General features: G+C 38.4%; 1 protein-coding gene, 1 non-coding gene and 1 pseudogene across 2 annotated transcripts; 2 read left to right on the top strand and 1 right to left on the bottom strand.

The window, feature by feature from the left end:
• Positions 1–38,496: 38,496 nt before the first annotated feature.
• Positions 38,497–63,257, top strand: Cysltr1 (cysteinyl leukotriene receptor 1). Its single transcript, XM_028886396.2, has 3 exons — positions 38,497–38,976; positions 57,202–57,287; positions 60,377–63,257. Exon 3 carries the CDS (start codon positions 60,403–60,405, stop codon positions 61,423–61,425), a length of 1,023 nt encoding a protein of 340 aa, XP_028742229.1. The 5' UTR covers positions 38,497–38,976; positions 57,202–57,287; positions 60,377–60,402; the 3' UTR covers positions 61,426–63,257.
• Positions 52,540–52,702, top strand: LOC114704908. The gene has a single exon (XR_003736330.1). It is a non-coding gene; the product is annotated as a U1 spliceosomal RNA (small nuclear RNA).
• Positions 63,258–63,878: 621 nt separating the features above from the next.
• Positions 63,879–64,375, bottom strand: LOC114704903 (annotated as a pseudogene).
• Positions 64,376–72,089: the final 7,714 nt, after the last annotated feature.

Genomic DNA, 72,089 nt, shown 5'->3' with positions numbered 1-72,089 from the left:
AAAACCTTAATTGCTTTTCATGAGCCCTTCAGTCCTGCAACTCTCATGCTGCCAAAACCAATGCCTTGTACAGATTACCATTAGCTGCCAGCTTGAAATGAATTCCTGGACCCCTCTGAATGACAGCTCTGTGTGTTGACACTGACAAAATATTCCTAGAAAATTTCAATTTAATGATGCTGATCTCAATCACAGCAGAATTCTCACACCCAGCTAACTAACATTGATTGTTCCAGCATAAAAAAGCACGCCTGTGGTATTGGTCTCTTGTTAATTACAGTTTATTCTTCACCCTCAGATGACCAGAAACCACAGATTGTTAATTCAAAATATCACACAAACAGTCCTGATAGAGTCTTTGCTTGCCTCTGAAACTTCACAAGCCGAGCCTCCATCATCTGCATTGCTCTCGTTCTTATCTTCAAAGTTCCCGCAGAACAGACCATTACTCTCTGAGCACTGACGACTCTTCCAGCTCACAGTTTGAAAAACTTCCACAATCCTCCCAGCCCCCTGTAGGTTGTGCCACCCTTGGGCAGATGGTTTTGAGTTATGTAAGAAAGCATGCTGAGTTAGCCATGAAGAGCAAGCCAATAAGTAGCAATCCTCCATAGGCTCTGCCTCCAGCTTTCTCCTCCGAGTTTCTGCCCTGACTTTGCTTCATGATGATAAGCTGTAACATGAAATAGCCCATTGCTGAGACAGAGATCCGCCTGCCTCTGCCTCCCGAGTGCTGGGATTAAAGGCGTGTGCCACCCCCGCCCTGCATAGCACTTTTGTAGAAAAGATATGGGAAGAAGAAAGTTCTCTATATAAGGAAACAGTATGTCTAGACACACTGTGGTGTTCATTTGCACTCCAGTGATAGGTTTTTCATGGTTTGAGCATTTTGTGTAGGAGTAGGAAATGATCAATGATTAAAAATGAGACTATGAAAATATAAAGAGACTTACAAACCCATAGGCAGCTATGCTTTTCAAAGCCTGTCAGAATTCAAACCACAAAAAAGCAGAACAAGTAGGGATTACATATTATTTCAGGAAATTAGTTTATACAATAGTTGGGACTAGCTAGACAAGTTCAAAGTGTATTGGGCAGTCTTGAACTCTTGGAGCACAAGCTGAAGCTGTAATCAACAGGTTAAATTCTACGCACAAACGTTCTCACAGCAAGAACACCCTGATAGTATTTGCCATATACTACATTATGTCCCCATTGTTCCATGCAATTCGCAAAATCTTGAGGTCACATTTGTACTTTTTTTCTTCATACCTTCAAGACATTCTTCCTATTTCTAACTTCCACCAGAAAGATATTTGTCTTGTGTAGACTCCACCACTGCTGGAAAACCTTTCACTTCCTCAGGACAGTAAACCAGAAAAGGAAGGGTCTCATGAGAAGGCCTACTATAAATATGATGAGTTAGAAATGAAAAGGAGAAGCATTGCTCAATCAATACATTGTGTGTGTGTGTGTGTGTGTGTGTGTGTGTTTGTGTGAATTGATTCCAGACCTTTGTACACACTAGACAAATGTCTTAATCACTAAGCTACATTTATCACCCCTTAATATGTCTTTCATTTAGTTGACCACTGGGATCTCAGCTTATTTATAGACAGAATGTCTATTCCGAATCTTATTCAGATGTAATCTATACTATTTTTATACTATTGGATATTTTGTTTAAAAAAAGAAAAAGAAGCTACCATGCATGAACAATATTTAGCAAATGATTTCACAAAGCATCTGATGTCCTCGACAATTTAGCCTGAGGTGAACTTTCCTGGAACCGGACAGCTTTGTCACCGATGCTTCCTTTGGGAAATGTTACAGTTGTGAGAAGCAACCTCTTTCCTACTAAGGGAAATTTGGTCATTAGTAAGGATTTTGCTTCTAATTAAAGGTTCAGGACCAAGGCTAACCTTTTAAAAGGAATTGAACATTGTGTAATTTCTTGAGAAGTTATTGTCACTGGAGGTGAAATAGAAAGGAAATGATTCTCATTTATTTTACTGTTGCTAAAATACCACTGCATAGCTTTGGAAGGTTCCAGAATAGCTAAACTATGGGAGAATGGGAAAGCTCTAGATACTATTTAGAATTCACATTTATGTGAAAAATTACATGAATTACATGTAATTACATGAATTACATGAATAATTAAAAATTATTCAAATCTTTCATGTGATTTCATGTACCTCTTCTCCCTCATCATGTGGGGTTCTCAGACCACATTCCAGTTTGTTTTATTTTGTTTTGTTTTTCCATTAAAACATGTTTTCTGTATATAATGATGTTGAGGCCAGCCTGGCTACACAATGCCCAGCCTGGGCCACACAATGCCCAGTCTGAAAAAAATTAAAAACATGCTCTCCAGATATTCTAATTTGAGACACTCATTAAGGGTAATCATAAATTATAGTTCCCTTGATTAATAACAGTATGCATTATAAAGCCTGATCCTTCATTGTTGTATAGAAGACTACGATTTCTATAAAAAAAGAAAAAATAACATGCTATCAATGGGCATATAAAACAAAAGAAATTTTACTGGGATGGAGATTATCTGTTTTATTTATTTATTTATTTATTTATTTGTTTATTTATTATTTTACAATACTATTCAGTTCTACATAATATCCACAGATTCCCTTGTTCTCTCCCTTCCTGCCCCCCTCCCCTATCCCCCACCCTCCATTCCCACCTCCTCCAGATCAAGGTCTCCCCCGAGGACTGGGATCGACCTGATAGACTCAGTCCAGGCAGGTCCAGTCCCCTCCTCCCAGACTGAGACAAGCGTCCCTGCATAAGTCCCAGGTTTCAAACAGCCAACTCATGCAACGAGCCCAGAACCTGGTACCACTGCCTAGATGCCTCCCAAACTGATCAAGCCAATCAACTGTCTCACCTATTCAGAGGGCCTGATCCAGTTGGGGGCCCCTCAGCCTTTGGTTCATAGTTCATGTGTTTCCATTCATTTGGTTAATTGTCCCTGTGCTTTATCCAACCTTGGTTTCAACAATTCTCGCTCATATAAACCCTCCTCTTTCTCATTAATTAGACTCCCAGCGCTCCACCAGGGGCCTAGCCGTGGATGTCTGCATCCAGATTCCTCAGTCCTTGGATGGGGTTTATGGCACAACTATTAGGGTGTTTGGCCATCCCATCACCAGAGTAGGTCAGTCCCGGCTGTCTCTCGGCCATTGCCAGCAGTCTTTTGTGGGGGTATACAGAGGAAACTCAAATGGCTGAAAGACATTTAAAGAATTGCTCAACATCCCTAATCATCAGGGAAATGCAAATCAAAACAACTCTGAGATACCACCTTACACCTGTCAGAATGGCTAAGATCAAAAACACTGAAGACACTTTATGCTGGAGAGGATGTGGAACTAGGGGAACTCTCCTCCACTGCTGGTGGGAATGCAAGCTTGTACAACCACTTTGGAAATCAATATGGGGCTTTCTTAGAAAATTGGGAATCAATCTCCCCCAAGATCCAGCTATACCACTCCTGGGCATATACCCAAGAAATGCTCAATCATACCACAAGAGCACTTGCTCAGCTATGTTCATATCAGCATTGTTTGTAATAGCCAAAACCTGGAAACAACCTAGATGCCCTTCAACTGAAGAATGGATAAATAAATTGTGGCACATATACACAATGGAATACTACTCAGCAGAGAAAAACAATGACATCATGAGGTTTGCAGGCAAATGGATGGATCTAGAAAAAATCATCCTGAGTGAGGTAACCCAGACTCGGAAAGACAAATATGGTATGTACTCACTCATAGGAAGATGCTAGATGTGGAACAAGGATGACTGGACTGCTACTCACATCACCAGTGAGGCTACCTGGAAAATGGGACCCCAAGAAAGACACGGAGAAATGGATGAGATCTACATGAACAGCCTGGACATGAGTGGGAGCAATGAAGGGCGAGGGTCAAGGGAAAGAGAGCGGGAGATCCTAGCTGGATCAAGAAAAGAGAGGGAGAACAAGGAATAGGAGACCATGGTAAATGAAGACCACATGAGAAAAGGAAGAATCAAAGAGCTAAAGAGGCCCACAGAAATCCTGTTTTATTTATTTTTTATTAAGAAATTTTTATTTATTCCTCATACCAAACACAGATTCCCTCCTCACCCCTCCTCCTGCTCCCCCTCAGCCTTTGCTGCCAGCCCACCTTCCATCCCCTCCTCCAAAAAGGTATGGCCTTCCATGAGGAGTCAGCAAAGCCTGGCACATTCATCTCAGGCAGGTCCAAGCCCCTCCCCCTGCATCAGGGCTGTACAAGGTGTCCCTTCATAGGCAATGGACTCCAAAATGCCAATTCATGCACCAGGGATAGATCCTATTCCCACTGGCAGGGACCCCTCAAACAGATCAAGCTGCACAACCATCTCACTTTTGCAGAGGACCCAGTCCAGTCCCATGCAGGCTCCACAGTTGTCGGTCCAAAGTTCATGAGGTCCCACTAGCTTGGTTCAGTTGTCTCTCTAAGTTTCCCCATCATGGTCTTGATGCCCCTTGCTCATAGAATCCCTCTTAAGTGGATACTAGATGTAAAGCAAAGGATAACCAGACTACCACCCACAGCTCCAGAGAAGCTAGATAACAAGGAGGACCCTAAGAGGGACATACAGATCACCTTGGGAAGGGGAAATAGATGAGATCTTTTGGGTAACCTGGGGGTAAGGGGCAAGTGAAGGTACAGGATAAGGGATGGTTGTGTGGGGGAATGGGATGGTTAAGCTGGAATAGGGGCAGAGTGGGAGAGCAATGAGGGAGATATCTTGATAGAGGGAGACATCATGGGAATAGGGAGAAACAGGGTGCTAGGGAAGTTCCCAGGAATCCACAATGATGACCCCACCTTAGACTACTAGCAGTAGTGGTGAGGGTGCCTGAACTGCCCTACCCCAGTAATCAGATTGGTGAATACCCTGACTGTCATCATAGGAGCCTTCATCCAGTAACTGATGGAAACAGATGCAGAGAGCCATGGCCAAGCACCAGGCCGAGCTCCAGAAGTCCAGTCAAAGAGAGGGAAGATTATCTGTTTTAATCTTTAACATTCCCTTCCTTCTGCTAGCTTTGAATCTAGTTTATTCTTGTTCTAGCTCAATAAGGCATAAAAGCAGTATTATCACTATCTTCCTCATCTTTTAATGTAATAATTTTCAACTATGAATTTCTATTTTAACACTGATTCCCACTTACTTTAACAAGCTGTGTTTTCATTTTCATTCATTCCTCGATACTTTCTACTTTCTGTGTTAGCTAACAGACACAAATCCCTTAGTGTAGAGGAAAGTAACAAATTGCAAACATGGTTTCCTTTGTTCTCTCCAACTTGTAATGAGACTAGAGGTTGAGTCACTACTTCTCCAAAACCACACTGTGCAGAGGTGGGGTACAATGGGCACAGGGTGAGTCAAAGTTGCACAGAACTTCTACTACATTGAATACATTTGTTTGGCTGCCATCAATCTCTGGTTTCTAGAGTTCTTATAACGTATTTAGGCCAATTGTCAGTTACTTTCTTAGTACTTCGGGGGGGGGGGCGCATGTCAGGAGTTTACTATGCTTCTATCTTGATGATGTAAATGTCACTCTTACTAGGAATCATGAAAGGTAAAACTCACAAATTCTGGGTTGTTGATGTCTTATTATTATGGACTGGGTAAGTGAATAGATGAAAAAGTACTGCAATCAAGTATTTATAACCTTAGGAGCAAATAAGCTATATATTCCACCCAAGGGCCTACTCGTATGTTTATTGTAATGATAGCAACTCAATCAGCAAAATCTCCTAGGTTACTAGCACATCTTTTTGTCTGTTCACAAACTCCAGTGCTTTAAGATTGCATAATGAGTTGATGCTTTCAGATTCAAAAACACAGAGACAGTTGTTCAGATGCATCTATATATTGTACATCTCTCTTTGCAAAGCTAGGTTTCCTTAGAGTCTCCTTTTTCACTTCTCCTAAATTGTCCTTTTGATTATGATTAACTAATGTCTCATTGACAAAAAATATTATAAATTTCTCTTTTTTTCCATCAGAGAAACTTTGGGACACATAAATATCCTTTACGCCTTTCCAGATGTCCATTGCTTCCATAAAGAAATGACTCCACCCATCCTTCTCTCTTTGGGTTATTCAACATGTGACAGTTTTTAACTATGTTTCATAGTTTTTACATTACAAGCTAAAGGGAATATTATTTGAGCTGGCTATTTGCAAACAGAAGCAAGAGGGTCACAAATTTAAGGCCAGACAAGCATCCACAGCAAGTTCCAGATCAGCCAGAGATATATAGTGAGACCTTGTCTTAAAAAATGATTAATTAGTTCTATTTCAACCATATTGGAAAAGAATTCTTGAAGTTTATATTTAAATGAGGCCTGAGGAATTTTTATGAGCTTTGATGACAGAAGAAACTAGAATCCTCAACAATGTCCAGGCAGTTCTTTTTAAAAATAGTTTAAGACTCATACAAGCATCCTGACATTTCTCTAGGTAATTGAGAGAAAGAAATAGAAGAGAGAAGGATGGAGGGGAGTTAACACCACAAATGGATGGTCTCCAGTTTCAGTTTGACACCAAAAGAGAATAAGAGCCTATATCTTTCTTGCCTTTCATCGTGAGTCCTTTAAAATACACTAAAGATGCTGTGCTTTGATTTTGCATTTGTCAAAGCATAATTTGCAGCCAAAGAGGAAGAAACTCTTCCTCACAACCGAGGGAGGGGCATGTTTTGTTTTCAGTACCCTTCTGCCTCTTCCTTCCCAGAATCTGAAAGGCTCTGCAAGACCCATAGCTGACCTCAGCCCAATTGAACTCATCTTAAACTCTTGACCAAGCTTCTCTTGTTCAAGTAAAAAGCCATTGGCATGACATGCATGAGACTCTGACTTCTTTTCTTATAAGACTTTACTTTCTTTAAAAGAGAGGAACATGTCTGGTTTTAATTTCAGGTTTGAGGAGCAACCAATGTTTCTGCCTAATAGCTACATCTTTGCTTCCCCATTAACTGAAATACAAACTCAGAATAAGTAATCCTTCCCTCCATTCACTCATCTGAGATGGGATGATGAAAAGAATATGCATTCCCATGGAAGAGCAATGAAAGGTCACATAGACTTCCTAAGTCCTGCTTCAAGGGATAGGAGATATGAAGTTTAGGACCACTAGAAGCCTGAGTGGAAAGGAAAAAAGCCCCAAGGAGAGTGGATAAAAGCATAAAGCATAGCATGTCTCATTATAGTTTTTAGGCTTTTTGTCTTTTTTTTTAAAGTGGGTACAGTTTGGAGATTATGATATAATAAGAGCAACTGTCATGGTCATTAGACAGACACATAATTCAAAATGCTGAAGCCCAGAAGTTGGAGGAGTACTCCCTAATGTGCTCCACATCATAGTAGCTTTTGTTTCAGTATCATGCATGGATAAATGCTACCTGCGTTATCCAAACCCAGCATAGCTATGAAGAAAATAAAAAATGTCTTTGCACACTTCTCTCCTAGTTGCTTATCCTGTAACATGACCAATAGATTCCAATACACAGACACAGACAGATGACAGACAGACAGGCAGGCAGACAAACAGACACACACACACACACACACACACACACACACACACACACACGATAAAAAAATACAGGATATAGATATGATAGGATAAAAGGGTGGATTGTTGAACCTATTTTTAAAGAGCAACTTGTTTAAAATGTGTTACATTGGTATAGATTTTAGTTTATTGATACAAATTTAAAGTTAATTTTGTTATACTGTATGTATATTTCTACTCTCGTTTAAGGTATAATGTTTATGTAACTCATTTAAATTGTAATGGATAATTAAGAAATACAAATTAATAATTAGTCTTCTATGATAGTCAAACTTATAGTCATGTAAGTTTCTAGATATACATAGATATAATTCAATTAGGTAGGTAATCTTCAAACACTTCAAAGAACTACAGAATATGGTATTTAAAATGTTTTTAAAAGTTAGGCTTTCTGGACAATGAGACACGTCTGTTCCTGGTAGTACCAATTTACTTCAGAAAGAAGATGGGATGTGGAGAAGAATAGAATGCCAAGATGAAGCCACCCACAAGCCCAGAAGAATGTGAAGCCAAATTCCAAAAACACCATCAATTTCCAGAATTTAAAATCCTGAATCATGACAGGACACTGGCAGAATTCAAGTTTATGTGGTACATGGAATACTAGCACTGAATGTGAGGTAGAGCTGTAGGCCTTGTGTACATCCTACTTCACAAATGAGTCTGTCAGATATGCTAAGCCTGTAGGCCGAAGATGATGCCCCAACATGCAGAGAAACCTCGAGTGACTGTCCAGGCAGCTGGCTGTTTCTGTCATAACTCATTTTTTACGCAAGTCACTTGTTTGCACTTCCTGTTTTACTAAGTAATATTATTTCCTTCTTGGGTCTCTGAGGTAGTTGAAGATTAGATAGCTGTAGTAACAATTTTCCTTCCTAAGAAACTGAGAAAAAAACTCACTAAAAGGTGTTAAGTGTATAAATTTGAAAGACATCATAACACAGTTTTCTGTTGGTAATATAAGTTAGGATAGAAAGTGAATTAGTGAAGTACATTTTGGATTCACCAAAATAAGATAGATAGTGGAATATTTTTTCTGAATTTGTCAAACACAAATAGACTAGACATTGTTGATGTATTTATTGCTTGTATATATTGTATATAGTTATTATACTTATTGTATATAGTTTTTCTTATATTAGTTATAACTTTTTATTATTTTTTACTTTTTATTAGACAATATAGGGGAAATGTGGTGATATTTTATTTGTGCTGAAATGTGGTGATATTTTATTTGTGCTTTGATAAATAAAGCTTGCCTGGAGAATCAGAGGGAAAAGAAAGCCATTATAAGTAAACAAGGAAGCCAGGCAGTGTTAGCATATGTCTTCAATCCTATCACTTAGTAGGCAGGAGCTCTGTGTGTTCAAGGCCACACTAGGAAACAGAGCCAAGTGTGATGCCACACTCCTTTAATCCCAGTACCAACCATAGAGGCCTGGAGGTCTGTACAGACAGACAGAAAGTGACATAGTTGTGTAGGAAGAGGAAGTGAGGTAACTGGACTAAGAGAGCCAATGACAGGGCAGAACAGCAAAGCAATAAAGGTGTGGGTAGACAGGAAGTAGCTCGCATTTAGAAGCTGCAGAGTTGGTGAGGTAAGGTTGGCTGGTGGCTTTCCCTATTTCCCTGGTCTCTCTCAGGCCTTCACCCCTATATTTGGCTCCATGTTTTTTATTTAATAAGATCATTTAGAAATTCAGCTATACACATACACACACACACACACACACACACACACACACACACACACACACACACACACCCTGGCCAGTGTCCTGTAGTCTGAGTCTCATATCTATCAGCCCTTGTTCCCACTGAGTTGTCAATACCTACCTAAAGCATTAGCTGACCATAATTTAGGATGGAACCCCTTTCAGAAAGTATTTTGTACAGGTTTAAGACCAAACAAACTTTATAACCTCACAAAGTATTGAGAGGGTATATGAATGGGGGAAAAACAGCCATGAACAACCAGAAGTCATGGATTCTCTGATAGATTAAGACCACATTATGCAACTAAAAACATTACAGTAGGCCTGTTTCCTCATCTGGAAAAAAATGAGAATCATGATACTAAGCAGCAGGTGTAGAATGCTCTGTATTTTGTTAATTTCTTAGCTGATTTTCTTCGTAAAGTAAAACAACATTGATAATTTTTATGCCAGGGATAAATATCATTTGGCCACATTACTTATCTATTTCCCCATTAACCAATGAGAATTATTTTCTTAATGAATAATCTGTAGGACATCTATCTATACATCTAAAACAATCTCAGGAAACATCCTGAGATCTACTTTAAAAACTGAGGTCCCCAAACCTTTTGTTTCCCAATGAAGAGTAAGATTGTATAAAATGGGACATGAAATGATGTGGTGAAAGATCAAGAAATCAAGGGCTTTACCAGTTAATATACCAACAATAGAGAACTGGTTAAGTAAATTGAAGTAAATGCATGAGCTGGAACATGCTACATTTTAAAAATAAAGATAAGGAAGCATTTTACATGCTAACATTAAATAATCGTGAAATAATGTCAAATTAGAGAAACAGCTGAGTTGAGGTAGGACCGAGCTCCTCCCCCTGTACCAAGGTTGGGCAAGATAATCTAGCATGGGGAACAGGTTCCCAAAAGCCAGCTAAGCCCCTGAGACAGATCCTGATCTCACTGCTAGGAGCCTTACAAACAGACCAAGCTACACAACTGTCACACACATGCAAAGGGCCTAGGTTGGTCTCATGCAGGCTCCCTAACTGTTGGTCCAGAGTCCATGAGCTCAGGTCAGCTGTCTCTGTGGGTTCCCCGTCATGAATACCCTGGTCCTATCTCAACTTGATGTGCCATGCTTTGTTCAAGCCCATGGGAGGCCTGCCCCTTCCTGAATAGAGACAGAGGAGGAGTGGATGGAAAGGGACTAGATGGGAAGCAGTGGGGGGATGGGAGGAGAGGAGGGAGGGGAAACTGTGCTCGGTATGTAAAATAAATGAAAAATGTTATGCAAATAAAATTTAAAAAAGGAAAAAAAAAAAACAGCTGAGTTAAAGCCCAGAACTGAAGAGGCTGTAGCAGAAAGTCAAGAGTTTGAGGCCAGTGTGAGCTACACAGCAAGTTCCAGGTCATCTCAAGCTATAGAAAAACAAAAACCAAAATCACCTAAGAAAGTAACAAAATCCAGAGCATTTTACCAGTGCTGTCTAGTTTTTTTTTTTTTTTAATTAACTTGACACGAGTTAGAGTCACTTTGGAAAAGGGGTCTTCAATTAAGAAAATGTTCCCACCACACTGTTCTCTGAGTGTGGGGGTCTCTGCAAATGTCACGGCCAGCAGAGTAGCAATCGATGTGAGGCAAGAAGGAAGTCCGGCTTCCTAGTCAATATTAGGTATATGTAAGTTCAGTACAATTTAGAAAAAGGTTTCCTAATGTAACACAAGCCCGTGTGCACAAGGAGGCACAATTACATCTAAACTCTTCTCAAAGTCCATGCCACTTCTTCCATGAAGATGAGTTCTAAAGATAGACTACATCTGTTATCTTAAGGGCCTAGGAGAGAATCTGGTGTGGTCTCAGTCATACTGATAGCACAGAGGTCACCTAGACTATTAACCATCTCTATCCTGTTTATGGGAGCCCCTGGCCATACATATAGTGCAAAGGTCACCGAGACCATTAACTATCTCCATTCCTGCTTGTGGAAGTGAGCCTGGGGGAGCCCCTGGCCATACAGACAGTGCAGAGGTCACATAGACTATTAGCCACCTCTGGTCCTGCTTATGGGAGCTTGGGAGAGCTAGGTATGGCCTGGTCCTACAATAGCACAAAGGTCACCTAGGTTATTATTATTAGCCACCTCAACTCCCAGCCTTCTGGACAGAAAACAGGTTATGCATCACTTTTGGATGGCAGACTACAAGCTATAAGATGAAATCAACCCTTTCCTGCCTAAGTTGATTTTCATTGTGGTTTATTTATTGCCGCAGTAGAAACCTCAACTGAGAAACTACCCTTCCAAGGCTAAAATAAATAATAAAGGCACATTTGCTTATATTTGCATTAAAAAGCAAAGTTATACATTTTAGTGGTAACTGTGAGGAACAATGAGAACTGAGCAGTTGGAGAATAAAGATAAAAGAGAATTTCCATGATATAAATTAATTGACTTTGTCTAGTTTGTTTTGGATTCATTTCATTTATTTTTTTATGTATATGAGTGTTTGCCTGCATATGTGTATGTGTAGCACATGTGTTCCTGGTACCCTCAAAGGTCAAAAGAAAGGGTCAGATTCCCTGGAACTGGAATAAGCCACCATGTGGGTGAAGGGAACCAAATGTGGGTCCTCTGCAAGAGCAGCCAGCGCTCTTAACCACTGAGCCATCTCTCTCTCTCTCTCTCTCTCTCTCTCTCTCTCTCTCTCTCTCTCTCTCTCTCTCCAGTCTCCATGCACTAATTTGCATACGTATATACGTACTGATTTTTCAATTATGTGAACACCTCAGCTATTCAAAACACCAAATACTATGTTTAAAGTTAAATGTGATTTTTCATTCTGTGGATGGCTTTAATTTTCTTCTTTATGTCAATAATCCCATCTGTATTTCTCAAACCCTCCATAACAAATATATATGACCTATATTAAACAGAAAATAACTTAAAACTAAAGTTAAGCAAACATTTAGTTTTGCTTCCTGAGGAACAGAGGCAAATGAGCCCAGGCTGAGACAGCCTTTCTCACTCATGGATTACTCTCTTAGAATTATTTACCTTCAAAATGGATGGTGCAACCCCTGTACCTGGGTCCTACAGACCTGTGTCTCCTTTTCAGTTTGCATCCTAAGGCTCCATTCTTTAGCCTTCCAAGTACAGCATCAGAAGACACAGTAGTTACATAATTATCTGATAAAATGTGGAAATATCCAAGTAAATTGGTATTTAAGATAAAGAAAAATTTCAACATGAAATTACACTAAAGTTATGCCTGCTTATCTGAAATTCCAACCTTACCATTTGGCTTTTGGTTTTTTATTTTAAGTTTTGCAAATCTGCCAACTCCAGAAGTGAGCCTACTGAGCAAAGGATGCCAGTTCGTAAACAGCCATAGCACATCATGAAGGCTGCTTAGACAGCGCTCTTTAATAAGCTTGTTCAAGTGAGGATGAAGATTCAGAACATGTTCAGCTAGCAAGCAGTGGTAAGAATTTGCCTTCTAAGGAAAAAATGGAGCCTCTAATGTTTAGGGCTCTCATTTTTCCTTAGTTGGAAACTCAAGTGTATGGCTGCTTCTGGGTGTTTCTGCCTTCAAGTTATCTGTAATCTGGTTAAAGCAAAATGTCTCACCACTAGAGACCAGGCAATTATATGTGCATTATATGATTAACAAATATTAAGTATTTACTGTGTGCTAGCATCATTCTACATAATTTATATGGATTGATCCATTTTCTCTTTATTAATGACTTCATTAGTGATTAATACATCCTTTTACTACTCTTTTTTACATATGAGGAAACAATAATGTTCAGCAACATTAAATAAGTTGTCTAACTTAAAGGGCTGAAAATGGTAGTTATGGACTTTAAATCTAGATTTCCTGACCTTCTAGAATCTAGATGTGTGACAACTGTGTACTCTCCAGTGGAACTTGTGAAATAATAGGCAATCAGAAAAAGAGACATTCATGTGGCCTGGGGGGTTTAGGAAGTACCCAACTGAAGGTGCAGGGCTTATGCGGGAGCTTGGAAACAAAGCCAATTTTAACAGGTGTAAAGAATGTGGAGAAATTCTATCTTCACTAAAGAAAACAGCATGAAGAGAAACCTAGCAGTGGAAATAAGAATAAAGGATGAAGATTGATACCAAATGGGTAAATGCATTTCTACTGATATAAGTATGTTAGTATAGCATTACATATATAATTCAAATTTATTTGCTTGAATATTTTAATGATTTGAAGTATTAGAATCAAGGCTATTCATGAGTACATTGTGATTTAGAAGATGATGGTAATTTGGTTTTTTGCCAGATATAAACTCAAAACATGATTTATTTATTAATACACAAAGTAAGATAGAAAAAGAAACACTAGTTTTAGTCTTATCTTCCAACTTGTATTAACAAGTTAAAATTTTTAATCTCTTAACCATCTTTCATGAACACTGTGAAATAATCTGTTCCTATAGAGACTAAATTATCACTGAGCTAGTCTAATTTGACACTTTTACTATCTTTGAACTGACTACACAAAATTTTTAAAGTTTGGGGTTGGTTTACATCAGAAATAGCACTCCTTACCATTACAAGTACACCTGTGGACTACATGCATGCATGGTGTCCACAGAGGTCAGAAGAGGGTGTCAGATCTCCTGGGACCAGAGTTATGATAGTTGGGCGTCACCGTGTAGATGCTGGGAATTGGACTCATGTCTTCCACAGAAATAAGGGATTTACTTGCTGAGCCATATCTCCTATCCCCAATACCTTCTTTTCAACAACTTGGTGGTTGTCTTGGAGGCCTGCTCCATGGAGGTACCACAAATCCAGTCAAAAGTCTATAGAGGGGGAGCGCATGGGCCCAAGGGAGTAACACATTAACATTGTTCAATAAATGAACTGCCTTCTAAATGTTTGTGTTTCTGTACATAGACAAGTACTGGAGCGGAGAACTTTCTTTTTGCAGAAGGTGACAGTTAATATAGACACATATGATAGGATATCTATATCATCCTTCCACACAAAAGCCCAGCAAACATCACAGAAGAGAGGGCAGAGGAATTTAAGAGCCAGAAGATGGAGAAGGGGGTCATGAAATGCTGCTGCCCTGACATGACATTACCTTTGCAACAATGAGCGCACAGCAGCTATGGAAACTTTCCATCCTGGGTAGAGGCGATACCTATGAGGCCCCATCGCTTCCCAAGGAGCTAAAGACTAATAATGGTTGATGGAGGAGGCAAGTGTCATTTTCTCTAGAAGTGTAGCCACTGGGAAACTAGGTAGGAAGAGGAAGAATTCTTATTTTCTGTTTAGTTTTCATCTGACCTATTAAAATAATTCTAATGATCCCCTCTGTGTGAGTAATTTAACTTTCTATTGCTAATCATGTGATCTCACCTAAGATGCAATTTATTTCAAAGTTCTTGTTAAATATTTTTACTAAAATAGCAATAATAATAATAATAATAATAATGAATTTTTGTATTAAACTCTATAAAGTACTGGGGTGGTTGGGTTGTTTGTTTGTTTGTTTATGACTTAACAAAGCTAGAGTTATCTAGGAAAAGGAAACTTCAATTAAGAAAATTCCTTAGGCCAAGGGTGGTGGCACACGCCTTTAATCCCAGCACTCAGGAGGCAGAGCCAGGCATATCTCTGTGAGGTCGAGGCCAGCCTGGTCTACAGAGCAAGATCCAGGACAAGCATCAAAACTACACAGAGAAACCCTGTCTCAAAAAGAAAGAGAGAGAGAGAGAGAGAGAGAGAGAGAGAGAGAGAGAGAGAGAGAGAGAGAGAGAGAGAGAGAGAAAGAAAGAAAGAAAGAAAGAAAGAAAGAAAGAAAGAAAGAAAGAAAGAAAGAAAGAAAGAAAGAAAGAAAGAAAGAAAGAAAGAAAGAAAAGAAAAGAAAATTCCTTCATCAGACTGGCCTCTATGCAAGTCTGTGGGACATTTTTTATTAACAATTGATGTGGGAGGGTCCAGCCTACTGTGGGTGGTGCTACCTCTGAACAAGTGGGCCTGAGTTGTATAAGAAAGCAAGATGAGCAAGCCATGGAGAGCAAGCCAGTAAGCAGCAACCCCCCCCTCCATGGTCTCTACTTCAACTCCTGCCTCCTGGTTCCTGCCTGAGTCCCTGCCCTGACTTTCTGATGATGATGAACTGTAAGTTGTAAACTGAAATAAACCCTTTTCTCTCCATGCTGCTTTTGACCACAGTGTTTATTACAGCAAAAGCAAGCAAACTAAGTACTTTCACATCCATGATCTAATTTTATTCTAACACTTTGAGTTCAAAAATCCACAAGATGCACCTATAGTTTAGCCAAGTCATTATCCCAACTAGTGGGAATGGCACCAGCGTTGTTAAGGGAGATATATACCCACCTCCATAATCTACAGTGACCTAAATCTTTGTCTCAGTTCCAGGAACTTAAAAAAAACTAGAAAATGAAATTGTAATCTTCTTAGCAATCAAAAAGTATCTGAATATGAGGAAAGGAAGTAAGGCAGACACGCAGCACAATCCAAATCAAACATTTTACTATCACGCCACTAACAGTAAAATCTTTGTAATTTTTCACATACATACTCCTTACTAGATATGGTGGCTCATGCTTATAAATCTCATGGCTCCCTGGGACCCAAATCAAAAATCTTTATTTTGACTATTTTAGATGGAATCCTTCTCTAGACTCTGCTTTTTCATTCTTACATACTTCTTAAACTAAGGATGCAGTAAACAATTTACTCTTTTTTATAATTAAAAACAATCTCAGCAAGCTTCTGAGATGTGTGGAGTAACTGGAAACTAGCCCTGATAACTGTCACCATGAGCTAAATTAGATTTCTCATGTCTGTGGAGGCACAGCACAATATCATGGCAATGATACTGTTATGATTGTCTACTCAGATGACTCCTAGACAGTAGAGCCATAGTGCAGGGTAGCTTCTAAAAGGTATTTTCCACACTAATGTTCAGTTGTTTAGTTAATCCAAAAACAATCCTTCAAATATTAAGGTGGTTCTCATCTGCAATTCATTTCTAAAAAAAGTCAATAGTCCCTGCTGAGTGGTGACAAATGCCTTTAATACCAGTGCTCAGAAGGCTAAAGTAGGAGGTATCATGTGTGTTAAGTATAAGCTGTACAGCAATTTCCAAGCCAGCATGGACTAAATTGAGGGACTTTGTCTCAAAACCAAGCAACTCTCTCCCATAACCCCTAGTATAAAATTGAGCCTCTCTTGGTCCACTCTTAGTATATTAAAGCCTACAACAGAATTTGAGTAGGATTCCATAAGAAATGCTTAAGAAAAATATAGAAAACATTAAGAATTGGATGAAAAATACATACACTGATATGAAATATCAAGAAATGCATGTCTTTTTATTAATGCTTCAATACATTGAATTTATCTGTCCTTCTTCCCCTGAAGATATCAATTGTCAATGTAATCTGAGACCCATGCCAGAGGCTACACACGGACTAATGGCAGTGGCAGTCAGGTGGAGAGTGAGATAGAACGGCGTACTGTCAAGATGTTATCTGCTGGAATTTTTTCATAATGCTCGCTTTCTAAGTGTCAAATGTTTACTGCAGAGATAATATCACTAGATGGCTGAGTTGAATATATTAGGATTCATATCAAATTCTAATATAACAGTGAGGCCTAGGGAAAGAACTTGAATGGTATTTCAAGAAAAAAAAAACAGAAAGAGGTGGGAAATAGAGCATTGAGACGAAAATAGTGAGGCATGATGGCTGATTCGGTAACCATACAGAGATGGTGGAGATCAAGAAGACTTAAGGGTCCTTGAAGAAGAAGATACAATGGGATATTGAGTTTTAAGAAAATATCCAGTTAATCAGCAATGAAGATAAACAAGCAAGCAACTGTAGTCACAATAAAGCAGCATGGAAAGCCAAGAGAGCTATAATGTTATTTTGTAAGTCTTCCTAGATTTACATATTATACAATCAAGTAAGGTTAAAGGGCCAATGGCAACATTCCAGCTTCCTCTCAACAACATTTACAAGAAAAATGAGCTTGCCAAAACCACTTAAATTGGGTTGGGTATTTTTTTTTAGTTGTTAAAGAATAGCAAACATTTAATAGATTTGATTATTTATTATCCCTAAGATGTCTGAAAGAACATTGTGTGGTCATTGTGTGAGCTGAAAGAATCTCCGTTTTTCAAGTGCTGAAGTAACTTCTAACCTTGATAGAGATCTTAGGATATTTTCAAACATTGGACACCTGGAGAGATATTCAACAATGAAAGTTCTGCTGAAATTTCTCAGCATCCTGCCCCACCCTTTCCCAAGTAGCATGTGTGAAGTGCATTCATAAAGCACTATAGAGATTTAAGCAGTTGTGAAGAAACATTATCTGGCTTCTACATTTCTCAATCTTCACAAATAATAAAGGAAATATTGATAAAACATTTCTCAAATGAAATTTGGCCATATGCTTCTGGCACAAAAGACAATCTTAAGTCTTTTCTCTGCCACTCAAAGCTACAATGACATTGTGGCATTTCCAGTACATAAAGTGTTACCAGCAATAGCATTTAGTACAAGAGTCTACAAGAAGCAACGTGTTTTCTTACACAAGCTGCTCTCAAACTTGTTCACCCTGTTTGGTGTGTTTTCTAGGATGAGCTTCTGTATGTTAGCATGTATCTAGTAAGGCATCTGGGCTTAGAGGTTTAAGGCAATCTTGGCCACAGAAACACTCATTGTCTTTACCTTCTTCTGAGCATATCCTAACATATTTCTGTCATGCCTCTGCTATCTTTCTACCCAGTTCATTTTGATTGCTATGCTGTGGTGCTAAAGATTACAGGACTTTGTGTAGCCGGGAGGCTGCTTCTCTAGGCTTCAGCATTATAACTGGACAACCACCTTCCTACGAGAATTCATGAATTACAAAAAAGATGTGGCATATGTCATTTTTGTAAGTGAAGAAATAACTCTAAACGAATCACAATCTGTGTGTATCAGTGGTATGGCTTTTATTTAGATTCCCTATATAGACCGTGATTTCTCTTCTCTACTGCCAGTCTGATTGTGGTGCTCTTGGAAGAGGTGAGCACCATCTTACTTCTCTCCACTGACTTCCTGTACGCTTGGCTCTACTGTGTTCTTTGTTACTTTGAGAAGAGTGGCTGGCCATTGTTATCTGCCCCGGAGTTAGATGTTTCTTGAACATGCCTAGGCTAAGAAGTATAATTCTCTTTGATTACCATAGTAATATAAGGCAATACTCTTAGACCAAAATTTATCCCTACAGTCAATATGTATTAATTGGGCTCTTATACAAATATGAATGTATCCTTGGAGTACTAGCAAAAGCTTCCTTCCTCAGAGGAGTATATAATTGAGTTATGATTACAGTGCATATGCATCTAAAAGAACTGATACTACAAAATACAACAACTTGAAGGAAGCCATTCTAGGACAATAGAGATATGCATAATGATACTGAAAACCTGTTCATTGCAGCATGATGTTTAATAAAATATTGGAAAGAGTTAATGTTGAATAATATGATACTTTTTAAATAAAGCATTCTATATCAATAAGACAAAAATAACAATATTATTAAAATTACATTATGCAGCATTATTTCTAATACCTAAAAACTAAAAATAACTATTCATCAGTAGAAGACTAGTCAAATGATCATTCACTCATACAATAAAATAAAAAGTGCTGTGATCATATATAAGCAACCATTCTGGCTGTTGCTGGGCAAAGATCCACAAGATTTACTGTGAAGTGAACAGAAACATATAAAACAACACATTTAGAATGCCATAGTTTGCTTTTATAAAAGGTGAGGGAAAATTAAAATAAAATGTAATTTTGTAATATTTGTGAAGATGTGCACAAAGTAGTAATCAGTTACCTTAGGTAAAGCAAAGACTAGAAATTAAGTGACCAGGGGAACAGTGATAAGAGAGAAGATACGTCACTCAAACATTCACCATTTTATAGCATTTGAATTTGGACTCTGCAACTCTGTTATGTATACAAAATATTAAATCAAAATCATGATAAAAATTGTGCTGGTATATTCATAAGTGAAAATCAGGTTAGAAAAATATTGTGTATATTGTATCATTTTTATAAGAAAGCAAGTATTTGTGTGATTGTGTTCAAAAAGATAAAAATGAGATCAGAGAATTTTTTATGATTTTGGTTTTGTTAGGTTTATTTATGATTGTTGGCTTTGTTACACATTTATATGTGCCTAATTCTGTTATGTAAAAAGAAATTTAAGGGTTAAAGATATGGCTCAGTGGGTAAAGCGGTTGTGTTGCAAGCACAAAGACCCAAGTTCAGCTCCTTAGGACCCAGGTAATAAATCAAGATCAGCAGCATATCTGTAATGCCAGTGCTGGGAGATAGTGACAGCAGGATCATGGGCCACTTGCTTGCCAGCCTGTCCAGCCAATCAGTGATCGGCAGATTTCATGAGTGCTCTTGTCTCAAAAAAAAAAAAAAAAAAAAAAAAAAATCAAGTGGAAAATAACCAAGGAAGACATCCAAAATCAACTTCTTACGTTGCATAGATATGCATCCGCAACCACACTTGGACATACTCCCATAGAGTACACACACACACACACACACACACACACACACACACACACACACACACATGAACACATGCACACGTGCACATTAATGTTATTTGTAGAAAGATTCCAAGTGGTATTTTGATCTAAGAAGACTACTATGGAGTACACATTATTTAGTGAAAAAGGCCAATACAAAAGAGCTCTATATGGTATGATTCAAGTTGTGTATCATTTTGGAAGAGACAAGCTACACAAATAGAAAGACCAGTAGTTGCCAAGAGGTAGTGGAGAGATGATAGGTACAGCTCTGAGGATTTTTAGGATAATGAAAACACTCTGTATTGAATTGATAATGGATAAATGTCTATACATTTGTGTCAAGCCATAGAATATTCAATTCCAAAAGTAATCCTAAAATAAACTATAAACATTGGGTAATGGCATATTAATCCAAGTTTGACATCTGCAATTAAAGTATTGCTCTGATGAAGGACATTGCCAGTGACAAATCAGTACACCATGACTGGGAACACACACAAAAAAAAACAAATTTGCTTACTTCAAGGGGACAGGAAGTAAGAGAGAAGTGAAAGGATCAAGCTCTACAACGTCTCCTTCAAGCACACATCCCCATTGGGAACATTTCCGGTCTCAACTACAGTATTCTGATCCTGTCCCCCTCTGTTCCTGTTCACCTCATAATGCAAAATTCATTTGGTCCATGTTTAAAATCCCAGAAGTCCTATCTATTCCAGCATTGCTCAAAAGTACAAATCCAAGCTATGATCCTCTGAGACACAAGGCAAATGCAACTGGAAGCCCCAGTGGAAACAAAAGATCAAGTTCCTTATTTCCAGGATACAGTGGCCAGAATAAACATTCTAGTACAAAAGGGAGAAGTAGGAACATAGAAAGGTGACACCATACTCATATGAGACTGAAATACAGAAGGAAAAACATGAAATCACTGTGTCTACAAAATACCATAGCAGGGAACAAGTAAGCCCCCAAGAGTTTGCACAACCTGCCAATGATGATTGCTGAGTATAGCTTACATGGACACTCTATTGGGCTGGCTGTGGATGATGCCTACATTTTCCCTCAACAGATGTTCCAAATTCCTTGTGTCTCTGCTTCCTGGGAAGTCTTCACACCTTCTTTGGCTTCAGTATCACAGCTACAGCATCATGTTGTTAGGTGACCCTTCAGGGACTCTAACCCAGCCACACACATATTGGTGGAAGCTTCCATGATCCCATAACTCGTGCATTTTGCAGATCTGCAAAATAAGCATCACATGGATGATGTCAAGGTTTGCTCTTATAAGGTACCTACACCTGAGGATGTTTGAATCTCCGCTACAAAAGCCTCTAAGTGCCTCTCTGGCAACACACAGGGCATTCCCTGAAAGTTCCTGTGTGAGTACATGTCCCAGAGCTCTTTTCTCAAATGAAAATCCCTACAATAAATTTGCACCCTGAGCTTTGAGCTCACCTTTGATGAGTGTGGTCTTGCCAACTCCTAAGGTACCCTCAAGGCAAGTATTCTTTTCCATTTTTGTATTGCAAAGTTATTGGATTTGCTTTAATACATAGGCATTTGGTGGACAAGTGATAAGCTCTTTAGCAACTACAACCCCCTTTTCTGATTTTTGTTCATTTAAGTTTCATACCAATAACATACTGCCTACCAATCACTGAGTGAGGCAGTGGGCATACAAAGCTGAAGCCACTGATGCTCCCCTCAAGTTCATGGTCTACTGGGGAAGTCAATTGCTAGCAATTAAACACTGGTAAGTGCTGTAACGGATAATGTAAAGATTCCCTTGGCATGTTATAATGTCAGTATATCCCTCAGTATCTTTTGATACCTTTGATTAGTAGAACAGATAGAGGTGTAAAGGCAAAAAAAAAAAAGTAAGTGCAAACACAGCAGCAATCAATCAAAATTGGAGAGGCTCAGTCAAGATCGTTTAGGGGAGGAATGACTGAGTATGAACCAGAATCCTACACCACCACAAGAAGTCCAGGCTGAAATAAGCAAGGAAACATTGGCCAGACAACCCCCAGTTAAAATCAACAACAAATAAGCTCCTGTCCAAAGAAGCAGTGAGTCAATCATCAAAAACAGTAAAATGGTAAAGAGTAAACACTAAGAAGAATGACAGAGAATCCAAATAGATGAAAAAGGGAGAATAGTGCACAGAAATGAATGTAATGGAGTGATATCTGCAAAATAAATCATATTTGATTTCAGACTCCCTAAAATAGCTTCCTCTACACTTCTTAATCAGTCAACAAGCACTTGGAAGTGGTGCACTAAACTCTGCGTCTAAATTTTTTTTCCAGGAAAGTTGGCCAGTCGTTTCTATTCCTTTTATGGGACTGCTATCTGGCTCAGTAGATAACAAATATTTTTGGGAAACTGGAAACCAGATTCTTTCTTGGGCCTGCAATATTAATTATTACAGAAAACACTTCTGCTACTGGAGCACCAAGTATCTCCCAGGCTGGTGACTGAGCCAAACCAAGCTGGCTCCTTAGGATCCCTACCACTGTGTCTATGAGGTTCTGTGTCTGCTCAGTGAGGAGGTGGAACAGAATTATCCTCCATTTGGGTACATAGGTCCCTGTTGGCAGAGGGTCAGGGTCTTCATTGCTGGCACTAAAGCCCTCCTCGAAAGACTGAGAGACAGTAACAATGCAATAGAGTCTCTGAGCAGAAAAAAGCTCTCAGAACTCGAATAGGAGAATTGAAGTAGTATCAGGAAGAAATCTAAAAGCTTAATAAACATAAAATATCAGTCATGGTCCACATTAGTTATAGGAATCCAGCAAGAAGACAAATGAGTCAAAGAATTGCAACAGGGCATCAAAGAATTGCATAACCTCTGTAAGATAGTGTGCATGTATCCAAGACAAATGTTAAATTGTTAATTATTGTCTGGTGAGATGACTCCAGAGGTAAGGATGCTTTGTCACCAAACCTGATGACCTGAGTTCAATCCTCAGAATTCACACAATAGAAGGAAATAACTGACTTCCACAAGTTGTCTTTCTGACCTCCGATGTATACTATAGCACAGAGGCGCTCTCTCTCTCTCTCTCTCTCTCTCTCTCTCTCTCTCTCTCTCTCTCTCTCTCTCTCCCCTCTCTCTCTCTCTCTCTCTCTCTCTCTCTCTCTCTCTCTCTCTCGTGCGTACACACACACACAATTCACTAAATAAGAAAACAAATAAATATAAATAAAATACATAGTTAATGACTATGAAAAAGGATGATCAAGGTATAATAATGATGTGATTATATTATAATCTCGAATTTTTAAATTTTACTTTAAAAATACAAGGACAAAATAATGAAGTTAAAATAACAGCAATCCAAGATTGACATGTTCCTCAGTAACGACTCCAAAGAAATCTTCCTTGAAGCACATAAACAGACTGGAAGCTAATCAGAGCAAATCAAGCACTTGGAACTTAGTCAAAAGGAGTTACGAGAACATGCTAATCAGACAACTGAACAGGCAGCAGTAATGAAGAACCATTGAAATGGACAAGCAACAGGTTGTAAGGGGCAGAAGACAATATTTCAGCTTCAGAAAGAAAAGGCTTAATAGAGACCCTTCAGATAATTACAGAATCAGTTTTGAACTCTCAAAAGAATAGCTCATTAAAAACAAGCCTTTGTTCATATTAGTACCCAATAGTTACCTGAGTCTGAGGAAAAGCTGAATGGCTGGAGTTTTGTGCATGGCTCTACATGGTCACTAAGACCAGCTTATAAGTGACTGAATAAGTGGGTAGAAAACTCCATTTCAACCAGTACTTCTTTCTCTCTATAGTACGTACAAGTGCACAAACTAAGAGACAACAACAGAGAAATATATAGTTAATGGCCATCAGTTTTATTTCAAAATATAATTGAAAAGTAGAAACTAAGCCATTATTAACTGGTGAACAAATGAAAGATCATGCCATAATAGTCTTTGAGGTGCTGCTGTATGAAGTATCATTTCCAAAATGAAACAGAGTGAATATTACTTTTAACAAAAAGATAATCATAAAATAGACACATTTACTGGATTCAACTCATGTTTTGAAAAAATAAGCCTTAGTTCTCGTTCAATAAGGAAAACAGCTTTAACTCCTTCCTCTCTAGTTGATTGATATGTAAAGGTTATTTAGTTCATGAAGTTGATAGAGTTGACATATTTCTTCTCTGATGATGACTGCTGAGTATAGCAGAATATCCTTAGGAGTTATCTTATTGATACTTGTTTTAGACCAGTAGTATTTGGTTGCACCCTAGGTCTCTAGGGTGTCCAGTCTCTGGTTCTTAGTCACCCAAGCAGTACTGGGTATGAGTTCCATCTCATGAAATGGGCCTTAAGTGAAAGCAGACATTGAATGGTGACTCCCACAAGTTCTGTGCCACCATTGCTCTAGCATAACTTGCAGGGAGGACAGATTGTAGGTCAAGGTCTTGTGACTGGGTTGATGTTCACAATTCTTCTTTGGTAGCCTACAAAATATCTTCCTGAATCAAAGACACTACAATGTAGGGGTGAACGATCCATGTAGGCACCAGCTCAACTTCCCCATGTTCAATGCGTTGTATGGATGTTGTCCTCAGCAATGGGGCTCCACTGTCAGTTTGTGGAGAGCAACAGCTTGGGTTGTTCAGGGATTTCCATGGGACTCCCTGGTCAACAACTCAATTGAATGAAACCCAATCCCACTACTGGAAGCCTCTTTTGTTGACAAGAGATGACCAGTTGAAATTCTATATTCCCCATTATTAGGAGACCTCGTTAGGATCGCCTTCATATACTTTAGGAAGTTTCCACTGCACTAGATTTCTATATCATCCCTCAAATGCCCTCAATTCCATCTGTCTCTCCCCACATTTCTTCCTTCAACCCACTCTGTCTCCCTTCCTCTTCCCACCTGATCCTCCCATTTCAGTCTTCCCTTGACCACAGTCCACCCATAAAATCTATTCTATTTCTCCCTCCCAGGGAGATCCATATGTCCCTCCTAGTCCCTTCCTCTATACCTAACCTCTCTGGGTGTGTGGATTGTACCTTGATTATCATTTATTTAATGGCTAATATCCACTTATAAGTGAGTACACACTATATTTCTCTTTCTGGGTCTGGGTTACCTCACTCAGGATGATCTTTTCTAGTTTCATCCATTCACATACAAATTTAATGATGTCATTTTTTTAAAAGTTAAGTTATATTCCATTGTGTAAATGTACCACATTTTCTTTATCCATTCTTCTATTGAGGGACAACAACTAATTTTTTTTGGACTTAAGGCCCACTCCAAGAAATAGAGCCCATATCTAACACTGCTAAAGTGTAAGAACCTGAGACTAGATAACTCATAGGCCTACAAGAAAATCTATTATTCTGCTAAAGGGACAAAACAATAAAATGATCCCTAATGATCTATTGTCATAATAGAACAGAAAAGCGCTCAACCCTCAACAGGGAAGTTTCTTCTGGCAATAAATGGTAATTAACAAAGAGATTCACAACTGGACAGTGGCAGAGAGTGACAGGATGTGAAACACTTGGTCTTAAAAGGGATATCTTTCCCAAACCCTTCCTGTCAAGGCTCAGGAATCTATACAAAAGAGAGGGTGGAAAGACTGTAAGAGACATAGGTCTCTTACAAATGTCTCCAAGGAAAAAGCTTCTTCCAGATATAACAGGACTGATATACTTAGTGTTATTTCTTAAAACTACTACAATTCAAAAACAAACTTTTGATAAGAAACCAAGTCAGGCCTGGAGAAATGGCTCATGAATTAAAAGCACATACTGTTCTTGCAGAGGACCCAGGTTCAATTCCTAGCTCCCTCATGACAGCTAACAGCCAGTTCCAGGGAATCTGATGCCATCTTCCTACTTCTGCAGGTTCTTACACATATGATGTACATACCTACACTCAGGCACACATACATACATATACAATAAATAAATATTTTTTAAAGAAATAAGTTAAGACATACAGAAAAAGTATAAACAACTATTAGTGTAAGAAATTGATACTATACTGGTTTAAGGTCAAATAAGAAAGCAATATATACAGGCTAATCCCATTTGATTAATACATCTATGTTTATATATTAAAAACATAAAAGACTATACACATAAATGTTAAGAGTGGGCTACAAAACAACAACTATGGTATGGTATTGTTAGCTGTTAAATCTTTGATAAGCAGACTGCAATCCACAGAACCAAAGAAATTAGGTATAGAGTAAGGGAGTAGGAGAAAATTATGGGGCTCCCTAGGAAAGGGAAATAAAATATATAGTTATGGATGGATATGGGGTACTAGAATAGATCAAATGGGAAGGGGGAGGGATAGAGTGTGGGGAGGGGCAGCTAAACCTAAGGGACATTTAAGGGGTCATATGGAAACCTAATACAGTAGAAGCTTCTTAAAAATATTTAGATATGAAAGAAATCTAAATGGAATCATTAAATAATGGGGGAGACAAAGTCCCAACCAGACATCTCTCATCACCAAATGATACCTCCAATGCCTGGAATAGGTTATATCTAATTAAGTTATTGGCCAAAGGGCCCCATGAAATGATACCTCCAGTGCCTGGAATAGGTTAATATCTAATTAAATTATTGGCCAAAGGGCCCCATGGAAACCCCCAAACAATCCAGGCTATTGCCAACGCTATTGGTGACTTTCCACAAACTGATGGTAAGGCCCTGTTACTGAAGAACACCCCTACACAACTCATTGAACACAGAAAAGTCAAGATGATGCCAACCTAGAGACTTCAGCCCTACTGACTAGTGTTCACGGCACTGAAAGGTACACTGCATGCTATCAAAGGATAAAGAAAACACCAATCCAGCTACAAACCGTGTGATCTACAATGGTGACCTGCCTACAAGATATGCTGGTACAATAGTAGCACAAAGATTGTAGGAGTAAGCAACCACTATCTGATTGGAATCAAGTTCCATTCCATGAAATGGAACTCATCCCCTGTCGCTGGATATTTGATCACACTGTGAACCCCCAAGACTGTGTTAATAAAATCAACCTTGGATCAGGGGCAAAGCCAGTGACTAACTGACAAGAATTAGCCATAGAGCGGATGGAGGAGTGAAGCCACACACACACGAGCCAAGAAGAATGGACAGCTGAATTTAAAAAAACAAAAATCAACAATTTCCAGAATTTAAAATCCTGAATCATAACATGACACTAGTGGAATTTAGGTGTTTCTGGTACATGGACTGCTCTCACCCAATGTGAGGTCGAACTGTTGGCCTTGTGTACATCCTACTTCACAAATGAGTCTGTCAGATACGCTAAGCCTATAGGCTGAAGATGATGCCCCAATGCTGCAGAGAAACCTCGGGTGACTGTCCAGGCAGCTGGCTGTTTCTGTCAACTCACATTTTTTTTGGAAGCTGCTTGCATGCACTTCCTGTTTTTATCTTTTTTAGGTAATATTATTTCCTTCATGGGTCTCTGAGGGAGTTGAAGATTAGATAGTTATAGTTAGTTAAAGATTAGATAGTTATAGTTTTCCCTGTTAATAATTTTAGAAAAGAAACTCACCAAAGAGGTATAAGTGTATAAATTTGAAAGACATTATAAGATAGTTCTGTTAGTAATATAAATTAGGATAGAAAGTGAATCAGGTACATTTTGGACTTACCAAAATAGGATAGATAATGGAATATTTTCTCTGAGTTTGTCAAATGCAAATGGATTAGACATTGTTTAGGTATTTATTGCTTGTATATATTGTATATAGTTATTGTACTTTTGTATATAGTTTTTCTTATATTAGTAATAGCTTTTTTCTTTTTATTAGAATAGAAGGAGGAAATATGGTGATATTTTATTTGTGTTGAAATGTGATTTTATTTGTATGTTAATATATAAAGTTGCCTGGGGGTCAGAGCTAATAGCAAGCCATAGCAGAAGTCTGGCAGTGGTAGCACACGCCCTTAATCACATGACAGGCAGATCTCTGTGTGTTCAAAGACACAGCCAGCATGGAGACACACACCTTTAATCTCAATACCAACCATAGAGACTTGGAAGTCTGTATAGACAGGCAGTGATGAGGAAGTCATGTGGTTGGGTTTACAACCAATGGGAAGGCAGAACAGAAAGTCAATAAAAAGATAGACACAGGAAGTAGATCTCTTTCTGAGGGGAAGGACGACAGTGACAGCGAGGGGTAAGAAGGCGGTCTTGGTCTTAGCTCTCGGCTGCTGCTTGATCTTTGGGCTTTTAACTCTTCATTTGGCTCTGTGTTTCTTATTTAATAACACCGTTCAGAATTACATCTACAGAGAAGCCAGGACTACACATAGAGAGATGCACAGGAAGGAACAGGGAGGGACTTGGGGATTCTCTGTCTTTTTTTGGTTTTGGACAAGTGGAGAGACACTCTCTCGCTGGGTCTCCGGCCAAAAAGGAGGTCAGTTGGTTGCTACTCAACCTCTCTGATCCAAGATTGGTTTTAACACAGTCTCAGGGTTTCACAGTGCAATCAAATATCCCACAATTCCCAACACTGTCCATATGGCCACGACCTGAGACTGGATAGGGCATGGACCTAGGGAAAAAATACTACTGTTCTGCTAATGACTCCAAAAAACATTCTGCTATACTCATATATCACTTCCTCCTGCAGCAGATGGGAACACAGAGACCCACAACTGGACAATGTGAAGAGAGTGGGAGACCTTGGAACACTCAGCCCCAAATAGGATGTCTCCATCAATTCCCTCCACTCAGGGTTCAGGGAACCATGTGGAAGAAGAGACAGAAAGAATGTAAAAGACAGAGGGGATTGAAGACATCAAGGAAACATGCCCTTCTAAATCAAGAGGACTGATATACATATGAACTCAGAGACTATGGCAGAATGCACAGGGCCTGCATGGGTTGGGACCAGGAGGATTCTAGTGCTAAAAGGGGAAGTGAACACAAGCCCCTGTCCCTAACCCAACTGATAAATGCTCGAAAAGGAAAGTTTGGTTTTCTCTAATGGAGTCACACAGATTTTGTGTTTTTATGGGTTTTCTGTGTGTGCAAATGTGTGTCTCTACATCTATGTATGTTTCTTGTGTTTTTTCTTTGGCTCTTTTTCTTCAGTTTGCTTGTTTTGTCCTATGCCCTATTCCAATTTGTTTGTTTTTATTTTATCTTATTTTATTATTATATTTAGACACTTGTTAGAAGGGGGGAGTCAGATGGGAGGGGAGTTGGGGGAGATTTGGGAGGAGTTGGGGGAGAGAAACGATAATCAGAATATATTATATGAAAAAAATTATTTTCAATAAAAAATAGAAAAAGAAAAAAGAATGGGTTAATCATGGAGGTTTTTATTAATTTTTTTCATAATCTCTCAGGATTTTATATAACTGAAGTAAAATGAAGTCCTTTAAAAAAAAAGAACAATTTAAATATGCATTTACACTGAAGAGTTAGTAACTTAACATATCCAATTTCATTTAGTTGGAATTTCATTCTGCCTAAGAAAAGAACTACTAGTTAAGACAATAAGACTGTTTGTTGAGAGTTAGAAAACCCACCATTTGAAAATAAAGCATAGAAATTGTAAATAATATGTTGCACAGAACAAAATATAAGCAAGATTCATCTAGATTTTGGAAAATTTTATTATCTACTTTTAAGCAACATTTTGTAAATAGAAATACTAGAACAATTTAAACCATAAAAAGAAGAGAGTCTAAAAATTATATTTTCATGTTTTCTTCTTTTAACCAATGTTTAAATTATTAATATTTAATGTTAAACAGTAATATTGTGTTAAAATACATTATAATATGACACTATATATATAATTAGCCTCAGAAAAGGAGTCAATCTTGTGAACATTGTTATATTATTTAAAAGAAAATTTGAAATGGGCATGGGTCTTGGAGGAGTTAGGGGAAGCATGAACAAAAGAGAATGCATTAGGGGCTGTCTCTGGCTCTTTTATTGGCTTTTGGGACCCTACTCCTCATACCAGGTCACCTTGCCCAGCATTAATGCATGAGGGCAGGTGCTTAGTCTTACTGCAACTTGATATGCCATGTTTTGTTGATACTCATAGGAGACCTGCCCTTTCCTGAACAGAAATGGAGGAGGAGTGGATTGGGGATGACAACAGAGAGGGGTAGGGAGGAGGGACTGAGAGGAGAGGAGGGAGGGGAAACTTCAGCTGAGATATAAAATAATTATTTTTTAAAATAGAGAATGTATTACATTCTTGAAGAGTTCATTTTTTTATTTTCCAACAACCCAGAGTTAAAAGTACAGCAGTCTACATAGTCATATGACATAACTCTTTGCTTCTTCTTTTCCTCCTCCTCCTCTCCTTCCTCCTCTTCTTCTTTTGCATTTAGAGATTTAAAGCTACACAGCGATCATTAGTTACAAAAATATCATTTCAATGTTCATGTAAAAACTTAACATAAAATATTTTAAATAAATGTGTATAAATTCTAGAATTATTACCTTCAATGAACTTTTGTTTTGTTTTGTTGTTGGCTTTTGGAGATAGCCCTAATTGTCCCAGAACTCACTTTGCAGACCAGGCTGGCCTCAGACTCATAGAGATCTGCCTGCCTCTGACTTCTGAGCATTGGGATTAAAGGTGTGCACCACCCAGCTTCAATGAACTTTTAAGATGACATCTCTACAATACTCTGCTCAACTAACTGAGCTACAGAAGAGCATTAATGAACATTTAAATAAGCAATATCACAGAGATAAGATACAGCATTGGTGTTCTAAAGAAAGCAAGTTTCACAAATTGAAGTTAATGATTGCATTCATTTCTGATGTGCCAAAATGAAAAGTAGAAATTGAACTTGAACAGTGCAATTTATTCATAACAATTATTAGGGAAAGCTTTTCCAATAGTGAATTTGTAAATTAAGCACAAAAAGTAACTTTCTAACAAATATTTATTGTTGAAAGGGACCAAATTAAAAGGAATATAAGCACTGCATAGTTGGAAACTAGAAAAGGGAAAAGAAAGAAAAGATAGCTCTATAGGAAATAGAAGTCAAGAAAGACTTTTTATTCCCTAATTCCTCAGGACTGTCCCTGTTGGGCCGGTGAATTTAGAGTTAATGTCAGGCAGTTGGCAGCAGCATCCCATCCAGCAGACATACAGATGGGAGCAATGTTTCTAGTGCCCTTTCTTCTTTCTTTGTGTAAGAAAGCATTCGCACTGGCTCGCCTGAGTTTCTAAGTGCACAAGGCTCTCTGCAGCGTTCTCCAGAGGAGGCGGCAGTTATGCAACATGGGATACATCTTTATATAGAAGGCTCAGCACTTCCCGAGTCAAACAGGAAGGAAGGGCAGGACTGACAGCTAAAAACCCAAAGGGAGTCAAATGAAAGGGTGGTTTTATCTTGGGAACAAAAAGACAAGCTCTTATAACATCCATTTTGACTGCTCATGGCTGTAGTTCATTCGTTTGTTTGCTTGTTTAAATTATATTGTACTCAAGAAAGCCTAGAGAATGGATAGTTATTAGAAACAAGAATGTGTTTCATTTAGAAACTAAAGCAGATTAGAACTCTATTTCAGAGGAGGGAGATACCCATAAGATTTTGGTGCAAAAGAGAATGTTCAAAATTACCATAACCAACACTAAGATGACAGCAAATAATAATCTCAGAATTATGTGCTCCCAGATTCAAAACACTTTAACAAACCTTGTCTGGTTAAGAGTGAGAACAAGAAAAGTAATACTTCAGACCCCATGTTAAGAGATTTAACAAATACAACCATGTGAACTTCCACTTCTTATTGGACATTCTGCATTCTCTCTTTTTTCCTAGTCTCAGGAGGAACATGTTCAACTAAAAACTAGTTATCTGTTAGTTACAGTCTTAGTTAAGGTTTTTTTTATTGCTGTGAAGAGACACCATGACTACAGCAACTCTTAAAAAGAAAACATTTCATTGAAGTGGTGGCTTACAGTTCCAGAGATTCAGTCAGTGACACACTTTCTCCAACAAGGTCACACCTCCTAATAGTGCCACTCCCTTTGGGAGCCATTTTCTTTCAAATCATCCCAGTTACCCATATGATTTTACCCAGCTTGTAAACTAAATGCATTTGAGATTGATGCACAATGGCATGTCTTAAGTCAGACATAATGAAACTAAACAAACTGAGTCCTGATTTCATAAACATATCAATTATGCATCTAGAGATCCAGCTGAGCCCTGTGAAGCACAGATCATCTTTTCTGTTCTTTAAAATCCAAGAAGAAAAATTTTTGTTTATGGGTTTCTTTTTTTTTTAATTAAAGTCAAAACCTCAATCATGCAATCTCGGCTCCAGGTGGCCAAGACTAAGATGCCTCTGAACAGAATATAGAGTCACATATTTATCAAAAGATAATGATAAAGAAAATTATTGCTGATCATCTATAAGCAAAAGTAAAAATACACCCTGAAAAATCAAGTGGCTGTGGAAATATTTTTAAAAATCAGGATCCTAATCAGTATTCAAATTGATGCCCAATATTACCTGAGAGCTCACCTGTTCAAATCACCAAGCCAGCAAGTCCAAGATGTGGAAAAATTCTTAGGACTTGAAACCAGAAGTCATTCTTTGACACACTGTCTAATTATAGACTAACAATTTCAGAATATAAATAATCCTGAAAGAGCATAATGTGAACCAAAAATTTCATTTATTGGAAATATAATTTTGACAGAATATAATTCATTTAGGCCTCATAACATAAGACAGTGGTTTCATTTTGCAAGCTAGGGGATCTGAGGAGTCAAGAAGTTGAATCAGTTATCTAAAATCAGAACTGGTCAACAGTCAGTTGTGGAAAGAAGATTCAGCCCAGATCTACCTTCAGAGTCTAAGTTGTTAACTATCTACTAAGGTAACTAAACTCTATTCCTACTATCTCTTGCTCCATGCTCTGGGGAAGTAGTTCTAAAAAAGAAAAAAATACAGTCACTGAAAAAATGATTTAATTCAAAACTTTTGCCCAGGTCTAGTTCTGTTTCCATTTTGGTGCTAGAGATGGTACAATGAAACTTGCGTGGGCTAAGCAAGCACTCTACAGGGAGGTACAAACCCGGCCTTAAAATGTAGATGCATATTTGTCTTTTTAAATATATGATAAGCTTCTTATTGCAGGCATAATAATTGAACCCAGTGCCTTGAGTAGTGGACTACATCCTGTTGATATTTTTTTTTTTGAAAGTCGGGGCTTCTTGACAAGAGAGGTGAAGCTAGGTTAAGTACTAAGCCACAAATCAAATGTTAAACAAATTTTGCTTGTTTTCTAAAGAATTTTCTGGTTGCTGATGAGATAAAGAAAACAGGTCAAAGATAATTTATGAGCACATCCCTGGGGGATTCCCCCTGCTACTAGGAAATAATCATGAGATTATTTTTACAGCTATTTGCAGTTCACAAGGCCTTTAACATGCATTATCCCACTTTGATTCTCATCCTAGTGATGAAGTATCATTACTTCCCCCTTAGTTTTATTCAATATGGGGAAAGTGACCATCATAACATTTAAGTTATTTGTTATGTTCTAAGCCACACCAAAAGGGATACAATAAGTCTTGATCTTACAACTCCAACTTTGACCCAAATGAGTGGTTTTGTTTTACCTTCATACACTAGTTTTACAAATAGTGTTTCAGTAGTCCTTAAGCTACAGTTTCAAAGAAGAGAGACAGAGAGAGGAACAAAGACAGAGAATATACAAATACACCTGGCAGATGCTGACATTGTGGTAAACATAGTTCCAGACATAAAGTAGTTCCTCGGTCCCTTCCATTGTCAGTGTAATATTCTCCATGATCCCAAGTCATCTCGCTTCAAAACCTTATAACAAGTCATGTAAGTAACATCTGGAGTGAAAGAAGGCACTTTGTAGGAAGATGATGAACATTTTTTAAATGAAGAAAATTTATCTGCACCATACTTTCTGGTCTCTTGTTTCCTTTGGGGAGAGACAGACAGACAGACAGACAGACAGACAGACAGAGACAAGCAGAAAGACAATCATAGTCCATGCTGGCCTCAAACTTGTTATGTAGTCAAGAATGACATTGAGCTCATCATGTTGCCTCTGGCTCCAGAGGGTTGAAATTACAGATACATGCCACCACAACCACACATGTGGTACTGAGGATCAAACTTAGGGCTTCAAGCATGCTAGATAAGCACTCTACCAACTCCATACCTTCTTGGTTGAATTTTAAATCCTATGAAATAGGCATAACTGGTGGTATCATCTTTTTTTTTTACTAATGAGAACACTAAGACACACATTGACAGAATAGCTTATCCAAGGATGACAAAATTCATTTTGAGAGAGCATGGACTCCATTTCTTCATCTGCCATATAAAAATATTGAGCTAGGTTTTGTCTGAAATCAGACATAATAACACTACAGCTAATTTGCATCATAGCTTCCTCCATGGTTCTATCTACCCCCAGTATTCTGTGGGAATGGAATCTACATGAGTACAAATTCATGAGTTACAGGAAAAGTCAAGCCCAGATCCATTTTCTGTGTCTCGTAAACCTAGCTGCTGATTCACCGTGGGAAACATACTTTGAAATCTCAAATTCCCTCTCTACATCCCCTTGATGAGTTCATCTTCCCAGGAGAATAGACTTCTCAGTTCCTCCAGCCCATCATTGCAAATTCAAAGTCTGATTTTTACATACAAGTTCTCCCACCTAGAGTGGATGACAGTCCCAGTGCAAGTCAGTCCTGCTTCTTCTCTTCAGTGGATCTGAATTTAAAGGCATCTATGAGAGAACTTTTGCCATGAACCACATATAAAGGAATAGCCAAATGATGCCAAGTCACTTTGAATATCAAGGGATTTGTGGAGCTACAGACTTAGACTTTCCTAAAATAGCTCTCAATAGAGACCAGTTACAGCATCACATTTACAAGGAATTTGTAGCACAATGATTTATCTTTTTTTCCTTTCATTTTCCCATAAAAAAAAAAACTTAAACTTGACAAGAATTTAAGTAGTTAGCAGGCAGATAGTACATCTAGTTAAGGAAAAGCCCCTAGTCATTAGGTGGCCTTTGGCTAATTCCTTGAAGCAAAGGCTAAGAAGAAAACAAGTCCAACTGACCCTGTGTGCTGGCTGGTTTCATGTCAACTTGATGCAAAGCTAGAGTCATCTGAGGGACCCTCAATTGAAAAAATGCCTCCATAAGACTGGGGTGAATGCAAGCCTGTAGGGCATTTTCTTAATTAGTGATTGATGTGGGAGGGCCCAGCCCATTGTCAGTGGTGCCAACCCTGGGCTGATGGTCCTGAGTTCTATAAGAAAGCAGGCTGAGTAAACCATGGGAAACAAGCCAGTAAGCTCCCCTCCATGGCCTCTGCATCAGCTTCTGCCTCCAGGTTCCTGCCTTGCTTGAATGTTTTTTTTTTTTTTTTAATAATGAACTGTGCGTGAAATAAACCTTTTCCTCCCCAAATTGCTTTTGGTCATTATATTTCATCACAGCAATAGTAATCCTAAGACACTCTAGTTCCTATGTCTGGTGGTTATTTGCAAATTTCCTGACCACACATACCCAACAGATTCAGGTACCAAAATGACCCACCAAGCCAGCTCACTTCTGCACCTCCACTGATCACCACCAGCTAGACATAGGGACAAAACATTGTGTAAGGGAAGGTAAAACTAGATAGATCATCATAATCAATACAGCTTCTATTTTGCATAACCTGTTCTTTGTAGTACAGTGTGTATTTCTTCCTTTGGGTCTATCAGGGAAGAAAGAAAAGAACTATGCAAAGGACCTCCCTCATCATGCTAACCAAACACCTTCCTCTTCCCCACACCAAATCAAAACCTTCAAAACCTACACAAACTCCACCTTGAGTAGTGTTCACATGTACGTACTAAGATAGAAATAAATACTTAGTGGGTTGAAATAAAATTGTTCACACTTGACTGAAAGGAGAGAGATATGGGTTATTTGGGAAACTTTGCCAATTATTTATACATGACGCTGTACTAGTGACATCTTCTACCACAAGCCAGGTTTAGTTATAACACTTGTTGTAAATCATTGTTTTAAAATACAATAGTCACATCCATATGTGGCTATGCTACTGAGCACCTGAAATATAGCTAGGGGGACAAAGGATAGACTTTCATGTTGTATTGATTTACACTCAAGTTTAAATAACTGAATGTAGCTAGCAGCTATCACATTGAACAGAATAGAAAAATGTATGAGGAATTAGCTTAGATGATTAGAATCTGCCCTAAGTGGTCTATGCTATTCTGTTCTTCAGGGTTTTCAATTTCACTCACTGTAATGCAATCACAGTGTCCTTAACTCAATAGAAATTACAACTCAGCACTGCTTTGTACTTACAGGCTGGATACTGGAGCAGAAAAAAAGAAATTAATTGGTGGAGACCATGTTTCAAAAGCCGAATTGATTTTTCTGTAAACAAAAACCATAGATGCATTGTGCCTTCTCACCCCGTGTGTGTGTGTGTGTGTGTGTGTGTGTGTTAGGGAATCTGCTGGTAATGTCACAGGACAAGCAACTAGGAACGCTAACTAAATTGTAAGGGACTAGAAGAAAGTGTGTACAGACATCTTTTATTTTCTTCATAGTATGTGTGTATATTCATTTTTCATGCTCTTTCTCTGTTCGGTTCTTTTTCTTATCCTTGTTTGTCTTTTTTATTTGCCTGTCTGTTTTCCTAAGAGAGGGGGAAAGAAGGAATGGAGTTAAAGGCACAGGGAATTGTTAAGGACCTGGGAGGAGATGGGGGAGGAGAAACTGTCATCACAATATATTGTATGAAAAAAACTTTCTTTACAATAAAAAATAAAATTTTAAAAAGTGAGCTTGTGGGGGACACCTTGTGAGAGCCTCTTTTCCTTTGGCCTATTTCCTTATCTGCAATATGAGAAAGCTGAATTGTATTATTTATTAGACAAACTAAATAAAGCCATGAGCTAACACCTGGAGAAATCAATAATAAAACAGGTACACCATGTCTGTTTGAGTTCAAATTAATATAAAATCTAAACAAGGTCAGCTCTGAGTTTGCACAATCTCCAGAGAAGATCTGGTGACTTACAGTTACTGTGTGACTACCACATGGCTGAAAACCACTCAACCTTCTACCCAAGTGGTGCTTTACTGACACAGATTCCCCATGTAACACGCATGCGAGTCCCCATTTCCCTCAGCACTCCTTATTTGGTCTTCTCCACCATGTTTTTAAGTCAGAACTGAAAAGATCGAGGAAAGTGAGAAAAGGCAGGGAGATAAGAGCAGAGAAGCGTCAATTTACCCAGTTCATCATTTGTAGGCAGTGTGGGGAGACAAACACAATTGGATGGAGAAGAAAACAAGGGATATGAGGGATAGGAAAGGAGAAATGGAATACAGTCAATAATGGAGAACATGGTAGGCAGGAGTCAAGCAGCTGTACAAGGCCCCATGGGGCTGAGTGTTACACTGCTCCTCCCATCACCAGGAACAGAGACACAACTAAACAAGTAGGGATGCGCCCCCTCACTGCCACCCCGACAATGGTGCTATCTTAAAGCTCTTTTCTTCAACGTCTAGATATAAATTCCCTTCTACTGTAAGTCAAAATGCTTATAAATGACTCACACCAGAGGAAAAGTAAAAAGTGCATATTTTGTATCTCTAACCAAGTTCCTTATAGATCTCTGGGGAGCCCAACTACATTGAAGAAATGCCAATTAAAATACCAGATGGTAAACTGCTCAAAGATAAGATTAGAGTCTGGTCTTGAATCCAAATGTCATCTTCTCTTTTAAATATACTTAAATGACCTTTTCTCCCAAGCATCATCATTACCACCACATCCAAAGATGCTGTAGAAGAGGATGAAGAGTGACTATAAAGTCACTCTGCTACCTAAAGAGACAAAATTGGAGTGATTTTTTTTTTTCTTGTAGCCCATAACAGGCCAGGAAATCATTGTTGGACTCTTATCCAGACATTTAGAAATCATTCAAACTAGTTATTAACAACGAGGCTATGTTTACAAGGCGTTGATATATATGTCTATCCCAACACAGTATTTTGATAGTAAAATTCAATGTAGTTCATTTACCCGATTTACTTCATAGTCTTATCAATTTGTTTTCAACATCAAAATCTTGCCTCAGGCTCTAAGAAGCATATACTAGATTGGAATGTCCTTTTTCTTCTAGGACATAAGGCACCAAAAATAAACGGACTTTTTAAATTTTTTATAGAATCACAAATGCCATGAAGGAGGGAAACACACAGAGAGAGGGAGAGATGGAGGGGGAGGGAAGGAGAGAGGATGGGGGGAAGGAGGGAGGGTGGGACAGAGAGAGGGGGAGGAAATATATCTTATCTTAAGATTGAGTTTCACATAAAGCCAGTTATATTAGCATATACTACTAGGATTATCTTTCCCCGCCTACAAATAGCCTAACCACCCTCCAGTCATAAAAATCAGAGAGAACTAAGCTGAACAGCACACACGCCTCTCTACTTCCCACCTCAGAGCAGCTGCATGACTTCCTGAGGCTTATTGCAGTAGCTAGAGATAAACACTCATTTATGCATATAACCTGCAAGTCTCCAGTTTCTATTCTTTCTCCCTCTCTGTTCACTCCCTTCTCCCACTTTGCACCAGGGAAGCTAAACACTGGCGTGGTTTAAGTAGTTTGAGGACTAATCAGAAAGAGGAAGAAGAATCGGTATATACTGGCTAGCAAACGTGCCATGCCCTGACCTCTCTCCTCTTGAAAAGCAGCTTTCCTAAAGAGCAGACGCCCTGTGAATGGAGTGGACCATCCAGAGGACCCAGATTTATTCTGCAGCTCATTATCCAGGGCTAGCTCTCCAGGGGACTTACAGTTTGAATTTTCTGAAGATTTGGCTCTTGCTTCAAGGAACAAACTCGACAGGACCTTAAACTGTGAAGCCTGGAATCAGCAGGTAAGGAAATTGGGTGCATGGAGTAAAGTTCTCTGATTTTACCAAATACCTCGGAGTTTGGGGCTACCTGCTCTGCCTTACCTGCTTTAAATTAGGCTGCTAATCTGAATTCTTTCTGTTTCGGTTCTTGGCCAGAGATCTGATCACCGAGTCAGCCTGTCAACAAGTGTGGCTCACTGCCTCTGCTTCAGGCGCAATATGGCAAAACTGTCGAGGTGACACTCCCCAAGTCTCCAGGGCCTTTACAATTCAGCCAAAAGTGCAAAACAGACCTTAAGCTCCCATCTTAAGGCTGCAGCAGAGCTACTCTAATGCAGTTCTAGAATAACAGGGTACAGTGACTGCTGCAGGTAAACTGAACAGTTGAGGGCTGACAAGAAGTTTTACACATTTAAACTTCTCAGTATCCTATAATTGAGGCAGGATGTTTCTCCCTCTCCCTCGCTCGCTCCCTCATTCTTACTCTGGTTCTCATTCTCCCCCTCCCCCACCTCCTCGCTTTGACAAATATAAAAAGACTCAAACAGGTTAAGCAATTTCCTTGAAGCACATTGCACTGCTAGAAATTGGCAAGTTGACTAAAGACTGCAAAAAGAAAGCCTTCTCAGCTGCAGATAAACAGAAGAAATGCCTACGATCTACTTTGTAACTTAGAATAAAACACACTAGGTTAACACAGAGCTAAGAAATCACATGATTTAATCAAACTCTTAGGGCAGGAGCAGTTTTCTTCTTAGCAGTCAGGATTAGCTAACTATTTTCTATGGTATCCAGATAGACTGGCAGGCGCTGCCACTTTAAATCCAGTGGATCTAAATCCCTGTCCTACAATTGTTTTGAAATCAAACAAGCTACCATATATTTAGAGGGCAACTAACTTGGATTTGTTTGTAGAGTGTTTTAAGAATGATAGCAAACATTTTATGTTTTACTAAGTATCATGGCCACAGTATATTCTAGCTGAAATTTGTGTCTACACAATTTTAAGTTTATCATATCTGTGGCATCAAATTTAAGTCAGTGAAAAATTCTTTCCTGTCACTATTTTACAAATAATACACCAATTGTGACTAAAAGCTACCTGTGTTTACATAGTAAATAAGCCCAATCAACATTATATTTACATTTATGTCCTTTAAAAGTACTGTTTCTCGTCTTCATATATTATATTTACATCTATCTCTTTTAAAAAATACTGTTTCTCATTCTGTGCAAATACTAATTATGCTGGTCATTCAGGTCCCACAAAAAAAATCTAGACCATGATCCAATCAATTAAAACAGAAAGTTTGGGGCAAGGCTGAATCTGCCATGTCAATGTCTTCCTAATTTACTGTTACACGTTTTCACTTCCCATTACCTGCTCTCTCCTACCTTTAATTAAACTTCTAATGCATTTATAAACTCTCTACCTGAGAAGAAAGATCCTTCCATGGTACATGCACTGATAAGTTGGCCTTTGGGGGTACCAAAAATTGGTGATGAGGAATTCTAAAGGGAAAGCACTGATACTCGAGGGGCATGCCCAACTTTGGAGCCTTGATGCCATGAATGATAACTGTAATAATTTCTCAATTAGCATAGCTCTCTGTGGACTTCTACTTTTATCTTTTTGGGGGAGGAGGAAACGCTAGGAATTGAACCCAGGCTTCTGAATATGCTTAGGAACTATTCCACCACTGAGCTACATCCCTAGCTTACTTTCGTCTATTTTACTATTTCCTGTGTTCCAATTGAAATATCTCAAATTTATTATAACCCAATAAAGCAAGTATTGTTCAAGCTCAGTACAAACAAAGTCTTACCTCCAAAGTAGATAAGACATAGTCCCTATGCTTAGGGGAAATTACAATGCTGCTGTGACTATAAAACATAAAGAATGTAACAATGTGAGATAATTAAACCGGTAAGTCCAAAGGTAAAATATAGACCACGTGGAGAATGCTTTAGAAAGGAGGTAAAACTTGGGACTATGTTGAATAAGTTTGCCTGTGGTAAATGGCAAAAATACTGCAGTGTCTGAATTCCATTTTGGTACCAGAAATAGCACCAGGAGTGAGATTAACATCTGTGGGATGCAGCAAGAATCTTAACCTGGCTACAGTGAACTGGCTGGGCTGGAAAATAACAGAAAGGAAATTTGAATAAAAGTTCAAGCTTAGGTTGGTGGTACTGAAAATGAGATGAAGAAGAACTGAAGAGACCTGTAAAAGAAAGACTAAATGGAAGTTGGGAAGTGATTAGATTACAGACATTGTTAGAATAGCTGAGAAGTAACTCCAAAATACTAATACTGTAGAATGCAGGCACTAGTGTTAATGCTATTTGTAGCAACAGGTAACCTGGGATAAAGGTGAGAATGTAGGACATGATGATCCCTTGTTTTGACCTGTTAAGTTTGAGGTGATGGTAAGAATCCAAGGAGAACTGTCTTATGGGTTATTAGAAATTAATGGCCCCACGATGTTAATGACAGATAAGAGATGGAGACCAATGTTAATCTAGAGTGTGATAACAAAGGGTAATAAAAACTCAAAAATATTTTCAGTAAACAAGTCAAGGACTGAAACAGGCAGTGCCTCAGTGCCTACATCTTCAGGCCAAAGAAAGAAGAGAGTCCACAGAAATGTGACCCATGAAAAGATGATTATTCTTCTCCCCCAAAGGCAAGATTCTTGGGGGAAGGTACCAGGTTATTTACTTACTTACTTACTTACTTATTTAGAAATTAAAAATATTTACATCCTTTTCCCTTTCCTCCTTCCAACCCCTCAAATATACCCTTTCTTGCTCTCTATCTCAAATAGGTTTATTTTTAACCCCCCCCCCAGCAATAACTAGCATCGTGTCTCATACACATTGTGAACACAAAAATGGCCATTAAATACTCCAACATGGTCAAGCATTGGGAATGTCTGCCTCAAGTTATCTTTCAGCTTGAATTCATAAGTTCTTTGCAGCTACTCCAAACTGTCCTGTGGCGGATCTCAATAGGAAGAAATCTAGGCCAGAGAACTAGGAGTCCATCCTAGGTTTGACTTTGGCATTCAACCAGCTGTGTTCTTTCTAACAAGTTACTAAATATCAGTATATCTTGGTTTCTTTGCATATAAAATGCCCTAAGATAATGATAGGAGTATTGTTTCCAAATCTATTACAAAGACAAAAGCGAAAACAACTTCACAATTCAAGGGTTTTGCTTAAAGTGCGTTCAATTCAGAAACAAACGCATCACACAAGTGAATGCATGTGGGAGAGTGCAGGGCTAATTGCTTCCCCGCTCTCTGTGCAACACCTGTAGGGCAAAGGCCTGCTGGTGTGATCTAGCCCAGGCTTGTCACTAACACTGCATGCCGGTAACTTAAGCTTCAAAATGAATTCTGAGAATAAAATAGCACTGAAGAAAAATTTGCTTGATCATACTACCTTTTACTAGCCTACCTTCATTAAACCCGCTGATTCTTACAATCAAAAGCTAAGTATCAAAACAACATTTTACATTAATTTCATAATGTAATACAAGTACTCCATTATTGTGTCCCAAAGCCGTTTGTATAACAGTCTATAATGCAAACCATTTTCCTACAAATAAATACATGCATTATATATATATACCATATATCACATAGTAAAATACAAGCACCTTACCACTACTTTTACCCCTTACCTCAATATCATCTGGGTTTCTGGCCACGTGAACATCTGTGTAGTACAATTCAAGGACTGATGAGAAAAACTTTTCTAGCATGAACGAACACCTGAGAGATATACTACTCAGCCCTACAAAAGAGACTGATTCACAAGGCAGAGTGCTAATTTGTTGGTCCTTAGTGAGGAAATATAACTACTATAAAGTAGTAGCATATCCTCATGCCCACAAAAAGCCAATAGAGGAACCCATTTAATCCAGTTGGAGAAATACAGACATCGTAAGTACATTGATCCATATTACAACTGTGGTCCTAAAACATCCTCAAATTAGATTACTTTTGTCTTTCAGAATTCTTCATAGATAGGTAGAGGGCTCTCGTTTAAACATAGCTTGCACCGCAACTAAGTCTTGTACTCTGCTTATTCGTTCTGTTCCACCTCATGGTTGGTTTCCCTTTAGATGAACAAAATGTCATTTTTTTTTATTTTACTGCTTGTGGAATGAATACATTCCAAACATTTGAGGTCCCATTTTAACAAAACTTGGCAGAAAAGGAAAGAGTTGAGATACAGACTTAAGGAATCTCGGGGCCACTCAAAGATTTTTGTCTGTTTGTTTAATTTTGTATTCGTTTGGTTGCTTGGTTTTTGTTTTGTTTTTTTTATTTTTCATCAATTCCCTGTCTATAAAAAGGAGTGGAGAATAAAATTTGGCATCACAATTTTTACTTTTAAAGCCTAAGATTGAATAAGCTTTCTCAGGGTTGGATCCGTGGCCTTTGTTTTTGCATAGGCTTGTGCTTGTGCTGTCATGAACTAAAACAGGCTAAATGAAGCTTAGCTAACAATAACAACACTCCAGCAGCTCTGACATATCCTATGTACTTGTTCCAATCTTCCTAAGAAGTCTCTGGGTTTCATGCAGTATTAAAAGCTGCTTTTCATTCCACGCTGATTTATGCTTAATCTTAACTTGAATTTTTATTTAACATAAATTATCTCCTTGATAACAGATAATTTACTTCCAAGATTCAGGGTCCAAATACTAAGAGGCTAAGAGCATGACTAAGAACTAGCTGTGAGCAATAGCCATAGTGTTTCAAGGGATTCCAAATTGCTGTCAATTGGCACATAATTATTTAAGTCTGGAAGACACTGAGCCATCAATTTCATCCTTACAAAATGTTCAAAAGCATGTAGATTTTCTGTAACATATTTCTATCATCTACTCGAGGGGTAGAAGTACCCACCACCACCACATACCCACACTTACACATTCATCAAGATCTCCATAGCCTTTCTGTACCTTGCATTTCCCTTCTGATTAGGTCTTACATACAGCTTTGATCTGACTACTATGTGCAGTGAGACACAGTATCTTCAGCTCTGAATGCCACCACCAAAGACTCATTGGACCTTCATAGTGTCCTGTGTTTGCATTCCAACTATCCAATAGTAGAGTGCCTGTCTAGAAGAAGCTCTTGCTAAAGCAACGTCTGAGAGCTGTCACCAGTGCAGACTCAGCATACCTAGAGCTTTCACTAGCAGTGAAAATGCTGCTAAGCACAGCCTTGGAAACACCAAGAGGAAAAACACTACTTACTGGAATGATAGGATAGGCATATCATTCTGTCTCTGACCCAAGATCGTTTATTACCACAGGGAAAAGCCATGGAATTGTAGCTACAGCTTGACTTTATATAGGTAAGTCCTTATGAACGATGGGTTACCTTATTCCAAACAATCAATAGCCTATCACTCAATAAGTGTTTTTATTACATACTTTTATAAATGTAAACACTGGGATGGGGCTTAGGAAGACAATACCTGGCTTTTCTTCTCCTGCCCAAGATGACTTCACTAGGGAAACAAGATTCCTATGTGCTGAAAATGTATGATATTAAAATATAGATGGCTATATTATTGGTACATATAATAGGCATAATGTAAGTACAAAATGAGAGAAGTGAGGGATTAGGCAGCCAAAATCATTTTCAGAAGGTAAAACCTGAATTCATTCTTGTATGAGTAGTAAAAAAAAAAAAGCATTTTGTATTTGTTTTCAGTTTATAAAAACACTGATATTTGCTGATCTTCCTATTAGTTTATATATCCATCTAACAAATATTAGTGAGTGGCTGCTCTATCAAAAGATTAATACAACAAAATTCCTTCTCTCCATAACCTCAGACTTACAAGATTAACAACACTACAGTATTTTTCATGTCACAGTAATAAGCTACTGTGGAAAAGAAGAAGGCACTTGGGACTTGCTCGAACAAATTGGGCCTTCACTGAGCTGCCCCTGCCCAAAAGAAATGGAGGAAGTATCTGTCGGAGGAGACTGAACCCTGAGTCCCAGCCTCCCCCACTTCCCTTTCTAGTTTGGCCCTATCCTAGCCACCGGCGCACCCCCACTGGCAGTCCTCCAACAGCACACACACAGACCATCATTTACTAGAAAGGTAAAGGAAGTCTTGAGGAAGCATTGAACCCAAAACAATTATAAAAGTGCATCCAGCTACTGATTTCATCTTTTGATCTCTTTTGTTTTTTGATTTTAAAACATATCATCAGCCTCACCCAGGCCCATAGACAAACACATCATTAGGTCTTAGATTCTTATCAGCCTCAGACCTAATCAGTTTTGAACTCATGGTCCTCTGCACTTTTAGAATATTTTCAAGTATTTTTAATAGCCTCTACCTCCCTAGAGGCATCCAAATTTTATTTCCACTTTACACAATTATTTATATTCCTACACAATGGCACCCACATTCCACTCCAAAAAAACCATGGTCCTTGCTCTACCCCCTAGACACCTGCCTTTGGAAGTTAAGTACTCTAATATGAAAAAGCACTCAAAACTAGTTACCCTTCTGAAACTGACCAATTAGGAAGAACAGGAGCAAAACTGAATAAAGTACACTCACTCTCATTACTGGGTTCATATCTGCCTAAGTAGTCATGTAAAAAAGAATACTCACAGAAAAAAAAAATAATTACCGCACAGTGATGAATGAGGTAGTAGAACATTTATATGGAAGCATTCATAGAGGACAACTTCAATCTGAACCTTGAAGTATAAGCAATGATGTCTTAAGCTCCCAGGCTTACCTGTAGCTATATAGAAGTACAAAAGGATATAGTGTTCAAGTTCCTTCAAGTAGACAAGGAATAAAGAGATAAGGATCCTGAACTAAGGATACAGAGTCAAGTATTTCAAAATAAGACTCAACAGGTCTTATTAAAATAAGGGTGTGGTGGCCTCAAATGTGACTACTAGATTCTATGCACCCATAATTAGAAAGCTACTTGCATAATGAAGAAAAAAGACAACAGAAAAGTTGCTTGGAGAGGTAACTTGAGAGGAAAGATGGTAGCAGTTGAATAGACAGCTGAAAATGAGAGACTAAAGTTTAAGCAAGTAGTTAGTTGGTAAGAGATTTCTGTCAGCCACGTGGAAGTTGATAAATACTGCAGAAGAAAAGCAAATAACAGAAAACTGAGCCAGGCATAGTAGCACATACCTGTAATCCCAACACTCATAAGGCTAAGACAGAAGGATGGTGAGTTCAAGTCCAGTCTGGGCTACATAGTGAGACCCTGTCTCAAAAACAAAACAAAAAGAAAAGAATAGAGAAACAAATGCTGGCATTTTGCATATCTTAACCCCAATGACCACCTCAAAAGGCTATCTGCAAATTACATTGCTGATGAGATTAAGAAAAACAATAAGGATGTTGCTTGCTTGCTTGCTTGCTTGCTTGCTTGCTTGCTTGCTTGCTTGCATCATTCAGCACCCCTGGCTGTCCTGGAACTCTCTACATAGCCTTTCTCTGCCTCCTGAGTGCTGGGGGTGAAAGGTGTGTGCCACTGCATTGGGCTAATTATGTGTTCTTGAGAAAGCCGTCACCACACTATTTCCAACTCCAGTCTTCAGTTTTGCCACATGTTCCACTGGAACATGATCTCAAAGACCCCTCCACCTCAAACTAGTGAAAATTCTTGAAATAACAAAGGGTATATTGTCCATAGATGAGTTAATAATATGAGTTTCTTTTAACAGTAAAACATAGAATCTTATCAGTCATTCATTGTGTTTCTGTTGCAAATGCAAAAGATTTTGCCAACCACTCAAGAGAGAACTGGGGAAGTAGAATGAGAAATTAAATAGTTGAAAGAGGAAATGTGAAGATGTCATCTCTGTTTCTAAGGAACTTGCAATATAGTTGAACCTACTGGCCCCACTTTCAGCTACAGTAAACTGTAACTCAGCTGCCACACTTAAACAGTTTCTTTTTCTTTTGTCGGTATTCCTTTTTCAGTCCGCATCTTGTAAGCTTCTCATTACCAACAAGATGAACTCAACTTTTATAGAATGGTATACAGGACCTTTACCAACTTTCTGTGTCCTAGTTCCTGCACTATTCCCCAAACTGATTTCTCACTTTCGATCCTCATACTCCAGTCAAGCACAGACACCCACACTTTCAAATATGCGTGCATGCAAACAACCTGCCACCTTGCATTTCAGCTCAATCAAATTTCCATATCCCCAAACCATGCCAGGCTGTTTCACACCACTGCTTTCTCCTCGTTGCCCTCCCATTCTCTTTTCCAAAGCATTTTCTGACATATACTCACTGCTCATAAAGTAGTTTATTATGTTTCATGTTCATTTGTCTGGATGTGGGTTTTCTTTTTCTTTTCTTTCTTTCTTTCTTTCTTTCTTTCTTTTTTTTTTTTTTTGGTTTTTCAAGACAGGGTTTCTTTGTGTAGCTTTGCGCCTTTCCTGGATCTCGCTCTGTAGACCAGGCTGGCCTGGAACTCACAGAGATCTGCCTGCCTCTGCCTCCCTAGTGCTGGGATTAAAGGCGTGTGCCACCATTGCCTGGCCAGGATGTGGGTTTTCTAAGACAGGGACTTCCTGTGTAGCCCAGGTTGGCCTGGAAGTTACTATGTAGCCCAGGTTGGAGTTGAACTCACAATCCTCCCCACTTTTTCAAGTTTGGAGATTTTAGGCATGAACCATCATGCCCTGTTTATCTGTGTGTCTATATTTCCATTACAGCATCTGTAATGGTATTGTACATTAACTTGTTAGTACATCTGTATCTTTCTCTGGAAGGCAGAAAAGTCTTCATGGGGAGAATATATATTGTTTTTCAAAGACCTAAGAGAGCATGTGGATATATTAAATGGCTAATAAAGTATCTTTTAATATAACTAGCATATCACCACAAAGGATAGAGAAATATTTTATGGAGAATATGATGTAAAAGATTGGCTTAAAGATGGTTTGAATTACATCAGATATGGATGAAGACAAAGAATAGTTTACATATGGCAATGTGGCCTGAGCAAAGGAAAAAAAATCAAAAGACAAACAGAGCTAGTCAGAAGGCCATGTTTATAAGCTGTCCACATAATAAACAATGGGAAAGTGACTACAAGGCTTAAATGGAATATTTTTGTACTACTGAATAGTTCTTCAAATTAAATTGAGCACTCATTGGATGCCCTTGAAAGGAATAAGTACTGGCTTTGTCTTCTGCATCAGTGTTCAGTGACACACCTCGAGGTCATAACCTTGACCGTGTGCTACTGTAGAGGATCACCAGACCATTCCAGTGTCCAGGCTTGGCCACTAATTTCCTGTGCTACTTCCAACAATGCTTTTGTCTTTCTGGGCCATAAAGAAAATGGGGTTCAAAAAAGAAAACGGGGTTACATTAGATGTTCTCTGGATGCTCTTCCATCTCTGATCATGAATAAAAACAAATTCATTCCAAACAAACATTTTTAATTGAAAGTAGATTATTCTCTCATACAATACATCCCAAAAACAGTTTCCCCTTCCTCCACTCTTCCCACCTCTCCCTCACCTCATCTTTCTCCCAGATCCACTCCCCCTCCATTTCCCTTTAGAAAAGAGCAGGCCTCCAAAAGACAGCAACCACACATGACAAAACAAGATACAATAAGACAGGTCAAAAGCCTTCATATCAAGACGGTACAAGGCAACCCAACAGGAGGAAAAGAGTCCCCCAAGAGGGCACTCAGGCAGGGGGATTGGGATCTGTCCCTGGTCTATGGGCAGGCTTCTGGAACCCGGTGCTGTGGTGTGACACTTGCACAGCCTTGGTGCAGTGGGAAGGGGCTTGGACCTGCCTAGGCTCAGTGTGCTGGGCTCTGCTGACTCCCCATGGGAGACCTTGATTTGGGGGATATGGGGATGCCGGGGTGGCTTGGAAAAGAGGGCTGGGGGTGGGAGGAGGGAGGAAGGGGGATCTGTGGATAGTATGTGGAGTGAGTAGAAAATTTCTTCTTCTTCTTTTTTTTTTTTTTTTTTTTCTTTTTTTTTTTTTTCTTTTTTTTTTTTTTTTTTTTTTTTTTTGTTTTTTCGAGACAGGGTTTCTCTGTGTAGCTTTGCGCCTTTCCTGGAACTCGCTTTGGAGACCAGGCTGGCCTCGAACTCACAGAGATCCGCCTGCCTCTGCCTCCCGAGTGCTGGGATTAAAGGCGTGCGCCACCACCGCCTGGCCAAGAATGAGTAGAAAATTTCTTAAAAAGAAAAACGTAAGAAAAAACAACAAAAAAAGAGTCCCCCAAGAGCAGGCAAAAAGAGTCAGAGACACACCCACTCCCACTATTTGTTAGGAGTGCCACAAAAACACCAAGCTAACAGCCATAATATGTATGCAGAGGACCTGACGCAACCCCCGTGCAGCCCCAAGCTTGCCGCTTCAGATTCTGGGAGGCCCTGTAAACTCCGCTGAGTTGATTCAGTGGGCAACGTTCTCCTGGTGTCCTCCATCCCCTCTGGCTCCTACAATGTTCCTCCCTGTCTTCCACAGGATTCCTGGAGCTCCTAGAGGAGGGACCCTATTTAGACTCTCTCTGCATAATTCCCAACAAACATTTTTAATTGTCAATCTTTTTTAATCTTTTGGGGGGAGGATTTTTTTTTTTTTTTTGAGACAAGGTTTCTCTATGTAGCCCTAGCTACATAGTGGAACTCACTCTGTAGCCCAGGCTGGCTTTAAACTCACAGAGATCCACCTGCCTCTGCCTTCTCAGTGCTGGGATTAAAGGTGTGCACCACCACTGCCTGGCTTTGTCAAGTTTTTAACCACTATATAAAGTGTTAAATATTACGACACTTTGGAACAAGCTGTGATTTAGTGAGCCTTCTTCCCTCCATCTATGACTATTCTGGTCCTCTATTTGCAGCTTTCACAATCTCTTTTCCTCTTTCATGGACATCAAATCGTTTTTCACAGCCTCTTCCAGCAGCTTCCGTTTTCCTGAGTAGCTCTGAGATTCCTTTCAATATTCTAATACGCATTTCATTCTCATTGGCTTACAGTGTGTGGAAACAGTTTTCATCCTTTTTTTATTTAAAATTTCTTTTTCATACAATATTTTCAGATCATATTCTTTCTTCTCCCATAACTCCTTCCACATTCTTTCCCCTAAATTTTATATTCTTTTGGAAGGGGGGATATAAAAAATACCAATGCAAAACAGGGAGCTCATAAAAAACACAGGGGCTGTTTGGTGCTGGCCAACTACTCCTAGACATGGGGGCTGCTCTGGAGTATGGTTGATATCCCAGTGTCATTCCATTAGAGAAACTGGTTTCCCTTTCCCAACAGGCATCAATTCCAAATAGCTTCTTGGTTAGGGGTGGGATTTTGTGTCTACCTCCGTTTCTCAGGGCTGGAACTTTGTCTGGTTTGGATCTGTGCAGGTTCTGTGCATGCTGTCATAGTCTCTGTGAGTTCATATATGTATCAGTCCTGTTGGGTCTGTTTCCTTGGAGTCATCCACCACCTCTGGCTCTTACAGTTCTATAATCTCTTCTGCATAGAGCCTTAAGCCTTGAAAAGAGGGGTTTGATAAAGACATTTACGGCTGAGTGTCCCAAAGTCTCTCACCGTCTGTCACTGTCCAATTGTGTGTCTCTTTGGTAGTTGCCATTCACTGAAAGAAGAAGTTTCTCTCATGGGGATTGAGCAATGCACTCACTGATCTATGGGTTTAGCAATATGTCAGTAGGGATCATTTTATTGCTATGTTCCTTATGACTCATTCTATGATCATGTCTGGTCTTGGATTCTCATAAAATCATAAATCCTGATACTATTTGGTTACTGTTTGAGTAGTATTTTATAGTAGAATATGCATTAGAGAAGCAAATTTGATATTATGATAACATATTTGTAGTTTTCAAAAATTATCATTGAGTGAGACTTATACTCTTGCTATAGGCTATCAAGAGATTCTGAGGTAGGAGAAAGTGTGATGATATGGTGTTAATCACAACTAACTTTGCATTTCTGATTTATGAACAAGTTGAAGTTTGCATTCCATACTGACCCACCTCCTTCCCATCCTCCTCTCCCTCCTGTCTCTCCTCTCCCTCTCAGTTGCCCCTCCTCTTCTCCTCTTCATTTCTCTCTTTTTCCTCTCTGTCCTTCTTCCTTTCCCTTCCCACCCTTCTTCCTCTAATCAGCACATTCTTGATTGGTATTTAACAAACTGCATAAATATGCTTGCTAGCAACCTTAGTAACATCACCTGTCTCATTTAAGTTTTTCAAAGTTATTCAGAATTCTAGCCCCACCCACCAGTTGATAACATCTGCATAATTCCCTTTCTTTTCTTTTATTCAAGATATGAATAGCATAGAAGTAGCTAGGGCTAAACCAGTTGCTGTATTATTCCTGGACCAATAAGAACCAGGTGTCATCCTTAAGTGTGACTCCTGCTACCAATTCAATGCCAAACAGAAACACCTACTGAGAGCTTAGTGTGTCCTGAGCCACGGATTTTTCTTGCTAAGAACATAAGATGTATAAGATATATTCTCTCTCCTAAATAGATTCAGTTAAACTAAGCAAAATGCATAGATAGACACATAGGCACTTAGAAAACATTTTTAATTACTATGCTATATACTATATGTTTTATATATACATATATATATATAGTTGTACTATATATATTGCTTTGTTATGCAGGGGAGGAGTTTAAACTAAGCTAATTGGTTTGTCTGTATAAAAATGACTAATTTCTTGTTAATATGCTTTAGCATTTAGTATAAACTTACCTTGAGATGATATATAAACATCTTTCTAAAATAAAGCTAAATTTAGAGTCAGTACCAAACCCTAGCCATTAAAAATTTAGTTGGATCTCAGTACATTTATTAAAATTAATTAAGCTAGCAGTTTGGAGTAATTTAGATAAGCTTCATGAAGCATTTCATCTTGTTCTGTCTATGATTAGACCATAAGTTTTTAATTGTGTGGGCAAAGCCAATTTTGTCCAATGCATGTTAATTCAATTTATAACTTTCATCTGCCATTTATTTACATAGCCACAGGGCTAACTTACAATTTACCCTATCTACTAAGAACAGCTAACTGATTAAGTGTGCCTGAGAGACGTGTTACTTGTACTATTGTTTTGGCCACATTTGGAGACATACGGTACAGTTTGCTTCTTCAGATCAACAGTGCTTCCCTCTTGGGTTCTTTTTCAGTAGAATCTTGTTACTTTTTTCAATAGCTATACTCATTTACACACAGAGACACAGGAGAGAGAGAGAGAGAGAGAGAGAGAGAGAGAGAGAGAGAGAGAGAGAGAGAGAGATACTTGCCTTAGTTTTGTTACCTTATTTTTGCATAAGTGACAACGGAATATTAGAAAGATTAAGCAACTTGCCCAAGATCACACAGCTAAGTATAGATGCAACTATGATCCAAATGTAGAACTCTTCTCATTAAAAGACTACTATAGTTTTACCTCTATGTCTATTTTTCTTACCTGCTTAGAAAATTAAGGGTTTTTTATTTTCTTGAAAAAAAGAATGGTTTGCCTTATCTGTAAGAAATAGTCTTCATACTTACCTGACAAGGAAGACACAATGATCAAGAAGGTGGTCTTCCCAGGGCTAGACTCATCCATTGCACTCCAGATGTGGTGACCCGTGTGATTTCCCCAATGTGGGAACCTCAACTGCATGATTTGGGTTAGTGGGGGACTGTGTTGGCACTCTTCCCAGTTAGGATAAATAAGAAGAGTCTTCTTTCATAAAACAGGGAAGTTATTATAAATAATAATATACACGATAACTGAAAGCCTCCATTGACAAAAAATACCTAAAAGACAGTATATACATGAAATGGAGTAAAATTCAGCCTTAGTAAAGAAGGAATTTTAATAGCATGGGTGTATACTGAGGGTATTATGCTAAGTAAAGTAAGCTAGTCACAGCAAGACAAACACTGCATCATTCAACATACATGAATTGCCTAAAACAGTCTCATTCACAGGATAGAAGAGTAAAAGGCAGTTGTCAGGGAATGGGGGGATGGGATACAAGAAGCTACTAGTCAACAAATGTATTGTTTCAATCAAGCAAGATGAATATATTATGTGGTCATTTTGTAACACAAAAACATTTATTTTTATTGTATTTATCTAATCAAAATAGTTTTGCTTCCTTACAAGAAACATATTCAAAGGTAGTCAGATACAGCTAGCAAGCAGCAGAGATGTCAGAGGCAACTTGGATCGCTAGGGAAAAGGGAGCAAGTTTGCTTGCTTCTAAGCATTTGAACTCAAAAATTATCTTTAAAAAATGACCTAATTCTGCACTTTGGATCCCAGAAGATTAAGAAATTTTCCAGAAACTCACAGGAAATAACAGTTGTCTTAAGTGAAATTTGGGATCTTTACCTCATGGATTCCACTTAGTTTAAATAAAACAAATTAAAAAACCTTTTTTACTTGGGAAGAAAATGACTCGTTTATTTAGCTTTTAAATGCCCAGGAACAAATATTTTCCCCATTAAGGAAATGACATTCTTTCCAGCAACCCAAACCTCTTTCTTCGAAACTGTGCAAAGTAGATTTCAAGCAACTGCTAAGATCTGGGTGGATAAATAACTGGTCCTGGAACCCTGGAGCCATGCGATCAAGCAAGATATACCTGATACAGGAGATGATAAAAAGGAACAAACAATCACTTCAGAGTTTAATTAAGCCCAAAGCTAGTTGTTTCTCCTTGGCTCAGTATTCCCAAATGTGAAACTGGGAAAACAGTGGCATTTACTTTACAGAACTATCTTCAAGTTTATAGAGTAAATGTATGTAACTCTGTAGTGTATTTTAGAAAGTTCGGTGTATAGAGACACACAACCTATATACGAATATGAGTTATTAGAGCTATTTCTATAATATCAGAACCAGAAGTGTAACTTTAAAAGGAGTAAGCACAGAGAGGGGTAGCTGTGAGCCCTGGCAAGTAGAGCAACTTCTAATCATAATAGTTATCATTTAGTTTAGAAAACAGCATCATATCTAGAACAATCATGCTGCCTTTAGATTGCAAACAATTATGTCCCTGTTCTTTACTGCAGTTATAAATCACTTATATTACATGCTCTCAAGAAAAAAAATAGTCCTGATCTTTACAGATTTATTGAATGGTAAATTAGAAGGGACTTTAGAGGTCATGAAATCTAACCCTATTATATTACAAATAAGTAACGGTCTGACAGAGAGGAAGTGATTTTCCAAAGATCACTTAATTAATCACCCACCACAGTCTGAGGTATGATCCAGGTCTGCTGGCACTCAGTCCTTCAAATTTCTAATCATGGTCTTTCTTCCTTACAAGAATTCCCTCTCATTTTGAACACACATAATAAAATGATACAGAAAATGGATTAACTCAAATCAACCAATATTTAAAATGCACTATATACTATGGCCAGCAGGAAATATAAAATTAATAAAATGTGCTTACTGCTCTGTTTGTGATAGTGGAACTCCAGCAAGAGTAATAAGGAGCTTTATATTGAGTGATCACAGATGACTATGACAAATCAATAAATAAAAATCATCAAGAAAGGTACAAACAACATATCACATCATATGCACATCAAAGGAGAGAAATATTAAATTGGGTTGATGGTCAAGAATGACATTTTGTTTTACTAAAAACCAAAAAGGCACCAGTACCATTTCATTTAGTAGAAGATACCAGCCTGGGGACTCCTTAGGTCAAAATAATACATAATTGATTCATATACACATATATACATACATACATACACACACACATACACACACACACACACACACACATATATATATATATATATATACACACACACTCACGTGTGTGTGTCACATCTACAAAACTGTAAGTACATAAGTTGAGCCCCTGTGTTCTTACAATATTTCTGAGCTCTCTTATTTACTTTGTTAATTATTCTCTTATTTGTTTTTAATGTATTCAAAGTATAGCAAGCAAATACTCTCTCCCTTATAGGAAAATACCCTTTCCTTTATAAGAATAAGGGCTTTATAAACTTTATTGACAGAACATGAGCCAAGTAGAAGAATTAAATGATTTGAATCAGAATCATGTATCTAGGGCTGGGAAGTATGGCTCAGTGGGTAAAAGCACTTATACAACCATCAGAACCTGAGTTCAAATTCCCTGCACCCATGAAAAACCCAGGCATAGCCACACACACCTATAACCTCAGCACTGTGGGTAGAGGGATAAAGACAGAAAGATTGCCTGAGCTTGCTGGCCAGTCATCTCAGTTAAAAAAGAACAGCCCCAGGTTCAGTGAGAGACCCTGCCTTAGGGGACTAAAGCAGAGAGTGATAAAGACACTTGATACCATCCTCTGACCCGCATGCATACACCACACACAGCATATGTATATACTACACACAGACACAAGTAAACACACACACACACACACACACACACACACACACACACACACACACGCAGATTGTTGTTGGTATAATACATGCCTAGTGTTGGTAAGGGCCCGGGTTTCATATTCAGCACACACATACACACAAAAATCACATAATTATCTTTTTACTTCAACACCTCTCCTGCATATGGTTCCAAATAGCAACATCTTATACTAGCAGAAGCTGCTGTCAGAAACAAGAGTCTGCACGTAAACTCAAAGGCAAAGAGGGGGCAAGATGTGGAATGACTGAGTACCGAATGCCTGCTGTATGCAAAGCAAAGAATTGAAAAAGAACTGGGATTGCCTCACAGTTGTGAACTTGAAGGAAACACAAACTACACTATGCCACAGACAATGTGGCACTTACTCATTTGTTCATAGAAATACTACGCTACATTATAATGCACAGCTACCATGGAAACGAATAAGTCCTTTGTACGCTAAATTTGTAAGATTACACTTCTCATATATGCATTTTAGAAATGCATAAGCTTTCTTTTTGCTGCAGTCTAAGGAGAAACTCCAGCTTTATTTAAACAAAAATCTATGACAATGCCAAAATTAATTTTCTTTCTAGATTGGATGAGTGGAATCACATAATTTTATGATCAGAAATATTTTATATGTTTAATATTCATTTGGTGTATCTTTATCAGTGTATTAAAACATGGGGAAAGCAAATGAGAAGAAAAAAGTTACTGCCTGATTAACAAAATTTAAGAGCCAACTCTGAGTAATTCTCAATCGGCAACAGACACTTGACCCAGACTACAGCAGGTTCTGAGGGTCGACTCCTTACCTGGAGAAAGGAAGACAATGGAACAGGGAGAAGAAGCTGGAGACGCTCTGAAAAAATGGTTTTCTAAGTACAGGGTGAACACATTTTATACCTTTGAATTTCCTTTATTTTCTTTTTTACTTCCATTTTTGTCAGTAGATTTCCTTTGGAAAGTTCCGGCCTGTGTCTACTTTATAAAAATAAACTGGAAGATGTTTATTTTATTAACATTGGGACCACACATAAAGACAAAGTGGCAGCCTCTGGGGACTCTTGCTGGCAGACAAGAATGAGGGTCGCCATAACACAACAAAAATGGAGAAGTGTCAGGTTGCTACTGCCTCGGGAAAGCCTTTCTTTACTCATTTCTGACATATTTGTTGTATCTGTTTGATTTGCAACAGTAATTTTGTTGAAAGGACACACATCCCTTAAAGTTTAAGTATCTAACGCTCTAAAACTATTGCTCTCCAGAAGTATATATGTGAAACTAGTGACCAAAACCAACAAGTACTATTATAGGTCCATTAAGTCATTCTTCTTTTAAACAACATTGTGCTCCAAGCAAATTAGGAAACTTTTGTTTAATATTCTAACTCCTATTCCTAGCAAACTAAGTCCTTGGATGAGAATTTCCAAATTATTCCCTCTTTGAACTTTTTAATTAAATCTTCATAGAGAAAATGTGTTTTCACAGAAAGAATTATTTTAAAACGTTATGTTCATCTTTAGATGCAAAAGCTGAACACATACATCAGCAAACATCTGTGACTACTCATGGTTCCTATTCCAAGTCTCCCTCCCCTTGGAAATGTAAAAAAGGATGAAGGAAAAACAAGGAGCCATGGAAGCCAATGGGCAGCCCTAAATCTGTCAGTATAGCTTTGATGTGCCATCACACTCTGGACCTGTACTTAAGGCTGCTAAGTTCCCATGACCCTTCCAGACTGCTCTTGAGGTCGGTCACTAACTCCTTTTTGTAATCTACGGTTTCAGCTTGGGCGTACTCTGACGGTCCAACATAAGAACAGTGGGCACAATACGAAGGAAACTTTGTGAAGGTACTGCAGTGCCAGAAAGAGGTACGGCTCCAGTTTCAGAATGAACCCAGTTTGTTCAATTTGCAATTTTCTTAAGTAACATTCTTCATCATCTGTACGGAAATAAAGTCGACACCATTTGTGCTTACTGCTTCCTTTCATTAGTGAATTAATAACTCCTTTGCTTTGTGCTAAGGTGGCTTTTACTAGACTTATGACAAGCAACTCCAAACAACTGAGTTATTACTCCTCAGCAGCCACTTCCTTCCCCAACTGTGAGCTGTTTGAAGACAGGACTGGGTTCTTAAGATATCATACGCTTCCAAAGGAACTCTCTGTATCCATCTCCTAGGGGTCACGTCATTAGGAAAATCAGTAAATTATGCAAAAACTAATTAAGTGCTGTTCAGAATTTTATGTCATTATATATGAAATGACTACTTTACACTAAATGATTTCTACCCCTTTAAAATCCAGTCCTTGTTTGAAAATTCTATAATTTTCTTTTTATGGCTTAATATAAATAATTAGTTTGATTTGTGTGTAAAGAAAGAATCAAACCTGACTACTGAAATTTACAAGGAAATTTATTCTCTTTCAAAGAGCTCTGCTGGTTATGAATAGAACTAGATGGCATTCATTTCTTTGTGTACTTTTCATTGTTATTTATCAGCTCTATTTGGCATCTTTTGTTCAAGCAGTTGAGAATTTCAAATTTATTTGCAATGAGCAATGGATGAAGAAATAATTTGTATATCAACAGTGTGGGTATTTTTAACCCTTAAAATTAAGCTTTATAATTTAGAATCTTAGTACTTTAGGAAGCAATTTGTCTACATCAGCATCTTTAGTGTTTAAGGTTGAAAAGACTTTAAATTATAGTGCAATGAGACTGTCACTCTAAGTGGTTTCAAATGGATAATTATACTTTCAAATGGTAAGGTTTCTATCATTCCAATTGACACTGAGCATTTATGAACAAAGAAGATGAATAACTGGTCCTGTATAAGGCACTGCCTTATTTATCAACCGGAGAGTCTGGAAGGGAAGATAACACAGCACTGATGTGCAAATCAGTCTGAAAATTCTCTAGGAGTTCTATAAGGATAGAAATTTCTTTGGATGGACAACGAGAGAAGGCATAGTTTAAAAGGCGCAATTCAGTCTGGACAATATAGGACAGAAATGAGGTGGTGGATGTGGTTTTGATTTGGTCTGTGTATTCGTTTTGAGCCAAGGTCTCCCTATGTGACCCAAGCTGATCTCAAATCCACCATCTTCCTGCCTCAGCGTTTCAAGTGCTGGGTTACAGAAATGTACCACCAAGGTGGGCTTGAGGTGGAGCTGTTAACTAACCTACTTCTTAGTGGCAGTCATTTCACAGTACATACAGATGTCAATCATCATTCAGGAAGTGATAGTAATCATTTCATGGTGACAACACAAGATCGTGTTGTATGTCATATTATAGACACATATTTAAAAGCATGCTACATTGACTTCTCAAATACTGTGAATAAAACTAAAAAGGGGAAAGCTATATCAAAAATCCCAATAGCACCATCTAGTGCCTCATAGCATAAAACGGCTCAGTTTGAAGAAAATACGTAAAACAGTATCAACAAAAAAGATTGGGTTAATTTGGGGAAGTTTCCCTTCCTTTACCTGAATTCAGAGAACCAATAGGAAAAGAAACCTGGAGCACAAATTGAAAACTAATGCAGGAATTAGGAATGGTGGGCTGGGTTTTCCTCTGTAGCCTTAGAATTATTCCTCTTCATTTTTAAAAAATCTTATATTAATAGTTCTTGGTGAAAGTGGCATTTTTCAATGCTAAAAAAAATAAATAGCTGAAATGACAAGCTAGATGGATGACACATCACGAACAGCAGATGAAACTGTTCCTGGTTGGAAATGTGGCAAGTTGTCCCACCCGCAACAACTGCCAGAGCAGTCTGTATCCATATCCCCGCTATGTGGACAAGGTCCATCCTATTCCACACTAGCAGCACTTGAATTCTTGAGCATTCTTCCAGACAGCTTGTTTACCAGGGACCATGAGCTATAGAAAAGTTGACAAATCAATAAGAGACTAAGTATTGAATTGCTTCCACTGTGTATGGTGGCTAAGCTCAAAGCTTTGAGTACAAGTCTGGGAAGAGAATGGGAATGAGCAGCTACAACAATTTCCCACCCAACAAGTATATTCTGACCAATTAGGCCATATCTTTCCCAAGAGCCTTAAATTATGGTACAGATTTTTCAACTATAAATTTCACTCTCTCTGGAACTTTTTTTTCATCATTATTATAACTTTGTGGCCACTAGGTTTCTCCTGCTGTGGTGTTATATGGTTCTAAATAGAGTTAATCCCAGATTAAGAATCTCTCCTACAGGAGTGAGTTTCACCAACATGAATTAGATCATTTTCCCTGGGTATGATCTGCATCCACAAGATGTTACATAGTTCTCTTTTAGGGGAAAGCAAGTATTTTTGTACCAATTTTAGCTGCTAACTGAACTTAAAGCTCTTATAAAACAATACATTAATAATTAGATGATAATGATTGATGATTATGATATATACATATGTACACACACATATATATATAGATATAGATATATAGATATATAACTAGTATATTTAAAGTTTTTTCTGTAAGTGAAAAATCACAAATTCTAGGTCTTGGAGATTAAGAATTCTCTCAGGAAAAAAAAGGATGTGAGAGGAAGAAAAAAGTTTTCTTCATGTCTGGAGGACCCAGACCTTCCTCTTGGGGTCAAAGTTCAAGTGACTCCCTCCTCATAACGTGACAATTGCTTCCAGCTGTGGATGTGCATGTGCGCAGCACTCATTGGACTCCGTGGGTTATTTTTAAAAAGGAGAGAAACAGAGAACATGAAGTTGGGAGGAAGACGTGCTGGAAGGGGCTCGGAGGGTGAGGTGGAGGCCAGGCATGATCAAAACACACATTATGTATATGTATGAATATGTATTTTCAAAGAATAATAAAAATGTATTAAATATTTTAATTGCACATAAAAAGTATAGTGACACTATGAAGTGAATTGACATGCACTACAATGTAAAGATCTAGTTTAATTGACAAGATCTTTTTCATATGTTGTAGGCACCAGGCAAACATTCCTGGATAACATGGATGGAGCTGAAAATCTGACAGTATCTTCTGCCAGTAATAACACATGCCATGGCACAATCGATGAGTTCCGCAATCAAGTGTACTCCACAATGTACTCTATGATCTCTGTTGTGGGTTTCTTTGGCAATAGCTTTGTGCTCTATGTCCTCATAAAAACGTATCATGAGAAATCAGCCTTCCAAGTATACATGATTAATCTAGCCATAGCAGATCTACTGTGTGTATGTACATTGCCTCTCCGCGTGGTCTATTATGTTCACAAAGGCAAGTGGCTCTTTGGTGATTTTTTGTGCCGCCTCAGCACCTATGCCTTGTATGTTAACCTCTATTGTAGCATCTTATTTATGACAGCCATGAGTTTCTTCCGGTGTGTTGCAATTGTTTTTCCAGTCCAGAACATTAATTTGGTTACACAGAAAAAGGCCAGGTTTGTGTGTATTGGAATTTGGATTTTTGTGATTTTGATTAGTTCTCCATTTTTAATGGTTAAATCTTACCAAGATGAGAGGAACAATACTAAATGCTTTGAGCCTCCACAGGACAATCAAGCTAAAAAATCTGTTTTAGTCTTGCACTATGTGTCATTATTCCTTGGCTTCATCATCCCTTTTATTGTCATAATTGTCTGTTACACGATGATCATTCTGACCTTACTAAAAAATTCAATGAAGAAAAACCTGCCAAGTCGTAGAAAGGCTATAGGAATGATCATAGTTGTGACAGCTGCCTTTTTAATTAGCTTCATGCCGTATCATATTCAACGAACTATCCACCTTCACTTTTTAAACAGTGAAACTAGACCCTGTGATTCTGTCCTGAGGATGCAGAAGTCAGTGGTCATAACCTTATCTCTAGCTGCATCGAATTGTTGCTTTGACCCTCTCCTATATTTCTTTTCAGGCGGAAACTTTAGGAGAAGACTGTCTACATTTAGAAAGCATTCTTTGTCCAGTATGACTTACATACCCAAGAAGAAAGCTTCCTTGCCAGAGAAAGGAGAAGAAATATGTAAAGAATAATTCAAACCCATCTCCAGTGCAGAACAACAAAAAGAATTTCCCTAACAATTATTTTCCTAAATCACAATTTTAAAAGTTTTCCATTATGACTTATAAATTATTAAATATATCTCATTTATAAATCCTATCATTTGATATTCCAAGTGTTCAAAATTCAGTTTATCACTGTGAACTAACCCATAGATTTTTTTTTACTATTCCCCAAAAGGTAGAAAATATTTGTGGTTCTGAACTCTAAAACAGAATATGAAATCAAGATTTTTCCTCTTCAAATAAAAGGGGTTACAAAGGATATGAACTAGAATTTTGAGTCCAGCTTTTAAATATAGCTTTAAAATTAGCAAACAGTCATTAGTCATCCTAACATGTCCCTTTACATGCATGCCATCAGATGAGACCTGGAGATGACCCAGAAGCTACAGAATTCTACAGTCAGCCTATTCCTTTGTAGCACTGACTAGTGAGGCAAAGTAGAGCCCTATCTTCCAGAAGAGAATGTTCAAGTTTTAGGACAGACCAGTATTCAGCTAAATAGCTCTATAGGCTGCCTGCAGTTTACAACCTGGAAACTAAAGAAGATAAGTATGATCAAAAGCCAGCTTGTCTCCACTCCTCTTCTAACCTTGCTTGACTCGGGCCCCCAATGTTTTTCTTGCTCGTTGAGGTTCCTATTAGGAATTCAATCCCAACCCAAAATATAATCCTTCCTCAACGAGTAAGACAACTGGCGTTCCCATATATGAGCAAAAACAATTAAAATTCATCTGAAAGAAGGCTACCTTTCTACATGAATTTTACTGTAATCAAAATTTACTATATAAGATACCAGAAGAAAAATTTGAATATCAGTAATTCTCTTAAGAAGTGCATTTATGTATATGTATATAAATATATGCAACCTATCTTGTTCTATGATATGCATTTATAGCTAGTTAATTATTAGATTTATTGTTGTTTTATACTTTCTACTTTTTTATTAGCATGTTGAATGTAATATCACTTATTTGCAGTAATTTTTATATTATAGCGGAAGCTTTGTTCATAAAACAAACCATTGGAAACAGCTTGGTTGTGACTAAAATATGATAATCACTGGCAAAGTTTTGCTGAAGTTCATTCTGTTCTTAACTCTGAGTTTCAAAAGTCACATTACCTCAGAAGAAATAAACGATAATAGAGATGGACAAAAAGGAAAACCGTGAATGGAGTTCTGTCTGCATCTGCCACATGTGAGCTTTTTCTATTTCACTTCTACTGCTGTGCCTCTTGGGGAAATAAAAACAACACATAATGAAGAGAGACCTCTAAGGATCAGAGATAACTAGACCTCATTGATTTCTGTTGAACACATCTGAAAACTGGCCATACCTACGTTGTTTCCTCTTGCTTGAGACAAATATCAAATATATTTGTCATAAGACATCAGGTCTCGTTTTCTACATTTCTGCTTTGCACCAATATGCATGGTGTGGTAAAAGGGTACAACACTGGAAGCCAGGACACCTGCATGCTAAGCTAGTCTCTATTAATAGTTATATAACCTTAAGCTAGTCCTACACACACAGAACTCCAACTTCCTCAGCTGTAGGATGAGAACGATACTTGTTTTGCCTTTGTTGTGGGCCTTTGCAGAATTCAAATACAATTAGATACGCTAAAATTTTATCCTAAAATATATAGTAAGATATCATTTTAAAGTATTTAGAAGAGGCTGTTAAATGTGCTGATTCATATTTATTGTATCAATTCTCAATTTTGAAAGAATTAGAACAAAATATGGCTACAGTTAAATTCTATTGCATATCAATAATCATGTTGCTTATTTATTCCTACATTTAAGCTTTTGTCTGTGTTTTCATTTCTACTCACATATGTACCCATGCATGCCATATAGATATGCCACAAAACCTTCAGTCACCTTCAAACTCACAATGAATGTACTGTCCTTTCATGAATTATGTCTTCATAGCCTATGCCATACAACTCACTTCTTACTATTTTTCCCAGTTTTCTCCATATGTGTTAGTATTTTCTCCCAAAGGGAAGTGCTCCATGTAGAATTATCAATTCCTTGGGGTTAAAAATTGCATCATTACATGGAGGTATCTAATATTTAATTTTATATATATATAATACACATATACATAAATAATACACATATACATATATATTTATATATATAAATACACATATACACACCTCGGGTTTGGAGGTTATTTTGTTTTGTTGGTTTGGGGAGTTGTTTGTTCATTTGTTTGTTTGTTGGCTGGACAGGACCACAGATTTATTGGGGGCTGTGCACATGCATACTCACAGCATCCCATGACAATGGCAGTTACTCGGGACATCAAAGTGGCCTCTGCCATCAAAGGAGGGCCCAGAGGCAGTGAGTTGCAGCCTCCTCCCATGCAGCCTAAACCCTACTGGGTCGTTCCTCTGGGGTGGAAGGGAGGGGGCTCCTGGGGTTACCCTTGGGCCTGGGGGGAGGTGAGCAGGCAGTTTGGTCCAGCAGACCAGGCTGGGCAGAAGCCACCTCACTCCAGGGACTGTAACATCAGCAGACAAAACTAACTGGTTTCTTGGATTTCACCTGCCAGAAACATCTCATCTACCATTGTATAAACCTTCTAGAAGTTAAACACCAGTCCAGTTCACAGACATTGTGAAAATATTCATTTAACACTTCCACGAAGTTGTGTATAGCCTTGAGATAGGCCAGACTTTTGTCCTTGACGTCCACACAGATGCAGAAGTAGAGGCCAGCATAGCGTCAGTAGATGATCGTTAAGTTCCAGAACTCCACAAAGTTGGTGTGCTCTGCATCCCTAATGGTGACCATGGCGTGTACCTCCTCAATCAACTTCTGTTTCTCGTCATCATCAAACTGCATGTACCACTTGGCCAGGCGCGTCTTATCCTCCCGGTTCTGGATGAGAATGAAGCAGATCATGGCGACTCCTGTCACTATACTCTGTTTAAAATGCTTTAGCTGCATAAATACATTAATACATATGCCCTTTAAAGTAAGTACCATAACCATCCTCATTTTGCCAGCAAGCTTCAGAACCAAGGTTCAATTCAAGGCACTCTGTTGCCAGAATGTATGTTCTTAATTTGCTAGATATCTGTGCCACCATTTTCAGGTACAAAGTTTCAGGTATACATGATAAAATGGCAGACATGACAAATCTCTAGGAGGTATTTACTATACATAATTATGCCTTTTATTAACAATATTGCTGTGCCTTTAATTTTTGTAATAGGACAGGAATATTATGCCCTTACCACAAACAGTTGAAAGATAAATGATAGACAAATAGAGATATATGATGATGATGATGAATAGATGATACATTAAAGTATATACTTAAATATATAAATTATATGAACACATGCCTGTGATTTAGTCAGAAGAATGTCATGAGAATATTATAAATTCACTTAAATATTGAAATTAGGAAATTCATATTTGCAATTCCTAATGGCAAAATAATAATAGCCTATAGCGTTAACATTCCACAGTCTTCACATACATCCCTTTGGTCACCAGCAGCCCTGTCAAATCTCATAAACTAGCCAGATTAGCTCTCATTATACACTTAACTTTTTATTTCATTCATCAAGTATCGTTTCTGTATCCCTAGAAACATTCTGATCTTAATCAAATGTTCTGTATTTCAGTTTTCAGAATAAACATAATTGTTTTTGTGTGTTCTTCTTAGACTGTAAGCCTGTTTTCTTGGCTATACAGTCTCCTGGTTTGCAGGAAAGTAAAATGATTATGCAATTATATTTTAATTGGCCTTTAAAAATAATCAAATGTATCTTTCAATAACTTTCTTTTACTAAAACGTCAGTGACTCCAACTGTGGAAAATACACATGCCTGAAAGGTGAGATTAGCATCACAGCAATATAAACTCAAGGGATACATTCCAGTAAGCATCATCACACTAAACAGTCAGAAAATATTCTATTCTGTTCATGTGTGTAACCTGGGTTCAATTGGCTTTGCCTGATACAAAGATAGAAAAGTTACTCTAGATAAAAACAAAAGACAAATTGTTTGTTCCTTGTTTCACTTTTCTCTGCATTATACATAGTCCCTTTATATAATTCCTTACATCATCACTGCTAACTCATAAGAATATATTTCTATCATAAATAACAAAAGCATGACCTAAATTTTTTATTAAATAGATTTATGTAAAATATCTTCTCAAGATACATTTAATGGGGAAGTGGATTCAGGCTCCCACGTCTAACCAAGAAGCTATCTGCAAGTGAAACCCACTGGCAAAGGAAAAATCATTTTTTCCAATGGGGTCTCACTTCCTATATTACCAACTATTTCCCATGTCTAGGAGTAATTGATCAACACAAAACAAACTTAATGCCACTATTAACAAACTTAGTGCCACTATTAACCAAGCATTCAAACAAATGAGTCTAAGGGGGCCATACCTATTCAAACCACCACACCCACTCATCGGTAAAAGGACATATAGATTGTTTTCATTTCCTAGTTATTATGAAAAGAGCAGTGTGGTGGTATTGTGTTCCCCAAAATATTGTGCAACCTAATAAACTTATCTGGAGTCAGAGAACAGAACAGCCACTAGATACAGAGGCCAGAAAATGGTGGCACACACACCTTTAATCCTAGCATTCCAGAGGCCACAATGGAAACAGCCAGGTATGGTTACTCACACCTTTAATCCCAGGAAGTGATGGCAGGAAGCAGAAAGGTATATAAGGCATGAGGACCAGGAACTAGAGCTGGTTAAACTTTTAGGCTTTTGAGCAATAGTCAGCTGAGATTCATTCTGGATGAGGACTCAGAGGCTTCCAGTCTGAGGAAACAGGATCAGCTGAGGAAGTGGCAAGGTGAGGTGGCTGTTCTGTTCTCTGATCTTCCAGCATTCACCCCAATATCTTGCCCTTTTAAGATTCATGCTACAGAGCAGCATTGAACACACACACACACACACACACACACACACACACACACACACACACACAAGAAGTGATATAGATTTACTTTCAGTTGTATTTTTGGAGGTGAGGGGTTGTTTGTTTGAGAATTCCTCACACTGGTTTCTAGAGTAGCTGGACCACTTGGAAATCCCACTAACAGTGAATGAGGACTCCCTTTTTTCCACACCCCTTCCATCATTTGTTGTCAGTTGTTCTGTTGATCTCTGCCATTCTGACTTCTATCTCCCAACTACTAGGATGACAGATGTATGCCAACACACCCAACTTCTAACAAACTTTATGGAAAAGCTAACATCAATACTCCTTGAACTGTTCCACAAAATAGAAAATAAAAGAACTCTACCAGATTATATAATATCCAAACTGGATAAGGGCACAATTAAAAAAGAAAATTACACATCAATTTCCATGATGAACACAAATGACAAAATTATCAAGAAATACTTGCAAATAGAAATCAAAAGTACAATGACACGCGGTGGTAGTGCACACCTTTAATCCCAGCATTTGGGAGGCAGAAGCAGGCGGATCTCTATGAGTCCGAGGTCAGCGTGACTTACAGAGCAAGTTCCAGAACAGCCAGGGCTACACAAAGAAACCCTATCTCAAAACACTCCCCCCCCAAAAAAAAAGAAGAAATCAAAAGTTCATTATGGTGATCAGAAACTATGACTAAGTTGTTTTCATCAGAGGGATGCAAGGCTGGTCCACCATAAATACGTCAATCACTACATTATAACACATATATATAGTCAAGGATGGAAATTACATGGTCTTCTCCATCGATTCAGGAAAAGCCTCTGACAAATTGCATCATAACTTTATGATGAAAGGCCAGAAGAAACTAAGAATAGAAGGAACATGCCTCAACATAATAAATTATAAATCAATACCCAACCTTATGATAAGTGGGGGTGGGGAAATTAAAAGCTCTTTCTTTTGTGGCTATTGTAAAGGGTGATGTATCTCTAATTGCCTTCTCAGCTTCTTTGTCCATTGTATATAGGAGGGCTACTGATTTTTTTGAGTTGATCTTGTATCCTGCTATGTTACTGAAGGTGTTTATAAGCTTTATCAGTTCCTGGGTGGAATAGCTATGTTCATATCAGCATTGTTTGTAATAGCCAAAACCTGGAAACAACCCAGATGCCCTTCAACTGAAGAATGGATAAATAAATTGTGGCACATATACACAATGGAATACTACTCAGCAGAGAAAAACAATGGCATCATGAGGTTTGCAGGCAAATGGATGGATCTAGAAAAAATAATCCTGAGTGAGGTAACCCAGACTCAGAAAGACAAATATGGTATGTACTCACTCATAGGAAGATCCTAGATGTGGAACAAGGATGACTGGACTGCTACTCACATCACCAGTGAGGCTACCTGGAAAACGGGACCCCAAGAAAGACACGGAGAAATGGAAGAGATCTACATGAACAGCCTGGACATGAGTGGGAGCAATGAAGGGCGAGGGTCGAGGGAAAGAGAGCGGGAGATCCTAGCTGGATCAAGAAAAGAGAGGGAGAACAAGGAATAGGAGACCATGGTAAATGAAGACCACATGAGAAAAGGAAGAAACAAAGAGCTAAAGAGGCCCACAGAAATCCACAAAGATACCCCCACAAAAGACTGCTGGCAATAGCCGAGAGACGGCCGGGACTGATCTACTCTGGTGATGGGATGGCCAAACACCCTAATAGTTGTACCATAAATCCCATCCAAGGACTGAGGAATCTGGATGCAGACATCCACGACTAGGCCCTTGGTGGAGCGCTAGGAGTCTAATTAGTGAAAAAGAGGAGGGTTTATATGAGCGAGAATTGTTGAAACCAAGGTTGGATAAAGCACAGGGACAAATAACCAAATGAATGGAAACACATGAACTATGAACCAAAGGCTGAGGGGCCCCCAACTGGATCAGGCCCTCTGAATAGGTGAGACAGTTGATTGGCTTGATCTGTTTGGGAGGCATCTAGGCAGTGGTACCAGGTCCTGGGCTCATTGCATGAGTTAGCTGTTTGAAACCTGGGACTTATACAGGGACGCTTGGCTCAATCTGGGAGGAGGGGACTGGACCTGCCTGGACTGAGTCTATCAGGTCGATCCCAGTCCTCAGGGGAGACCTTGATCTGAAGGAGGTGGGAATGGAGGGTGGGCTGGGGGAAGGGGAGGGGGCAGGAAGGGGGAGAACAAGGGAATCTGTGGCTGTTATGTAGAACTGAATAATATTGTAAAATAAATAAATAAATAAATAAATAAATAAATAAATAAATAAATAAATAAATAAATAAAAAAGCTCTTTCTTTAAAGTCAGAAACAAGAAAAAGGTACCCACTCCCATCATTCTCACTCAATTTATTAGTCAAGGCCTCAGCTAGAACAATGAGAAAAAAGAAATTTCTTTCCTAAAGGGATGCAAATAAGTAAGAATGAAGTTGAAGTATCCATATTTGAAGGTGACATGATCTTTGGCTTAAAAGACTAAAGACTCCAACAGAAAGGATTAGAGCACTTACTGAGGTCCCACTTGTCAATCATTGGCCTTAACTCTTTGGCTAATGGAACCCTATTTATAAAGTGCTCATCTATACCTGTATCTTGTAGAGTACTGCCTATGCTTTTTTCTAATAGTTTTAGCGTATCAGGTTTCAAATTGAAGTCTTTAATCCACTTGGACCTAATTTTTGTGTAGGGTGATAGAATATGCATCTAATTTCATTTTTCTGTATGTGGACATGTAGTTTTCCAAGCACTATTTTTTAAAGATGCTGTCTTTACTACAATGTATGCTGTTGTTTTTGTGGGGTTTTTTTGTCAAATATCAGATGGCTGTAGTTATTAGGTACTCACATTTGGATCTTCTATTTAATTCCACTGTTTTATATGTCTGGTTTTGTGCCAGTGCCATATTGTTTTGTTATTATAGCTCTAATATATTTCTTGATGTCTTAAATAGCACCAGTCCAGTATTTTTCTTTTTCCTCTGGGTTACTTTGGCTATCCTACCCAGGTGCAACACCTATGAACAACTACAATGACTAGCATGGTAAGAAATGCATAAAAGTGCAATGAATGTCACTCATATGTTGGTGGCAATCAACAGCATCTAATTGGACTTAAGGCCCACTCAACAGGAGGGAGAGCATGTCTGGTACTGGAAACTTAGCCAACTACCTACACTAATGACATAAAGGACCTTAGAAAAAATCTACTACTTCCACTTCGTTATACCAACACAATCTCTCTTACCACATTCTAAATCTTTTCCTTATACTTGCTGATAAGTGTAGCTACCACCCCTCATAAAGTCTCTCTGTCTTAGTTACTTTTTTTATACCAATAGTATAAAAAAAAAACACCATGACCAAAGCAACTTATAAAAGAAAAAGATTATTAGTCCATAACCATCATGACAAAGAGCATGGTAGCAGGCAGGAAAGCATGGTGCTGCAGCAGTAGCTGAGAGTCTACATCTACTCCACAAGCAGGAGGCAGAGAGAGCTAACTGAGAGTGTAATGGTCTTTTTAAAACCTCGAATCTCACCCCCAATGACACATCTCATCCACCAAGGCCATACTTCTTAAGCATTCCCAAACAGTTCCACCAGCTAGCAACCAAATATTCAAATATATGAGCTTATGGGAGTTATTCTCATTCTAACCACCACACTCTCTTTACAACAAGTGTAGACCATCACATAAAACCACAACTGGGCCCAGTGCAAAGATCAACAGATCATGGGAAGAATGGCCCCAATGGATGCATCTATAACATAGCATTGCATCTATGATTGTAAGAGTCAAAATACCTGGAAGTCTACTGTGAAACAGTCTCACTTAGAAATGAACAAATAAACAAGACCAGAACAATGCCAATATCAATGGACATGTTAATGTGGACAGGGGAAATTTTTACCAGATCCCACCTCTAGACAAAGAACTATAGGCAACTAATGGCTGCCGAGAGGAGAATTAGCCTTTTCCAGGGATGAGCCCCCTTATTCGTTGTTCAATACAGAGCGGTCAGCCTTGAAACCATATCATACAAACTGTAAAAGGTAACTTAGCAGGTTGTATGTATATATATTTGTGCATACACATATATATGCATATAACAATTACAATAACAAAGAAACTGTCAATTTGAGAGGGAGAATATGTGAAGGATTTGAAGGAAGGTAGCTGGGAAGAACTAGAGGGAGGAAAGGAAGGAAGAATGTGATAGAAGTCTATTTCAGTTTAACAATATTAAAATAATTAATTAATTTAAAAGACAAAACCCTTTAAAAGAAGAAGAGCATTTACTGTTCTTGAAAAGTGCCTGAGATTGTTCCCCAGCACCCACATTGTGCTTCACAATTATCAGGTGCTACGGGCTGCAGGAATATAAGAACTCAGCTGGTTATGGCAAAGCCACTACCTAAAGGGATCAAGAAATTCCTTCAGAGGAAGCCAAATTCCAGGGAGCATTTGGGGTTATTTGGCTTGTTATATATCAGCTGTCTTCTGTTATGAAAATCATGTGTGCCTTCATAGCTTTCCCACTTGATTTTTTTTCCTAAGAGTTGCTAACAGTGTGGACCGATCACTATTTGGACATATACGTTCCAAGTATTTGGAGAAAAACATCAGGAAAGACTTCCGTCCCTCAGGCCCATCCATTTCTTCTCCTTTTAGCACTGGAATCAGATATCTCCCTTAGCCACATTCAAGGACTAACAGGAATAACAGTATAAATCACCACATAATAAGTCTCCTGAATTAAGGTAAATTCCACATGGAGACACCGCCTAGGTTGGGTGGACCTTAAGTAATAGCTTTGCACAATTTAGCTCAGACCCTCCTTTTCTTACAGCCTTACTAACTTTATCGACCTCTAACTCCTTACCTAACCACTTCTAGGAATGTTTAGATAACCTTCTGCGCTGACAGCTATGCTCAGCCAGAACCCCAGTTCAAGAATCCCTATAATTATCATCATTGGCAGCATCCGGCCAGGACCATCCCCAGACGGAGGAAAGTACCTTATCAGAGATACCTCCGTACTCTCTAAGAATAGACTTAAGCGTCCAGACTACCTGTTTGAGAAGGCCTGGCGGATGTGCCAATTAAGCTTAAGTTTCTCCTTTCCAAAGTCTTATCTCTAGCTTTAGATCCACCCTTAACAATTAACTCAGAACTAAAGGGTTCCAACTTACAGGTATATCTAGCTGTAATGGAAGTCGCCTAGCCAAGTTGCCTAGCAATGGAGCACACTTGCCAGAAACGGCGGGAGCAGAGATAGGAGATTGGAGAGATAAGGGTCAAATGGGGGAAAGTCAGTTTTATTTTCAGAGAGAGAAGATGGAGAAGAGAAAAGAGAATGGAAGAACTAGATAGGTAAGAATTGGAGAGGAACGTACTGAGGTGGAGAAGAACTAGAAGGGTTAGAAGAGAGTACTAGAGGAATGAGATGGAAGATGAGGAAGAGCCAGATGGGGATGAACAAGATGAGAAAGGAGCTAAGGTGGGAAAGAACTAGATGAATGAGAACCTAGATGGGGTGGAACTAAGATGAAGGAATTAAGATAGAACTTAGAGGGGACAGCAGATCAATGTAGAGAGAAATCAGGCAAGAAAGGAGTTAGGTATTACAGAACTGAAGCTGTGTAGATAGGATTT

Source organism: Peromyscus leucopus, chromosome X, assembly GCF_004664715.2.
Source record: "Peromyscus leucopus breed LL Stock chromosome X, UCI_PerLeu_2.1, whole genome shotgun sequence".
NCBI lineage: Eukaryota > Metazoa > Chordata > Mammalia > Rodentia > Cricetidae > Peromyscus > Peromyscus leucopus.
The sequence above is the reverse complement of the archived record's forward strand: the minus strand, read 5'-3'. Positions and strand labels throughout refer to the sequence as shown.

Excerpts from the sequence above, each read along its gene's own strand:
- Cysltr1 (XM_028886396.2), top strand. The coding sequence starts at position 60,403 with ATGGATGGAGCTGAAAATCTGACAGTATCTTCTGCCAGTAATAACACA.